Consider the following 72,089-nt stretch of genomic DNA (forward strand, 5'->3'; position numbering starts at 1 on the left):
GTACGAATGGCTAGTGATGCCATTTGGTCTTACCAATGCACCAAGCACTTTCATGAGAGTGATGACCCTGATTTGAAACCCTTCATTGGGCATTTCCTTGTTGTCTACTTTGATGACATCTTGATTTATAGTCAAACAAGGAAAGAACACTTAGATCACTTAAGAAGAGTGTTTGATGTTTTAAGAGAGTAGAATATATAAGCAAATCTGAAAAAGTGCACCTTCATGAATCCTCAGGTAATTTTATTAGGATATGTTGTATTTGAGAGTGGAGTTTCTGTTGAACCTGAGAAGTTCAAGACTATCCTAGATTGTCTAACTCTCAAAAACATTCATGAAACAAGAAGTTTCCATAGTTTAGCCACTTTCTATAGGAGATTCATTAGGAATTTCAATACTATCATGGCACCCATTACCAATTGTCCAAAGAAAGGAGAGTTTGTGTAGCTTAAGGCTGCAACCAAAGCCTTTTTAGACATAAAAGACCGGATGACAAAAGCCCCTATGCTACACCTCCCAGATTTTCAGAAATTGTTTGGAAGTAGCTTGTGATGCTTCCAAAGTTGGCATAGGAGGAGTGTTAAGTCAAGAGGGCCATCTTGTAGCCTTCTTTAGTGAGAAGTTAAATGATGCTAAGCAACGTTACTCAACCTATGATAGGGAGTTCTATGTTGCAGTCCAATCCTTAAGGCATTGGAGACACTATTTACTCCCTCAGGAGTTCTTTCTTTTTCAAATCACCTGGCCCTTAGGTACCTAAGCATGTAAAAGAAACTCAATCATAGGCATGTAAAGTGGATCAAATATATCCTGTAGCATACCTTTTGTGCTTAAACACCACGCTGGTGTTGAAAATAATGTTGTTGATGCTTTTAGCCTAGTAGTGGCCACTTTATAGATGTTGGAAGTGAGAGTAATAGGCATTGAGAGCATCAAGAATGAATATTCTCAATGTCCAGACTTTTGTGACATTTTATCTGGTTTGTTACAAGGACTACCTGGATCCCATCCAAATTATGTGATCCATGGAGGATTCCTGTTCAAAGGATCCAGATTGTGTATTCCCTCTACATCCTTTCATGGCCAATTGATATGGGAATTACACGTAGGTGAAGCTGCAAGTCACTTTGGTAGGGACAAGACCATCGCGATGGTAGAAGATAGGTTCTTTTGGCCTAGTCTTAAGAGGGATGTAGCTAGAGTTATCTCTCGCTGTAGAACTTGTCAATCTGCAAAGGGTATGAAGCAGAACACTGGTTTATACACTCCTTTACCAGTACCACATACCTCTTGGCATGATATTAGTATGGATTTTGTGTTAGGACTCCGTAGGACTGCTAGGAAGAATGATTCTGTGTTTGTTTTCGTCTCAATTTATTTCATGCAACAAAACACATAATGTTTCAAAAGTAGCATCCATCTTTTTCAGGGAAGCTGTAAAATTGCATGGTCTTCCCAAGACCATTGTTTCAGAACATAATGTGAATTCTGTCAGTTATTTTTGGAAAACTCTGTGGGCAATGTTAGGTACTAAGCTTCAATTTTCTAGTGCTTACCATCCCCAAATTGATGACCAAACTGAGGTAGTTAATAGGAGTCTAGGAGACTTATTAAAATGCCTTGTAGGTGATAACATAGGGTCATGGGATTTGTATCTTCCAATGGCTGAATTTGCATTCAATAGCTTAGTGAATAGAACCATAGGTCTTAGCCTATTTCATGTTGTCACTGGTTATCAACCTAGGAAGCCGATAGACCTGTCCCCTTACCTCCACATGTTAGAGTGAGGGAACGAGCCGAAGCATTTGCTAAACACATACATGACCTAAACTCTGAAATTAGAATGAGGATCAACTTGAATAATGAACACTATAAATCTATTGCTGATATTCATCACAGGTTACAAGAATTTTCAAAGGGTGATATGGTTATGATCCGTATTCGTCCCAAACAGATTTCGATAGGAAAGGTAAGAAAGTTATATGCTAAAAAGATGGGTCCTTTCAAGATTTTAAAGAAAATCATTTCTAATGCTTATATGATTGATATTCCCATTGAACCGTGCGTTAGTAATATGTTTAATATTGAGGACTTAACCCCATTTCTTGACGCATCTACTTTTGTGGAACCTCTTATTTCTAACCCTGCAGATGATCCCACTTCGTTCTCTACTCATCATGAATCTGAACCATAGAAATTTCCTTTGCCACCATCACTACTGATATCCAAGAACCGTGATAAAATTCAGGAAATTCTGAATGATAAAATTATGTTCACACTAGCTGGAATCTATCAAAGATTCTAGGTCAAGTGGAAAGGTAAACCAATTTCAGAGCACAGCTCAATTTTGAAGGAAGATTAACTTCGTCTCAACTCGGATCTATACTCCCAGTACTTTGCTTCTCATTCTTCGGAGAAGAATACTTTTGGGCCTAGAAGAGATTATGGGGATCAGTAGCCACTTCCCCTTTCGTTCGCCAACATAGTGACATGTGGATAACCCCTGTATTGAAAATTATACACTTAGAGGCAAACTTAGTAAACTGAAATAATTTTAAGAACCCAAGTGTCCAATTTGGGCATATGACGTCCAAACTTAGTGGGGTCAGTTTCGACACATCTGTCATATTGACCTAGACATGTAGGAGCTGACGGTGTCCAAAAACTCCTCCCTAGGTGCTTTCTCCCCACTTATAAGGAAAGTTAGAATACACACAAACTTATTATACTTAGTAGTTCATTTTTAGCACTCAGGTGTCCATTTCAAGCATATGATGTCCAAACCGAGTGTGGTTAGTCCTGACATGTCCATCACATTAACTTGAATATATCGAATCTAATGGTACCCAAAAAATCCTCCTCCATTGAAAATTATACGCTTAGAGGCAGTGATAGGGGTCATCAGCCACTTCCTCTTTCGTTCGCTGACATAGTGACACGTGGACGGCCCTCGGATGTCTACAATGCTTGCTAACCATTGTAGAAACTCATGGAAATATTTGATGAATTTTTCTCATAAAGAATCCGGAGTTGTGATTCTGAGCTCAAGAGCCCCACACAGACCCATTGGGCCCCACACTACTCCTCTAGGCCCTATATAGGATTGGGCCTACGTTTTGGCTTTATTTACATTTATTTAATTACTTTATACTATATTATGAGTTGTGTTAGGTATTTAATTTGTGAGAAAATTGTGTGAGTTAATGAGTTTATAATTTTTGAACATTAAGTAAGTTGTCTCCCATACCTGTATGGGAAGCGTACGTCAGTTATTGTTGTGTCTTTCTTTCCCCTATATATATTGCTGTTGTACAAGTTGAAAGGGTGATAGGTATTGTTATTGAATGAAAAAGGTTCTTCCTTTGTAAAGCTTTGAGCTTTGTTCTGATCCTTGAGATTGAGAGGTGAGAGGATGCGACATTCTCCTTAGAGATCAACTGGTGTGAGACCAACATCTATCCATCACGTCATCAACACCTCATATTCCCCATGCCATTCACATACAAACATCCACAGCAGCAGTACTTGTTGGCCTTACAAGGCTTAAAATCTTGTTTTGATCATAACAAACAAAAGAAACTTAACATATTTTGTTAAGTGATGATATTTCATGATTCAAGTATGTAAACACAAGGTCAAATGCTCACAAGGATCATTCAAAGTGTAAGTGTTTAGAAAGATGATCAAATAAAGTTTAAAAAGTCAAAGCATGGATTTAAAGATGATCTAATAAAACTTGAAGATTGTGATAACATGGATGTTAAAGAGGACCTGCTAAAAGCTTAAAGTATATTAAAGCTGAAAGACAAGATGGAGCCAAAGGAAAACAAAGCAAGAGAGCCAAGAAAAAGAAAATAAAGACAAGCATGAAGACTTAAGTGATTAGAATGCCAAACGTCATAAGAAGTCTTTATGTAAGTACTTTGTATTTAAATATCTTTGTAAAATATGTTGAAAGCTCTTCTAGTACCAGGAAAATGTTTTATAAGAAATCAAAGCAAGAGAGCACAAGTGATTTTGAAAACTAAAATGAAAATTCCGAAGTTGGTCTTCCCAAACGACTGAGGTGTACCCTCAGAAGTCTGAAGATGTACCTCAAATGACTAAAAGTTTTACTTCAGACATCTTAAAAATTTCTTTAGAAGACTAAAGAATTAGCTCAGTCTACTGAAAATTTATTTGTTTAAATATAGAACAAGCATAACACTATCAGAAGACTGAACCCTCAATTCAGTCATCTAAACTGGGACTTCAGAAGACTGAACCCTCAGTTTAGTTGTCTAACCCTATGTCTAGACTATAATTTTCAGTGTTTTAAGGAACACTAGAAGACTGAACCCGATAGTTCGGTCATCTGAACACTGTTAACGACAAGAAATTTTAAATGTTTTAAATTTCAAATAAAGGTTTTTTGTGCCCCAAAATTAATGAAAACTTGGGAGATACTCCAAGTAATCTTGGGAAACATGAAAATACTTTTCTAAGCCTATAAATACATGGTTTTTCAAATAAAATTACAAAACAAAAACAAAAGAATTGAAAAATCTATTTGTAACCTGACAGCTATCTTGCTGCTCTCTCTTACTCAACACTTTGCACAACTAAAGTGCTGAATTTTTGAAGTGCTGAACATCCTACTACTGAGTTATAAGTTGCTAACTCTCATCTAGAAGGAACTTGGTGATGAATTCTCTTGAACTTCAATGTATTTCATATTGATATTTAATATTGAAGTACATAGTGATTAAATTTGTACTAATATGTTATATGTGACAGTGTTCTTATACGGAGCTATTGTTTCTTATTTCTTGATGATTCCAGGCTGTTAGATCATTGGCCGAGTGTGGGGTATCACTTGGAGAGGCGTTGCTCTAGCTTATTGAAGGAGTGACCGAGTGTAGGGTATCACTTGGAGAGGCATTGCTCTAGCCTACTTAAGGAGTGTTTAAGCATGGGGTATTGCTTGTAAAAAGGTTTGTTCTGCCCAAAAAGGAACGATGTAATGGAATCCTTTGGTGGTATTGGCCAAAGGCAAGGACATAGGCTGGGAATAAGCTGAATCTCAAAAAAATATGTGGTGTCACTCTCTTTCCCTATTCTCTTTAATTTTCAGCATATCTTAACTGCGTGGTTGTGCTTAATTTCTAATCATATACACTACGTAGATTAGATATTAAATAAACTAAAGCTTAATTTGTTTTTGGGAATATGCAGAAATCGAAAGGAAGTACGTTAGTTGATCAATACAAACTGTGAAAATCGTAAGGGAGTACGTTGATTGGTTCAACACCCAAGACTTATTAATTGAAAGTTTATTAATGATCTAAGTTTTTGGAAAGAGTGTTGGATTTCATATTGAGCTTCATATATTGAGAAATAAAATCCATCGATATAGGGCTTGAATTAATTACATACACAGGACTACATACAAAAGCTGAGAATTGCAAAAAAGTTGAATATTATATTGATTGGTTGATTACTTTAAAAGTTGATTGATTGGTTGGGTGTTTGTTTAAGTTTTGGTTTACTTGTGTTGTGTTAAGTATTGGTTTGTTGTTTGAATAATTAACTAAGTCTTTTTGAGTATTAGCTAAATGAATATGAGCTAAAAAATTTCATAAAAATAATTAAAAGAAATTTTAATAATCCAATTCACCCCCCCCCCCTCTTGGGACAACTCCTTGACTTTCAATTGGTATCAGAGCGGGGTTGTAGCAAATCCTAACTAGTAGCTACATAAAGATCTAGATGGCATATATAGGAGTAGCTCCCTTTGGAGAGGATCAATCATCAACTGGGCCTCCCATCTTTTGTGGTTTATATTATACATTTTGGAAACAAAGGATGAGAATTTATCTTCAAACAATGGATTGGAAGGCTTGGAAGGTTGTCACACATGGTGACTTAATTCGTACGTAACTTGTAGATGGATAAAAAGTACCCAAAGAAGAAAAATACATGGTCAACAATGACCATAAGATGTTACAAGTAAACTCAAGTGATATGAATGCATTATATTATGCTCTTGATATAAATCAATTCAATAGGGTCATGGTATGTAAATCGGCTAAAGGAATTTGGGAGGAACTATAAGTAACTTATGAAGGCACCATAGAAGTTAAAGATAGTAGAATAGACATGCTCACAAATGAGTATGAAGCTTTCAAGATGAACCTAGATGAAACTATAACAAATATGTATACTAGGTTCACTCGCATAATAAACTCCCTCAATGCTTTAGGGAAAAATAATTCAACTTTTGAGATGATCCGAAAAATTCTTAGAGGACTTCCTTCAATATGGGAACCAAAAGCCATAGCTATAACGGAAGGAAGAAATCTCAAAAATACATCCCTAGATGAACTCATAGGATCCCTTCTCACATATGAGATGTTCATGAATGAAAGAAGTAGAAAAACTAAAGTCCAAGAGTCTATAGCCTTTAAAGCATCAAATGAAAACTCTAGTAGTGAAGATGAAGAAGATGAACTAGTCTTCATATCCAAGAAACTTGCAAGAATACTAAGACAGAAAAATAAATTCAAAAAAAATAATCCAAAACTCAAGTTCAGATGAGGAAGAAACTAAGAACAAAGAAACAAAGAAAGAACTACCTACAAGCTATAATTGCAAGAAAGTAGGACACCTAAAACCAAATTGTCCAAAACTTAAGAAAAGTTCCAAAAAGGAAAAGGCAATGAAGGTCACTACTAGGGACAATATGAGTACAAGTAGTTCCGATAACGAATCAAGTGACCAAGAGGTTACTTGTTATATGGCATGGGACGATAAGGAAAGCTCTTCATCCAAATCTTTTAATAATTCTTGTGATGACTCAGCAGAAGAATCCGATGATGAAAGTATGTCCTCTTATGAAGAACTTCAAAATGAATTATTCAAGGTTCATAAGATCTTAGTTAATGTGACTACATCATTGAAAAACAAGAATGAAGGTGTTATGAAAGAGTTAGAATCTCCAAAACTTGCTGAAAGAGAAATAGAGTTAAAAATCAATAAACTAAAAAGCAAGAATGAGAAGGTAATAAAAGAACTAGAAGATTTAGAAAATAAAATTACCAAGACCAAGTAAAGATGCAAGAAAAGGGTAAAAATATACGAGACATAGAAATTAGTGATCTTAAGAAGAAAAATGAGGATTAAGCCAGAATAATTTACAATTTCACAAAAGGAAAAGAAAACTTCGATAGAATGATAGGTGCACAAAGAATTTCTTTGAATAAAGAAGGCATAGGGTTCGATGGAATTGAAAATACAAAGAAAAAAAAAACCTCTATATGGGGTACTTTACAAAAGCATCCAAAAACTATGCTAGCACCTCTTCTAATGCCTATACTCACACTATATGCTACCTATGTAAAAAGAAGGGACATATAAAGTTTGAATGTCCATTAAAGAGGAAAGATGTGAAATTTAAACAAGTTTGAAAAGTAAAAGAAACATCTATTTGTTGACTCTATGAGTCCAATCATGTTTTAATAATGACAAATCACTCGGTATTTGACCTATGCAATTGAGTTTGTGAAGTGCATCATGATTTAGAATGCATAAACGGTAAGCTTGATGTGGAAGCCCGAGAAACCTTTGCACATGTAACTAGAATGGAAGCCATTTGAATGTTGTTAGCTTATGCTGCTTTTAAAGATTTCAGTTTGTATCAAATGGATGTCAAAAGAACATTTTTTAAATGGCCACATAACTAAAGAAGTATATGTAGAACAACCCCCAGGTTTTAAAAACCATAAGCATCCAAATCACGTTTATAGACTAACTAAACCTTTATATGGTTTAAAGAAAGCTCCTAGAGCTTGGTATGAAAGGTTAAGTGGTTTTCTATTGGATAATGGATTTATTAGAGGAAAAATATATACAACACTCTTCATCAAATCTAAGAAGGACAACATGCTCCTAGTACAAGTATACGTAGATGATATCATCTTTGGACCAACAAATGAAGAGTTGTGCAGTGAGTTTGCAAGTTGTATGCAACGCAAATTTGAGATGAGCATGATGCGAGAACTCAACTTCTTCCTAGGACTTCAAATCAAACAAGCAAAATATGGAATCTTTATAAATCAATCAAAGTATATTAGAGACTTGCTCAAAAATTTTAATATGGAAGATGGTAAAACTATAGGAACACCAAAAAGCTCTTCTTTAAAATTAGACAAAAACGAACAAGGCATACCAGTAGATGTTAAGCTCTTTCATGTGATGATTAGCAGTTTACTATATGTGACTGTTAGCAGGCCTGACATAATGTTTAGCGTACGTTTATGCACAAGATTTCAGGCTCCACCTAAAGAGTCCCATTTATTAGCTGTCAAAAGAATACTTAGACACCTGATTGGAACCATTGAACTTGGATTATGGTATCCTAAGTATACCTCCTTTGAGATTATTAGCTATTCAGATGCAAATTTTGCCAGTAGCAAAGTAGATACAAAAAGTACGAGCGGCATATGTCATTTCTTAGGACATTCTTTGGTATCTTGGTTTTAAAAGAAGCAAAATGTAGTTGCCCTTTCCACAGCCGAGGTAAAATATATAGCGTCTGGAAGTAATTTTGCTTAAATGCTATACATGAAGCAACAGCTTATGGATTTTGGACTACACTATGACACAATTTCTATAAGATGCGACAATACGAGTGCAATAAACATCTCAAAGAATCCTATATCACATTAACGAACTAAACATATAGAAATTCGACATCATTTTCTTCATGACCATGTGCAAAAAGGAGATGCGACACTTGAGTTTGTATGCACAGATGAATAATGGGCAGACATATTCACGAAACCACTTCTGGAGGATAGGTTTATCCAAATTAGATTTGAATTAGGTCTGATACATAGTCGAGAAGTTGCCTAGAATTACATTAGACTACATAATTAAGGGGGAGCAACTTTCATTAACATTAACATTTGGTTAAACATTTCACATTTGGCAAATTTTTCTCACATTTAGTATTAAACTCAAAGCATGGTGATTGCATGCTAAATTTTTTTTTTTTTTTTTTTTTTATGGATACATGACAAATGTTGATGCTCACATAAACCGTTGAACTTTAATGACTGATTTGCTTTTCCTTGTATATTTAAATTGACGCACTGTGTAGGTTCACAATGAAATTTAATTTAACAACAAAGATATACATTAGCAAGGGGGAGAAGTAAATTGAATATCACAGGAAGATATATTTCGCGGTACAATTTTGAAATATAAAGGTTGCATTCTTTTGCAAAGATGAGATATATTTCTGTCAGAACATTTTTATATATATACCTTTTTGTTGATGTCAAAAATGAGGAGAAATTAAAGCAAAAATGATAAAATTATTTTTGGGAGAAATTTGTAAGCAAAAATAAATTATGATTTTTCTTTTGTCAACAAGAGGGAGAAGTAAGCAATATTTTTTTTCTCTTTGAAATAAAGGAGGAGAAAAGTATAGTATTAACATATATACTAGCAAAGATATTGCATATTCTACAATGTGTATGAACTTCATTATGTGTAAATCATATTGCTATATTGCTAAACTCTAAATTATGCATTATCTTAGGGGGAGCCTTGTTAGGCGAAACCCATTTTCATTCGTGCATTTGTAATCATCAAAAATGGGGAAATTATTGACTCTATAATTCAAATCCTGTTTTGATAACGACAAATCACTTGGTATTTGACCTGTACAATTGAGTTTGTGAACAGGATCATGATTTAGAATGCACAAATGATAAGTTTGATATGGAAGTCATGAGGAAAGTAAAGCACATATCACTTGGCTCAATCCATGGAACTAGAAGAATACAAGGATGAAAAGAAAGCTTCAAGTTCAAGATCTTCAATGGCAATGGGTATTAGAATTGAATGTATTTACATATTTCATATGATTTGATTCGAAACTCAAATATACCCTAGACAGACCTTAGGACTCATGCATTTTATGAAAAATACATTTACATTAGTTCTAAGTTGAAAAAAAGTTTTCGAGGCAAATTTTAAATGCCTCTTTGACGAACCCCATGGATTCGTTGATGAACATATGAAGGCCACTCGATGATGAACAATGTCGTCTCATCAAACAAAAAAATACCCATAGCCCAAAAAGTTCAGACAGTGTTCTTATCGATGAACTCATTGCCTTGTCAACAAATAAGTGTTGTACACTCATCGACAAACATACCTATTAGTCGACGAAGTTGTGATACAGAACGGAGTTCCAGCACAGACACGGATGTAAATATGATATTTTGAATGATCTAACAGCTATAAATTGTTTAGATGGCGAGATTGCTTGTAAACCTAAACTTTAAACCGTAGAGCACCACATTTTACACATCTATAGTTTATAGCGCAAAGTTCAAAACCTTCAATATTTATAAAGGATCAAGACCATTAAAGTTATATTCATACTTAAAGAGATACAAACAAAGCTCAAAACAATACCAAAATGATCAAAGGATGAGGAATCTAAAGCTGACTCAAGCTAAAGTCCAAGAAAACTCAAAGTGACCATATCATGGAAGACTTCAAGCTTAGAGTGTAAGGCTTTAGGATATGCAATGTAAGTACTTCATATTAAAATATCATGAGAAAATATTTTGAAGCTCATTAGGGGTATTATGGACTTAGAGACCTAATTTTCAAAACCTCGAAAAATTTTTTAATAAGTAATTAAAGTAAAAGAACAAGGAGTGTTTGAAAATTAAATAAGAAAACATATTTTGTTTGTCTAGATGATTGAAGGTTCACTTCAGACATTTGAAGAATTTCCTCAGATGGATGAGGATTTTATTCATACAACTGAAGGATTTCCTAAACAGATTCTCAAGAGGCAGTATACCTTCAGACGTCTAAATAGGATCTTCAAACGGCTGACCCTGTATCAGTTCAAATTCTTCAGTGTTTTTGAACTGTTCAGACGACTGAACACGAAGGCCCAGACGACTAAACACTGTTAACGACTAGAAATTTTAAAAGTTATAAAATTCTAATTTAATTTCTTGTGCCCCAAATTTTATGGAAACTTGGGAAACACTCCAAGTAATCTCAGGCAACAGGAAAGTACCTTTATTAGCCTATAAATATATATGTTGGAAGACCAAATTAACCAAGAAATTGAAAACTCTCACAAAATCTGAAAGCTCTCAAAATTCTCTCTTGCTCTCGCTCTTGCTGATCTGATTTGCTAAGAATCGCTGAAGTACTAGTCATCCTTCTCTAGTGTTCTGAGTTCTTAATTCTCATTTGAAGGAGATATTGGTGAAATCACTTTTGAGCTTCAATCTAAATTCTTTTGATATTTTACATTGAAGTATATAGTGCTAAACTTGTACTAACTTGCTCTTTTTGAGAATATTTCTTGTACGCAGTGCTTGTTTCATATTTTCTTGTAGCTCTTGTATGATTTAAGGTGTTTGGATCATTGACCGAGCGTGGGGTATCACTTGGAGAGGTGATTACTCTAGCCTATTGAAGGAGTGACCGAGTGAGGGGTATCACTTGGAGAGGCCGACTCTAGCCTACTAAAAGACTGTGTAATGGTGTTGTTCCATCTAGAAAGGAATTGATTTAGTGAATCCTTTGGTGGTTTGCCAAAGGCGAGGACATAAGCTGGGGATAAGCCGAACTTTGTAAAAACCTGGTGTCACTCTCTTTCCCTTACTCTCTTTAATTTTCAGCATACATATAAACTGCGTGGATGTTTTAAATTCTTAATTTTAAATACTACGAAGTTTTGAAATTCAATAAACTGAAGTTTAAATTGTTTTTGGGCTTGTGGAAACCAAAAGGGAGTACATTGGTTGATCCATACTTTGCAAAAACCATAAGGAAGTACATTGATTGGTGAAACACCCAAAGACTCTTTAACTGAAAGTTCGTTTAAAATCTAAGTTTTTGGAAAGAGTGTTGGATTTTATATTGCACTTTGTTTTGGGAAAGAAAAATCATTAATACAGGGTTTTATATCAGCAAACTTGCATTATCAATCTTTACTTTAAGGGGTTGAATCAAAATCATATATAGAGGGAATCAAAATCATATATACAGGGCTGCAAACAAAAAAAAGCTGAATTCTTGTAATAAGCTGAATCTTATATCTTGGTTTGGATATTGTGGTTGATTGGATAATTGATTGGTTTGGTTGATTGATTGGTTACTTGATTTATTAAAAATTGTGTGGTTGTGAATTATATAAAGACTTAAGTATTTATTGGGTATTGAATAAATCAACAAGAAGTCAAGAATTCATTAAAATAAGTAAAAGAGGTTAAGGATTCTTAAAGGAATTAAAAGAAAATTTTTAAACCCAATTCACCCCCCTCTTGGTACTACACCTTAGTTTTAATTGGTATTAGAGCGGGGTTTTAACAAATCCTAACAAGTAGTTATATAAAAATCTAGATGGCACACTTAGGCATAGCTCCCTTTGGAGAGGGACAATCCTCAACTAGGTCTCCTATCTTTTGTGGTTTAAACTACACACTTTGGAAATAACACATGAGAATCTATCTACAAACCATGGATTGGAAAGCTTGGAAGGTTGTCACACATGGTGACTTAATTCCTACTAAAATCGTAAAGGGCAAAGAAATACCCAAAGAAGAAAAAGAATGGACCAATTGTGACCATAAGATGCTACAAATAAATTCTAGTGCTATGAATGCTTTGTATTGTGCTCTAAACATAAATGAATTTAATAGGTTCATGGGATGTAAATCAGCCAAAGAAATATGGGATAAATTAGAAGTAACCTATGAAGGTACTGTTGATGTAAGGGACAATCGAATCGATATGCTCATTAGCAAATATGAAGCTTTTAGGATGAACCCGGAAGAATCCATCACTAGTATGTACACTAGGTTCACCCGCATAATAAATTCCCTAAATGCATTAGGAAAAACTTACACCACTTATGAAATGATTAGCAAAATTCTTAGAGGACTGCCACTTATATGGGAACCAAAAGCCACTGCAATAACCGAAGGAAGAAATTTGAAAAATACCTCCTTAGATGAACTTATAGGTTCTCTCCTCACATATGAAATGGAATGAATGAAAGAACTCGAAAATCTAAAGCTCAAGAATCTGTTGCTTTTAAAACATCAAAATAAGATTCTAGTCATAGTGAAGAAGAGATGGATGAAAATGAATTAGCCTATATATCCAAGAAGCTAGCAAGAATTCTTAGAAGAAAGAATAAATTCAAAAGAAGAATCCAAAACTCGGAATCAGATGAAGAAGAAATCAATACAAAGAAGTCAAAGAATAAAATCTCCACATGTTATAATTGCAAGAAGGATGGACACATAAAACCAGAATGTCCACTACTTAAGAATGATTCTAAGAAGAAAAAGAAAAAGGCAATGAAAGCCACTACTTGGGACAATATGAGTTCAAGTAGTTTCGATAATGAATCAAGTGACCAAGAGGTTGCTTGCTATATGGCTTGGGACGACGAGGATAGCTCCTCATCCAAATCCTTAAATAGTTCTTGTGATGATTCATCCAATGAATCCAATGATGAAAGCATGTTATCTTAAGAAGAGTTACAAAGTGATTTATTCAAAGTATATAAGATGTTAGCTAATGTGACTAAATGATACACATCATTGAAAAATAAGAATGAAGGAGTTATGAAAAAGTTAGAATCGCTTAATCTTGCTAAAAAGGAAAAAGATTTGAAAATCAAGAAATTTGAAAGTAAGAATGAAGGTGTGATAAAAGAGTTAGAAGCTAAAAATCTTACTGAAAAAGAAAAAGATTTGAAAATCAAGAAATTAGATGGCAAGAATGAAAAGTTGATGAAGGACTTAGAAGACTTGAGATCCCAATCCTCTATGGAAATTGAGAAAGATCAATATATCTCTGAATTAGAGAATAAAATCAGCAAAATATCTCAAAATCAAGAAAAGGGTAAAAGTATACAAAATTCAAAAATTCATGATCTTAAGAAAGAAATTGAGGATCAAGCAAAAATCATTTACAGTTTCACTAAAGGAAAAGAAAATTTTGACAAAATGATTGGCTCACAAAGAATGTCTTTAAATAAAGAAGGCATGGGATTCAATGGAATTGAAAATACAAAGAAAAAGAATCTTTACATGGGATACTTTATAAAAGAATCTAAAAATTATGCTAGCACATCTTCAAATGCTTACACTCACACCACATGCTACCTATGTAAAAAGAAGGGACATATAAAGTTTGAATGTCCATTAAAAAGGAAAGGTAAGAAAGAAAAATAAGTTTGGAGAATAAAAGAGCCATCACTTTCTTAACAATCCGGACCCAATAAAGTATGGGTACCAAGGTGAAATACTTTGACTTAATCCTTAAACTTCAATTGATATCAAATCTATAAAAATAAAAAATAAAAAAATCATACAAGGATATTGAACAAATTAAAATAGAAAATAAGGATAAAATTATTCAAGCTTATTAATGCTTATTGAGGCTAATGAAAATTGTTAGCCTCAAATTATTGAATAAATCATATAAGGCTTAAATTAGAAAGCATTAAGAAATTAGAAAATTTGGATGTTTATATGAAAACAAAAGAAAAGAATATCTGAAGAAAATTGAGATTATTGAATAAAGAAGAGAGCTTGGTAGAAAAATGGTGAAACTTTAAAGGAAAACAAAGGTCAATTGACTGATCATAAGATCAATTGACTAACTGAACAACACCCTAAGGAGAAAAGGATAGGTCAGCCAACTAACCATAAGATCAGCAGACTGATTGAAAGCAAAATTTTTTAAACAAGTTTAATATGAAATATATTTGAGAATAAAAGATGCTTGAGCAACATAAGAACAATCTAAGCAAAAGTGTAGTACAATGCACATGATAATGATATATTGCATGCTTATATGATATGCAATATGCTATATGTGTATATATTGAAATTGGTATCTTGAAAGACAATGAAAATATTGATGATTCATATTTTGAAAATCTGAGCATAAAAGCATGATTTAGAGCATAAATTTTGATATGATATTGATATATGAATGTGAAATTAATTCTTGACCATGTATGCTTATGATGGATCACATAGATAAATAGAAGAATTTACATCTAAATAATTTAGTATTCATAAGCAGTGCATAATGTGACATTAGCATTGGTATCTATAAAGTATATTGGTATTCATGAATATATATAAATTGGTATTTGAGCATGACAAGCATAATTATGTCCATAAGCATATACATGATATAAATCAAATGTTTGAAACATGGATGATAAATTTAGAAAGCATAATTGATATTTAATCTGAATGTATTAAATTCAGGAGGAGTCATATGACTTATTGTTTGAACTATGTTTTGGTTCACCCTAATTTTCAAATTGGTATTATGAAAATTTTCAATTGGTATCATGAATTATTTTTTAATTGGTATTTCATGAATTAATGAAATGGTTAATTAGTATTATTATTTAATGTTTCAATTAGTATCACAAATTCAAAAGTTCAATACGTATCATGAATTAATGAAATTTTCAAAGAAAGGTAATGATGTTAGTAAAGATGTTACAACACATACAAGAATTACAAATATGAAATTTTAAATTGGTATCATGACTATTTGACTATTGAAGCACACTACACATGTCATATTGAAAAGTAATGAATTGAGTATGTACATATGCTTGATATGCTTGTTTGATATTCATATGCTCAAAATATGATCTTATTTGAACTTAATCATTTTTTATATCTTACTCTTTTTTATTAATGTCAAAAGGGGGAGAAGTTTTGAGTAAAAATTGAGAATAATATTAAAATTTTTGCATGATATATGTATCAAAATGAGAAGTATTTGATATTGAATGATCTTGAACATGAACAATGTGATGAGCATGATATTGTATGATATTGAAATTGGTATTGATATTGATCTTGAAATTATAAATATTGTTAAGATGATGCTTATTGTAAGGGGGAGTCTTTTTAAAACTTACTCAATTTTTTGCTCCTTATTTGTCATCATCAAAAAGGAGGAGATTGTTGACCTTACAAGGCTTAAAATCTTATTTTGATGATAACAAATAAGATGAACTTAACATATTTGTTAAAGTTACGATGAATATGTTAAAGTTACGATGTTTCAAAAATTTTTATAGTGCAAAGTTCAAAAGCTTTAATAGTTATAAAGGAACAAGACCATTAAGTTATATTCATACTTAAAGAGATCCAAAGGAAGCTTAAAACAACACCAAAATGATCAAAAATGGGGAATGTAAAGCTGACTCAAGCTAAAGTCTAAGGAAACTCAAAGTGACCATATCATGGAAGACTTCAAGATTAGAGTGTAGGGCTTTAGGATATGTAATGTAAGTACTTCATATTAAAAGACGATGAGAAAATATTTTGAAGCTCATTAGGGGTATTATGGACTTAGAGACCTAATTTTCAAAACCCCAGAAAATATTTTAAAAAGTAATGAAAGTAAGAGAGCAAAGAGTGTTTGAAAATTAAATTGAAAAAACATATTTTTTTCCATCTAGATGATTGAAGGTTCACTTTAGACGTCTAAAGAATTTCCTCAAACGACGGAAGATTTTATTCATACGTTGAAGAATTTCCTGAATAGATTCTGAAGAGGCAGTATACCTTCAGACGTCTGAACTTGATCCTCAAACGACTGAAGTATCACCTCAAACGTCTAAACAGGATCTCCAGATGGCTGACCCTCTATCAGTTCAAATTTTTCAATTTTTTTGAACTGTTCAAATGACTGAACCCGAAGGCCCAAACGACTGAACACTGTTAACGGCGAGAAATTTTAAAAGTTTTAAAATTCTAATTTAATTTCTTGTGCCACAAATTTTATGGAAACTTGGCAAATACTCCATGTAATCTCAGGCAACACGAAAATACCTTTATTAGCCTATAAATACATGTGTTTGGAAGATCAAATTAACCAAGAAATTGAAAACTCTCACAAAAACTGAAAGCTCTCTGAATTCTCTCTTGCTCTCACTCTTGTTGATCTGATTTGCTAAGAATCCCTGAAGTACTGATTATCCTTCTCTAGTGTTATGAGATCTTAATTCTCATCTGAAGGAGATATTGGTGAAATCACTCTTGAGCTTCAATCTAAATTCTTTTAATATTTTACATTGAAGTATATAGTGCTGAACTTGTACTAACTTGCTCTTTTTTAGAGTATTTCTTGTACACAATGTTTGTTCCATATTTTCTTGTAGCCCTTGGACGATTCAAGGTGTTTGGATCATTGACCAAGCATGGGGCATCGCTTGGAGAGGTGATTACTCTAGCCTACTGAAGGAGTGACCAAGTAAGGGGTATCACTTGGAGAGGTGGGCACTAGCCTACTGAAGGAGTGTGTGATGGTGTTGTTATACCCAGAAAGGAACTTATTTAGTTAATCCTTTGTTGGTATGCCAAAGGCGAGGACGCAGGCTGGAGATAAGTCGAACCTCATAAAAACCCAGTGTCACTCTTTTTCCCTTACTCTCTTTAATTTTCAGCATACATACAAACTGCGTGGATGTTTTAAATTCTTAATTATAAATACTACAAAGTTTGGAAATTGAATAAACTAAAGTTTAAATTTTTTTGAGCTCACGCAAAACTGAAAGATAGTACGTTGGTTGATCCATACTTTGCAAAAACCGTAAGGAAACACCCAAAGACTCTTTAACTGAAAGTTTATTTAAATTCTAAGCTTTTGGAAAGAGTGTTGGATTTTATATTGCACTTCATTTTGAGAAGAAAAAATCATTAATACAGGGCTTTATATTAGCAAACTTGCATTATCAATCTTTACTTTAAGAGGTTGAATCAAAATCATATTTACAGAGCTGCAAACAAACAAAAGCTGAATTCTTGTAATAAGCTGAATCTTATATCTTGGTTTGGATATTGTGGTTGATTGGATAATTGATTGGTTTGGTTGATTGATTGGTTACTTGATTTATTAAAAATTGTGTGTTTGTGAATTATATAAAGACTTAAGTATTTATTGGGTATCGAATAAATCATCAAGAAAGAATTCATTAAAACAAGTAAAAGAGGTTAAGAATTCTTAAAAGGAATTAAAAGAAAATTTTTAAACCCAATTCACCCCCCTATTGGAACTACAACTTAGTTTACAACATCAAATCTAAGCTTGAGTTGCATTGATTTTCAAAAGGCGTTCCAACAAATATTGTGCAAACAACTTGGGTATTGAGATTTGGTTATCAAATTAAGTGTTTGCATACTCTCAAAGATTTTTTTTTTTTTCTCAAAAATTTATTCTTGAATATTCTTTGAGAGATTGATCTTGAGTTATTAATTATATAAACATTTTTTGAAAGATCATTACTTGAGATAAGTTTTTGTTTAAAAATAAAATATTGGAGAAAGTTTTAAATATATTTTCATTCAAAGATTTGCTATTTGATTAGTGCAAAAATTATTTGATTGCAAACACTAAGAGCTTCTAAATACATGTTCTTGAAGAATTTTCTTTAAATAAAAAATATTGTTTATATCTTTGCAAATTTTCAAAGTCATTTATTTACACAAAGATTCAACTTTACAAATTATTTGATAGCAAGAGCATAGATCTGCGCATTATTCAAGATTATTTTTGAAAGGATCTTATTTTCTATTCTTGCATAAAGTATTCTGAAATCGAATCCTAAGATCTCCAAAGATATTACTTATAAAATCATTTTTGGGAGATGTTAATTAAAGGATAGATTTGTGAATCATCTCATTCTTTATATAAAGATCATATTGATACATACATATTGTATGATGACTCGAAAAATAATGGTATTTAAATAATAAAGAGGGAGGGAAATGGAAACAAAAATAGAAGGAGGCAACAGAGAAGCGTTTGTCAACGATGTTGCACTTTGGGCTCATCGACGAGGGTGTCCTTCGTTGACGAGTAGATACCGATAATATATCTGGGCAACTCTAAATTTCATCGACAAGGGGGTAAATTCATCAACGAGTTGCCTTCTTGACCTCGTCAACGAGGGCCAGTGTATAAATAGTGCTAAACGAGGATTTTTATGTAGAAATTCAATGGGACTCTCTTTCTCTTTTCTCTCTACGATTCCTCCTCCCTCTCTCCTCAATTTCGGCCCCATTGACCGTTAAATCGACGCTCAGAGGCCACCATGACGCTCCTAGGAAAGTTCTCCCCAAGTCTATCGGAGCAGATCGTCGGTGGGGCTAAGTTGAATTTCATCACAGATTCAGGGTAAGGTCTTTTATTCAAAATTAGGTTTCACAACAGTTGTAAGAAATGTAGTAGACATAGAAATAGTGATATTTTATTCTGGTAAATGTTGTTTTCAAGGTGTTGAGTGGGGAACCTTGCGGATGTAGGATCCGTCACAGTAAGGGATTTTCACAGGAATCAGATTAGGAAAATATGCTATGCTAGGTAACTTTAGTATGATTTCAGTATAAATTATATGCTTTTGCCATATTATTATTCAGAGATGGAATTTATACATTTTATCAATTATGTTTAAGATGTTTTAAATTTACCATGTGGCATAAGAATATGGATACAGTACAAAATTATGTTTTACAGTATTTTTACAGAAACATGTTTTATAGTATTTTCAGGATTATGTTTTATAGAATACACAGACAGTGAATATGCTTTATAGTATACCATGATTATACAATTTTACAGTACCATGACATATAGATTTACAGTTAATCTCAGAAATACAGTTAATATAGTTATAGTTTACTACAACGTCATGGTTAATACATTTATTATAGAATCATGGTAAAACATATAGTTGTATATAGAGATGTATTATATGGTATCTAACCCTGATGGACCATTACAGATACAGTTTACAGAGCACGGTAACGTAGCTATATACAGTTCAGAATGCAACCACATATTTAGATAATACGTGATAGATAAGTCGATCGTGCCTATGTTGTGGACAGGCTTCCAATCAGATATGGGTTGAGGAGGACCAATATGACTGACGAAGTATAGTGGTTTATCCTGGTAAGCCAACCAATGATAAATCCCGCCTACGGGCCGCACAACCCTGTCATGAGGGGTTAAATCAAGACATACAATTATCCATCCAGGGAAGCAGTTATTACTATGTATGTACAGTTTACAGAAACAGGGAGTATACCTATGTACAATAGAAGTAATATATATAGAAACTTAGTAATACGAGTATGTAAACAACATAGGTAAAGGGGGTGATTCATATTATCTTGTACCGTATTTATAGATTTCAGTTATACATGATTATATAGAATCAGATTTTCATACTTTTGTAACTCATTTTCCACATACTAGCAATAGCATATTTCATCTTACCTAGCATCATCTCATCTCATTAAATTAATATTTTTTCAGGTGTTCCAACTAGACGAGCAGATCAGGCTCGCATGTAGAGGGGCTTCGGTACCGCCCTGTCAAAAGAGTGAGAATTTGGGGTGGAGAGGATTTTTGTATAGCCTTATTCAGTTATATATGTGAGATCAGGGAATGATCTAGTACTCTAGTATTGTATTGTAAATATATGGTTGTGGTTTTATGTGGATACTTGACTTCAGCTTTTCGCTGTTTAGGTTGATGTTTTATTCTTTCAGGAGTTATCAGCGTAGTTTAACTTAATATATAAACATATAGAATTTTAGCAGGTCATTACATATTAAGCTTCAAGTTTTATTATATTGAGTATGTACTAGAATTTCTATTGTGCTCACTAGCTTTGTGTACAAGCATTTGATTTTTTGCAGAAATTGTAATTTTTATTTTGTATACACTGTTCGAACTGTGAACCGAGATTGAGGAGGAAGTTAAGCCTCTTGTAAGGAGCAAGTTGTAAGGGAAGCTCCATCCTAGTTAAAGGAGTAGACTTTTAGTGGAATCCTTGAGTGAGTGGGTTTCTCAAGGCGAGGATGTAGGCTAGGGTAGACCAACCCTCATAAAAATTGAGTTTGCATCTCTCTTACCCTTACCTCTCTTTAATTTTTGCATAATCTCATTGTGTATGTGTTAAACTTTTAGTACGCGTGTGAGTAATTGGGTAACATTGTATGCTTGATAAAGACACACATTAAATTAATTAATTGTGAGACATTAAGGTGGTTGTGAGTAGCTTACAAGTTTGAAATTGATAGTTTTCAAAATTAGAACCTAAAGGGCCTATTTTTAAAAATATCCAATACACCCCCCCTCTTGGAATAACACCGTAATTCACACTCTTGTTAAACCATCCGGACCCAAGAAAGTATGAATACCAAGATGAAAGACTAGTTCATAAACAAATGATTACATGGATTAAGTAATTCCACTTTAAAAATTAAGAAAGTCATTTAATTCATTTTTTTCAACAAATGAACTAGTTGAAATAGAAAATCTTAAAGATAAGTTTAAGAGCTTATCGACAATTATAACAAATACAAACAAAAATGGCATTGTTGGCCAAAATCATAGGATGATTTTTACAAGCCTTAATTAAAAAAAATATTAAGATTTGGGAATTCATATGAAATCAAAAGAAAGAAAATCTGAATCAAATTAAGCTTATTGCAAAAGTTATTTGAGAAAAATGAAAAATATTTGAGTAAAGCGAGAGGTTGTTAAGATGAATGAAAAATATTTAAGAAACATGAGAAACAATTTGAACAAAATTATAGCACAATGCAATAATCTGCTCCATGCTTATATGATATGTTGATATGCTATAATGCTAACATGTATGATATCTATATATTGCCAAAGAATTGACTTATATTGGTAATTTAAGGCTCACTATACATTGCAAATTTGAGCATAAATCTTGGTATGATAAGATATTAGTATTGGTATCTATGAAATATATTAGTATCTATGAGTATAATAATTGATACTTGATCATATCAGTTTACGTGTTAAATGATGAATCACTTTATATATCTCTTGCATGATTGACTAATGGATAAACATAAGCATGTTATGACATAGATGATATTGAAATATTATTAGTACTATTCTTGATATTGGTATCCATGAGCACTTAACATGAAAATAAATTTTTTTTGGAGTATGGCATGAAAAATTTAAAAACACAATTTGTATCTTTATGAATACATAGTTTTCAATTGGTATTACGAATGAAAATATGAATTTATTAAATATGAGATACATTTCATTCAGGGGGAGTTAGACTTGTTAAATAATGTTATTGTGATGGAAATCTTTAAAAATTATGATGTACAATCTGTTGTATTTTCTCATGCTACTTTAGATCTTATTGTCTATCTTTTGATGCATTATGAATGCAAACTTTTGATTATGGTTGCTCAATGCCTTAGCATTTATGCGTTTTTCTTGATATCTTACTGTTTTTTATTGATGGCAAAAGAGGGAGAAATTTTGGGCAAAAATTGAGCATTATAGATTAATATATTGGTATTTGATCTTGAATTATGTGAATGATGTGATTTTGATATTGAAATTGATCTTGATATTGCAAATATTGTTAAGATGATGCTTATTGTAAGGGGGTGTATTTTTAAGGCTTACTCAATTTTTTGCTCCTTGTTTGTCATCATCAAAAAGGGGGAGATTGTTGGCCTTGCAAGGTTTGAAATCTTGTTTTGATGATAACAAACAAGAGGAACTCAACATATTTTGTTAAGTGATGATATTTCAGGATTCAAGTATGTGAACACAAGGTCAAGTACTCTCAAGGATCATTCAAAGCTTATATGTTTAAATAAAGCTTAAAAAGTCAAAGCATGGATTTAAAGATGATCTAATAAAGCTTGAAGATTATGAGAATATGGACTTTAAAGAGGACTTGCTAAAAGCTTAAAGTATATTAAAGCTTGAAGACAAGATGGAGCCAAAGGAAGAAAAAGTGAGAGAGCTAAAAAAACAAAAAAGATAAACATGAAGACTTAAGTGTATAGAATGCCAAACATCATAAGAAGTCTTTATATAAGTACTTCGTATTTAAATATCTTTGTGAAATATGTTAAAAGCTCCTCTAAGGTTAATTATGGACTTAGAGATCTTATTTTAAAACCCAGAAAATGTTTTATAAGAAATCAAAGCAAGAGAGCACAAATGATTTTGAAAACTAAAATGAAAATTCTGAAGTTAGTCTACCCAAACGACTGAGGTGTATTCTCAAAAGTATGAAGATGTACCTCAATAGACTGAAATTTTTACTTCAAACGTCTGAAAAATTTCTTTAGAAGACTAAAAAATTAGTTCAGTCTACTGAAGATTTATTTGTCGAAATATAGAACAGGCAGACCACCCCCAGAAGACTGAACCCTCAGTTTAGTCGTCTAAACTAGGGCTTTAGAAGACTGAACCCTCAGTTCAGTCATCTGACCCTGTGTCCAGACTATAATTTTCAATGCTTTAAGGAACATCAGAAGACTGAACCCGATAGTTCAGTCATCCGTACACTGTTAACAGTAAGAAATTTTAAATGTTTTAAATTTCAAATAAAAGTTTCTTGTGCCCCAAAATTAATGAAAACTTGGGAGATAGTCCAAGTAATTTTGGACAACCCACAATTACTTTTCTAAATACATGGTTTTGCAAATGAAATTACAAAACAAGAACAAAAGAATTAAAAATTTTGTTTCTAAGCTAAAAGTTATCTTGCTGCTCTCTCTTACACAACACTTTGCACAACTGAAGTGCTGAATTTCTAAAGTGTTGAACATCCTACTACTGAGTTCCGAGTATCTAATTCTCATCTAGAAGGAATTCAGTGATAAATTCTCTTGAGTTTCATTATATTTCATATTGATATTTAATATTGAAGTACATAGTGAATGAATTGTTACTAATCTGCTCTATGTGAGAGTGTTCTTGTATGCAACCATTGTTTCTTGTTTCTTGACGCTTCCAGGTTGTTGGATCATTAACCGAGTGTGGGGTATCACTTGGAGAGGTGTTACTCTAGCTAGCCTATTGAAGAAGTGACCGAGTGTGGGGTATCACTTGGAAGGGCATTGCTATAGCCTACTTAAGGAGTGTTTAAACGTGGGGTATTGCTTGTAAAAGGTTTGTTCTGCCCAAAAAGGAATGGTATAGTGGAATCCTTTGGTGGTATTGGCCAAAGGTGAGGACGTAGGCTAGGGATAAGTTGAACCTCGTAAAAAACGTGGTTTCACTCTCTTTCCCTATTCTCCTTAATTTTCAACTTATACTAACTATGTGGTTGTGTTTTAATTTCTGATCATATACACTACGTAGATTAAATATTAAATAAACTAAAACTTAATTTATTTTTGGGAATTTGCAAAAACTAAGAGGAAGCACATTAGTTGATCAATACAAAATGTGGAAACCATAAGATGTTGATTGGTTCAACACTCAAGACTAATTAATTGAAAGTTTATTTAAGATCTAAGCTTTTGGAAAGAGTGTTGGATTTCATATTGAGCTTCATATTGAGAAATAAAATCCATCAATACAGGGCTTGAATCAATTATATACACAAGGCTACATATAAAAGCTGGGAATTGCCAAAAAGCTAAATATTATATGAGTGGTTGACTACTTTAAAGTTGATTGATTCGTTGGGTGTTTTTTTTAGTTTTGATTTACTTGTGTTGTGTTAAGTATTGGTTTGTGGTCTAAATAATTAAGTAAGCCTTGTTGGGTATTAACTAAATTAATAAGAGGTCCAATAATTCATAAAAAGAATCAAAAGAAATTTTAATAATCCAATTCACCCCCCCTCCCCTCTTGGGATAACTCCTTGACTTTTAGTACTTACACCTATTCACTGCAATCGTGAGGATTTCTTAGTTTGATTCAAGTTCTTTGATCATTGGTAAGATATTCAGCAATTCCACATAGTAATGTATATCCTAACCCCTCCCTAACTTGAATATAAACCCTTGCTTAAGATCCCATAAGTCTCAGTTTTACAAAACCCTAAAAAGGCCCCATTTTTTATTTCAGTCCCATTGCAGGTCAAGCGACTGACCCCAGGGAGTTCAATGGACTAACCCTTAGTTGCTCTCGGTATTTTTCCCAAAATCTCATACAGGTGACTAACCCCATTAGGTCAATTAACTGACCCTTGACAACTCTCTATATCTCACCCAAAATCTCAGTAAGGTGACTAACCTTCAACCCCCAGTTGACTGAAGACACCCAGAACTCCAAATGTTTAGCATTTTTGCATATATTTGTTTGTCAACTATGGAAATATGATTGTAATAACATAAACTTATTTTCTTCAATGATTGAATAGCATTTTCATAGCATATCACTGATTACGCGTCAAAACTGCGTAATTGGGGATCTTAACCCGGGCTTTACGGTTTATATTTTTACTTAAATGTCCAAAATTATCCAATATTTTAATAAAGTTCCAAAATCATCATTCTTGAACTTATTGCATTATTTATTAAGTTTTGGTAATTTTTTGTCGCAGGAAAATTCCTGGGAACCAAAACCGACACCTGTTCGTATTTTATGCATAACTTTTCCGTCTGAGCTCCGATCGAGACAATTCAAATTTCCAGAGAAAGAGGAAAGGATTATATACAACTTTCATGTTTTGAGTTTTGTAAGAAATTTGTTCCAAAAGAGTCATATTTGCGATGAACAGAGAATAAATAAAATGAGAAAATAAAAAATATATATATATTTGAATGGATATTTGATGCGACCCGGCCATGCATGGCCGGGTCGGGTTGGCTAAACCGGGTAGGGTTCAATTTTTCCCTCTTTATAATCTTCTTCCCCACACAGCTACAAAAGATCTTTTTTTTTGCTTTCATTCTCCTCTTCTCCTTGCTCTTCTTTTTCCCTTAGCTTCTCTCTGCCCTCTCTCTTGCCCATTCTCCCGTTCTATTCCCCTGTTTTTTTTTTCTCCCTTCAACTCTCTCATATTTCCAGCTTTTTAGTTCTTTGTTTTTTTTCCCTTTTCTCTTATCTCTTCCCTTCTCCTTGCTTCCCTGCTCCCTTGCTGCAACTCCCTCTGCCCATGAACACACAGCCGCTGCAACTGCTGAAGGAAGGCCACCACTGCTGCCCTTTTGCTTTTCTGTGCTGTTTCCCCGTGTTTCTGCTCCAGATTTCTAGCCACTTGCTGCCATGAGGACCTAAGACCTCTTCAACAGATCCTCCAGCAAGCTCTGCAACTTGCTGCAATTTTCCAGCACAGCAGACCATCCCGAGCACCCTTCCTCCACAGCAGACTCCCTCTCCAGAGCATCCCTCAGCCCTGCAGCATCCCGTGAGTATCCGTCAGACACAGAAGCTTCTCCGGCCACACTCCAGTACCCCGAGCCCTCCATCACAGCCAAGGCTCCACCCACACACTAGCAGTCCGAGCTCTTCCCCTCACGGCCAGCCGACCACTGGAGCAACCTCCTCTGTTGCACGCTGCCACCGAACAATAGCAATCCGTCGGATTCTTCCCCTACTGCAACTCCAGCAGTCCTTTGCCGATTCCTGCTCAGCCTCCATGGCTCTTTCTCTCTCTCTCTTCTTCTTCTTCCTTTCTTTCTTTCATTTATTTCTTTTGATGGATACTATTGTTTTTATTATTATTTATCTATGTTATTTGCAAGTTTGAATTTTAATGTTTTATTTTGTAATGGTTATTTAATTGTGTTTTTTTTTTTGTGTTTTGTTTTGTTTTGTCTTCCCATAAATTAGTAGTAGATTAATTTAGTTGTTCTCTTCTCTTAAAAAAATTTAATTTTTAATTGAAGTTTGATTTAGTTTAGGTTTCTTCTTGTTAAAGTTCGTGTTTTAATATATTGTCTGGGTATTTTCTAAGTTTTCAAAATACTAAATTTTGGTTCGAGTTCTCAATTTTTGTTAAAGTTTCGATTTTTAGTGCATGTTTGTGTCTGTTTAAGTTTCCATTCCCACGTGCTTTAGTTCCGTGTCCAAAGATACCATCTTTAATTAGTGTGTGCTCCAATGTTTCCTTGAGTAGGATAAGGTTTCCATTCTAGCTTTTTAATTTAATGTATGCTAGTTCTAGGGTTTAATTTGCGTGTTATTTAATTTGGTAAAAGTAAAATCAACAATCGTGAAGATACCCGAATTTGAACCGAGTTCAGTACCTTTTTGATTTCTATTGGAAAAACGTAAAATCTGAGATTAAAACGCATTCCCTGAGGAGACGATCTAGCCCTTGGGCTTAATATTACACGACGTAACTCCTATACTTGGGATAGCTTTCGAGCTGCTCATTTTTCGAGTAAGTCAATCACTTGATTCTTTTGTGAAAGAACCATTTGGGAATTCAATTTTGAATCACACTATAGACCTTTTCAAAATCCTTGAACCAGTGTGATAAAGCATGATTTCTTTTGTTTCATTTTTGGTTGGATAAGTTCTCAATTCAAAGTGTTTCTCATGTATGTTGCTTGAAGGTTGAAACCCCTAAGATTAGGTTACCCTACCCCATCCTACATCAAGCAAACTTAGTAAACTTAGTTCAGTTTAAGCACCAAAGAGTCCAATTTGGGCATACGATGTCCAAATTGACTATGGTTAGTCTTGACACGTCCGTCACATTGACCTGGATGTGCCGGAGCTAACGGTGCCCAAAAACTTCTCTCCGGGAGCTTTTTTCCTACTTTAAAGCAAAGTTAGAATACAAACAAACTTATTATACTTATTTTATTTTTAGCACTCACATGTGCATTTCAAGCATATAAGGTCCAAACTGAGTGTGGTTAGTCCTAACACATCCATCACATTGGCCTGAACGTGACGGATCTGATGGTGCCCAAAAACTCCTCCCCGATTGAAAATTATACGCTTAGAGGCAAACTTAGTAAACTTAATTCATTTTAAGCACCCAAGTGTCCAATGCGAGCATACGACATCCAAATTGACTGGGGTCAGTCCCAACACATTCGTCACATTGACTTAGATGTTCCGGAGCTGACGGTGCCCAAAAATTCCTCCCCGAGAGCTTTTTCCCCACTTAGAAGTAAAGTTAGAATACAAAAAAAAAAAAAAAAACTTAGTATACTTAATTCATTTTTAGCACTCAGGTTTCCATTTCAAGCATACGAGATCCAAACCGAGTGTGGTTAGTCCCGACACGTCTGTCACATTGACATGAACATGTCGAATCTGACAGTGCCCAAAAACTCCTTCCCCGATAGCTTTTTCCCTACTTGGAAGCAAAGTTAGAATACAAACAAATTTAGTAAACTTTGTACATTTTAAGCATGTAGCTTACAATTCAGGCATACGAGGCCCGAACCAAGTAAGGTGAATTCTGACTAATCAAACTTAGTTAGTTACAATTGTATCATGTTTTTACACTATATCCTAATGCTCGATCATTTTGTTATCAATTTTTTTTTAATTATAGTATGTACATATATGTTCAAATATTGTATACTAGCTAGCTAATTTCTTGTAAAATTATTATTTTGTAGGGTTTGTGGTTGTCAGAACAGTACGACGATGTCAGACACTTCAGTCAGGTCGAATGTGCACAATTTTTGAATTTTCTTATATTTCTTGTTATTCGAACATAATTGATTTATATATTTTAATTTGAATTTGTACTTGCATGTATTTAAATTTTGAACAATTTGTATTTTAAATTTAATAATTTATGAATTCTTTAATTAGTAATTCTAGTTTAATTTTATGTATGCTAAAATTTAATTATAGGTTTTTCTAGGAATTTTTTTTAAAAAAATTAATAATTTCAAAGCATTAGTGACGGTTTGAAAAACCATTACTAATAATGAGAAGATAAAGTATTAGCAACCGTCACTAAAAGATCGAAACCGTCTCTATAGAATCAATATTATGGGGACCAAAATCATCACTAAATGCCAAATATTAGTGACGGTTTTATAATTTTTACAAATAATTTATTATTAGTGACGGTTTTAATAACTGTCACTAAAATCGTACCATTGGTGACGGTTTATTGACCGTCACTAATACAACTATACTAGTGATGATTATAAAATTTGTCGCTAATACTTGCACTTTTGTGACGAATTTGGGCCGACGATATGCATAATTTATAGTGACGCTCGTAGCCCATTAGTGACGGTTTTTTTCCACGACTAATACTCTACTATTAGTAAAAGTTTGTATATTTCGTCGCTAATAAGTATTAGTATCCTCATATATGGTGACATAGTTAGAACCGTCACTAATACTGATAGAACCGTGACTAATAATATTATTGACGGTTTTTTGATTATTAGTGATGGTTTAAAGCCGTCACTAATAACCTTGTTTCTTATAGTGATATTTTAAAAACCTAATCATATCCCTATAGTTTAAATTATGAAAATTCGCAAGTGCACGAAATCGTAATAAGTAATATAGTGATAAAGAAGGATGTTGAACCCACGAGAACTATTTATTTATTAACTATTGAGATTGTTCTAATTCTAATATTTTGAATCTGAAAGATAAAAATAAATAAAATTAAAATCAACAAATGAAGAATTGACCAAATACTTAAAAAGAAGAAGATTTCACTCAAGAAGAAAACACTAAGGCATCTAACTCACCTAACCAATCCAATCCCAAATCCTTAATCATGCAATCAATCAATTATCATCCTAGTTGATAGAAAAATATTTAAACTTATCTAAGATCCTCTCTCGAGTAGAACTAGAATTACGCAACATATGATAACCCACAATATGTTTATGTGAATTAAAAAGCATTTGAGTACATTAAGATTAATAATATTTCAGATAAAAGCAACACAAATCATGTCGACACATTCCCGTCTTTCGTTCAATTCCTAGCATACATCATACAAAAGCTAAACTACATGTATCATCTCTTGAATTAGCATGCACAACAAATCACTCAACTATTGGCCAGATAATTGAAAGCATTAAACTCAATGATGTATACTCAAAAGAAATGATAAAATTATGATCACATAAAAATAAGATTCGAAATTGTCATGGCAAGGCTACATCATAGCCTTAGCAATAGAAATTAACTCATAATAGAATCAAAACAAACCATAATAATTCCAAAATTCATAATGAAAATTGTACAAAGAAAAGATGATAGAGTTAAGAAGGAAACTATATGTAGATCAAGAATCTTAATCATCAACAACTCCAATTCAACCTTCGTCTTCTTCTTCTCTTTCCAAGTTTCGAATTCCTCTTTAATGGTGAAGAAAATCCTCCTCCTTAAGGCTCTAGTCACCCTCCCTCTTATCTCCCCTAAAACAAGATTCTCCAAAATTGGATCTTTTAATTTATTTATTCTTAAATAAAAATAAACAAAATAAATCAAAAGTCTAATAAATAAGAAAATTAAACACAAACTAGTATAAAAATAAGAGTAAAAGTATGAAATAACTTGTATTGAAATTAAACGCATCAGTTTGAATAATTTTGAGTAATTTTAGGAGAGTTTAAATTAACAAAATACTTAATTAAAAATAATTCGAAATACAAAAAAAAAAAATTGGTTTTCTAATATATGACAAGCAATTAGTGGCCTTACCTAATAATTCTTCCATAACATGGCACCTAACTTGGCTAACCTAGCTAAGCATTTAGCAAGCTAACCTTGAAAATATTTCCCCAAGAAAGTTAGATTTAGGTTATATCAAGCAAGATTTACTCATCATCAATTGCTTCTTATGCCCTCACATAGCTTGTTCCACTCAAAACCAAACATAAGAGGAGTTTCCTTTATTGATGCCCTTTTCGAGATAGTGCTTCCTTCAAAAAAATGCAATTCTTGCTTTTAATTATGTAATTGAATGAATTAGAGACATTAATTATCATTTGTTCATGTTTTTTTGTTTATTTTTCAGGGCAAGGTTAGAGTTGTGTGCATTTCCAAACACCCTTAAAGATAAAGAGGTAACTTTCCTTATCTTTAAGGGCACTCTTAAAATAAAGGAAGTTTTAGAAGCCCTAACTCTCCTACTAAATAGGAGGCTAAGGAGGAGAGAGGGGGGCTTACATTGAATGTTGAGGGAGCCACCTTTAGAGCTTATGTTGAAACTAGAGAAGCCAACATTGGAAGCACAAAGATGATTACACATCCACATAAGAAGAAAGTAGAGACTTGGGGAGAAGCTTAACGCTCTTATTAGGACTAATTTACCCAAAAGGTTATTCCTTCAGAAGGTTTTGATGGAAATATAATTTAATAGGCTAAAGCAAAGGGAGAGCGAAAGTAAAGGAGGGAGAAAGAAGAGAACTTTTCTCGTATTTTGTAGGTTTTCCCGCGGCTGTTAGGCTGCTAGCGTTCTCGTAGAAGATGGCTATCATGGTTGGAGCAAAAATAGCAAGGAAGACCAGCAAGGGAACTGGTCGGTGCAGTGGCCACCGGAGATGGCTAGGTTGGCTTACAAACATGGCAACGAGGAGGGATGCCGATATTCTCTCTGTTCCCGATAAGAAAGAGGCTGCTAGAGAAGGTTTTTACTTGGTCAATGACGAGTAGTGATATAGCTCGACAATGGGGACACTCGAGCAGAGAAGAGGGGTGGCGACTCGTTTATGGCAACTGCAGCACGCATCATAAAGGAACCCTAGGTTATTGTTGCGCAATGAGGTAAGGGACGACAAACCATGCACATGACTAATACAACCAATTCACTTGAATCGGTCAATCATTTTTTTTATTTTATTTTTGTTATTATTCATTTTATTTACTTTTTTTGGCATTTTGATTGTTTTAATAAATGAAATAAAACTCACAAAAATCATTAAAAAAATATAATAATAAGAACTATTTCTTGTTTTTGGTAAATATTTTATGTTTAGTATTATTGTTATTATTATTATCGTTATTACTACTACTTTGGTTATTAATAATATTATTGTAATTAACATTTATTGTTCATTATTATTGTATATAATTACTTCTTTATTATTATTATTATTATTATTATTATTATTATTATTATTATTATTATTATTATTATTATTATTATTATTGTCATTATTATTATTATTATTATAAAGACTTTATTTTTCTATTTTTCTTTCTTTTAAGTACTTTATTCTTTCTTATTTTACTTTATGGAAAAATTGCCTCAAAAATTCCAAAAAAAAAAATGCAAATAAAACTTCAAAAAAATCAAATAAATAAATAAATAATATTTAAATAGCAACAAAAAAAAAAAAAAACCAACGAAAGCAAAAAAAAAAGGTTAGAATTTCCTTTAAATCAAAAGAAAGCTCCTATTTTGTTTTCATTTTGTCTAGATTGCATGCACGTGTGATTACTTCATTTACATTTTCGCCTCATGGTAGGCTATACTAGTCTTTTTTGCATTTTATGATTTCACCCTGGTTTATGATGGGAAGGGTAAGAGAGTCTCATCATATGACATTTTTCTCTTTCGTTCCCTAAACACAATGAAAGTGCTCTTCCTTAAAGTCACTAGAAGTAGTCGCTTACACCAACAGGATTGAAGCATAAGGAGTAAAAATTCTTTCCTTGTTTTCAAAACCCTAACTTTACACACACACAAAATTTTTCCAAAAATGATTTCAACCTCTTCCCTTTGTTAGGCAATAATGAAACCTTAGCTGTTATTTTCTATCAATCTTACCATCCTTCAAATATTTTCATTTAAAAAATTTTCCCTTCTTGATGGATTTCAAATCAAATCAAATATCATTTTCAAATGATATCCCCCTTTAATTTGATTGCAAATCAAATCTTTTCATTACTTCATTCTTTTCCAAAGCAAGTTGGTTTTCAAATTCGATGATCAACACTACAAAAAAAAAAAAAACTGATTTTTAGTAATGAAAGTATTAGTGACAGTTTGAATTTTGTCACTAGTAATACGGCATTTTTAGTAACGAAATTTAAATCATCACCAATACTTTCGTTACGAAAAACCAGTTTTCCCGCTCAAACTATCGCGGGAAATCACTTTTCGCGCTCAAACTATCCTAGAAAAATATTAGCGACCTTTTTGAGATATTACTAACGTTTTGAAATCATCACTAATAGGCCCTTATTAGTGACAATTCATGGACCATCACTAATAGTGCATTATTAGTAACGGTACTAAATGATTGTCCCTAATAGTTTTGTATTAGTAATGATTTATAGAATCGTCACTAATAATGCATTTGTTGATTAGGAAAAAAGTCAATGTACAATATTAGTGACGGTTCTAATAAATCATCACTAATAGTGGATTATTAGTGACGGTTTATTAAACCATCACTAATAGTCTTGTATCAGTAACAATTTGTAGAACCATCACTAATAAGGCATTTGTTGATTAGGAAAAAGGTCAATAATATTAGCGACAGTTCTGATAAACCATCATTAATAGTCTATTATTAGTCATAAACCATCACTAATAGTCTTGTATTAGTAATGGTTTATAGCACCACCATTAATATTGCATTTGTTGACTGGAAAAAGATCAACAATATTAGTGAAGGTTTAAAAGAACTATTACTAATATCATATTATTAGCGACGTTTTTTCTTAACCGTTACTAATAGCCTATTATTAGCAACAATTTTTTTGAACTATCACTAATAGTCTATTATTAGCAATGATTTTTCTAAATCGTCACTAATAGTCTTGTATCTTTGGTGAGGTTCTGTAATGATTGGACTGATTTTTTTAATGCAATAGAGTTTGAGTAATCTTTTAAAGTTGTTCATCACAATAAAAAGGAATGGAATATGCACGAAAAAGAAATAGTGAACTTGGTTCAAATATTTATGGGTGGGTTGCTCGTGAAGATGATTACAATTTGGACGGGTTTACCAATCGGAGACTGGCTTCATGGCAATGGACAGATAAAAATAGTTGCTAACATTGTCCAAGAAGCAAGACAGGATAAAAATAATGTTGTGGTCACTAACCTAGCCAGTCTAACTGACACCACAAAATCGTCACTAATAGCTAATGCATTTGTTGACGGGCCGAAAAATTGACCTAGCTGATGAATCGGACCAAACACGTCGCCCTATTGAACCAACACCCATATCTTAAACTCTAGATCGAAATGATATATATGTCTGGCCATGGATTAGGATTGTTCTTAACATAAGTGGACAAAAAAAAAAAAAATGGAAGAGCTATAATTAATAGTGAATGTTGGTTGAAAAGATTCTCTAAATTTAAATCTCTTCAAGTTTATATCTTTTGGGATGATCGCGTACAAACCAAGGAAGTTGTAGTGAAGTTCTGCAATGATTGGACTGATTTTTTTAAATACAATAGAGTTTGAAAGATCTTTTGAAGTTGTTCATCATAGTAAAAAGGAATAAGATGCACGAAAAAGAAACAGTTCGCTTTGTTCAAATATCTATGCATGGGTGGGTTGTTCGTGAAAATGATTACAATTTGGAAGGACTGGCTAGTCGGAGACTATCTTCGAAGCAATGGATAGAAAAAAACGATTGCCTATATTGTCTAGGAAGCAAAACAGAGGAGAAATAATGTTGTGGCACACCTACACCATTTGCCTGACACCACAAACAAGAATATGGATGAGTTGAAGATAAAATACAACAAGAAGAGCATGTGTTGAAGTAGAATGTTTGAAGAGAAAGAATGTCACTAATAGCCTCATATTAGCCGTTGACTCTATAAGTCTAATCCTATTTTGATAATTACAAATCATTTGGTATTTGATTTGTGCATTGAAAATGTGAGTAGGAACATTACTTAGCATGCACGGAAGGTGATGAAGTCATGGAAGCCACGAGGATTAAAGCATACATAACCTGGCACAATCCATGGAACTAAAAGAGCAGAAGAATGAAGATGCAAGTGTCAAGTTCAAGATCGTTATGGGAATGGGTATTTAGAATTGATGTATGTGCATATTTTATATGATATAGCTAGAAGCTCAAAATATACCCTACACATGCATCTCATGAAAACCTTCTAGGGTTAAACATGGACTAAGAGAACTTATTTTGAACCCCGGAAAATGTTTTATAAGAAATTAAAGCAAGAGAGTTCAAATGTTTTTAAAAACTAAACTGAAAATTTTGAAGTTGGTCTACCCAAACAACTGAGGAGTACCCTCAGAAGTCTGAAGATACAACCTCAGATGACTGAAGTTTTACTTCATACGCCTGAAGAATTTCCTCAAAAGACTAAAGAATTAGTTCAATCATCTAAAGATTTAATTCTGAATGATAGAAAAGGCAGAATACTGTTAGACGTCTGAACTTTTAGTTCAGTCATCTAAACTGGGACTTCAGAAGACTGAACCCATAGTTCAGTCGTCTGACCCTATGCTCAGACTATATTTTTCAATTCTTTAAGGAACATTAGACGTCTAAATCTGAATGCTCAATCGTATGAACCTGCGAGAACTTTAAAAATATGAACTTTAGGGAGAAAACACACAAGTTATTCACTTGATCAAATTGATCCAATGGCCAGGACTTATCCTAAGGCCGAGATTAATTATATAAACAACCTACATTGACATTTTGAGTTCGATCCCTATTTTGATGCTGACAAAGCACCAGTATCTTATATGTGCATTTAGTGTGTGAACAGGTTTTCATTTCAACACGAACATAAGATACCAAAAAATTGATGTCAGCAAGAACATAAAGCTCACACTTTCCTGATGTTTTCTATGAAGATTTAAGAGTAAAGAAGATAAAGAAGACATTTGTTTTTATTTGTATATGCATTTATTTTTATATTTGATCTATAATAATGCATACATCTTGCATGATATGTTTTAAATGCTCAGATGATCGTAGAATGACCATAGGGACCGAATGACCTTAGGGCACCCTTCGACCAACGCCAGATTTTTAGGGTTATTTCTCAAAGGCCTTAGACTGACCTTAGGACCCTAAATATTACATAAAATTATCCCTCATAGTCTTGAAAATAAACATCATATAATTAGGGACAATTTAATAAAGGGAAAAAGACCAAAATACCCAAGGATGGCATGTTCGGTCGACCGACTCAGTTGCACTGAGATCTTCGATCGACCGACCAAAAACATATAGCAACTCCCTGGTCGATTGAACCTCCACCAGGTCAACTTTTTGACCGATCGGTCGATCGAATAGAATTATATAGGCAATGCCCTGGTCGACCTAACCCTCATAAGAGAAATGCCAACCGCCCGTTCGACCGAATCTCGTAGTTCAAATTGACATGGTTGATCGAACCACGTGGATTTGGAAAATCTCTCTTGAACTCTTCATATCCAGTCGACCAACATTCTAGTTCAATTTCTCCCGATCGACCGAACCCAGCCACTTGGTCAACCGAACCTTAAGTTCAATCGACCGATCCTCTCAGGTTGGAAATATTTTAAAGCGCTAAAACGTCATCAAAATTTAATTAATCTTTTTCAAAATACCGAGCATGTTGTTTAATGGTTAGATTTCCTCAAAATCTATAAATACCCCCCATAACTCCATATTAGCAATTTTGATTAACTCAAATCTTCTCTCTAATCAATTGTTAATCAAAATTCCCCCAAAATATTTTTTTTTATTTAAATCATTCTTTTGGGGTAAAATATTTTAAATAAATCTCTCCAACTCTCTTTCACTTGTTTTATCTAAAAATCAATTTTAAAGAGAGTATTTTATTTTGGGCATTTTATTTGTATTTACATGCATATACTCTCACTTGTTATTTATCTTTGAAAATCAATTTTTGAGAGTATTGCTTGCATTTCTCCTCATTATTTATTTGATAAATAGTTTGGGAGAAATTATTTACAGCACAAATATTTTATTGAGTTTAAATTCCTAGATTCTCCAAATGTTCTTTATTTGCAAAAAAATTTATAAGAGAACATAATACTCATATTTTCATACATATATTTGTGCATTGATTATTTAAATATGCACCCTTTACTCTACTGACCTCAAATCATATCATAAGAGAGTGCATACATTTTAGAACTTTATTGTGTACATTTCTGCTTGTATTTTAGAAACATTATTATAAGTACAAAAATGTTTTATTGTATGGTTGGATTCATCCCATTAATTGAACTGGGGAGTCTCAGCCCTATAAGTGAGACTGGTTCGGTTCAACTCGAAATTGAACTGGGGAGTCCCCTAAGAAGAGGATGTAAATGACTTCTATTCTACCCATTTAAGTGAGCAGGTATAGTGTAATCCTTGGGAGGCATGCCCAAGGCGGGGACGTAAGCTGGTTTGGCCGAATCTCGATAACAAATATCATATGTCTCTCTCTCCCTATCTCATTTAAATTACGAAACTTTAATTTCCGCATGTGTATGCTTTCATTTGTCATTATAATTATTTGCATGCTCACCTCTACTTTAAATGAGATATGTTTCACATGTATATCTGCTTTTATTGTTTTATTAATTTACTTACACACATGAAAATGGGATATGATTTGTGGTGAATCGGTGAAACATTTAAATTAGCCAAAAAATTTTAAAACCCAATTTACCCCCCTCTTGGGATTGCACCAAAGCCAACAACCTCTAAACCCTAATGCCTCACTTTTGGCATATGATTGGGAACCTTGAACATAAACACAACTCTAGGAAGCGTTGAACACATTGTTTAGCTCTTGTTTACAATTCCAAAGCATTTACTACATATCTAAGCTTGGGCTACATTGATTTTCAGAAGGAGTTCTAGCAAATATTGTGCAAACAACTTGGGTATTAAGGTTTGGTGATCAAACTAATTGTTTGCTTATTCTCAAAGACTTTTTTTCATATCACAAACTTATTCTTGAATATTCATTTTGAGAAATTGATCTTAAGTTATTATTTATATATATACTTTTGTGAAAGATCACTACTTGAGAAAAGTTTTTGTTTAAAACTAAAATCTTAAAGAAAGTGTTAAATATATTTTCATTCAAAGATTTTCTATTTGATTAGTGTAAGAAGTATTTGATTGCAAATCCTAAGAGCCTCTAAATACATATTCTTGAGGGATATTATTTTTGAAACATAGTGTTTAAATCTTTGCAATATTCAAAGTCGTATATTTATTCAAAGATTCAACTTTACAGATTATTGATAGCAAGAATATAGATCTACGCATTATCAAAGATTATTTTTGAAAGGATCTTATTTTCTAATCTTGCATAAAGTATTCTGAAATCGAACCTTACATTTCTCCAAAGCATTTATTTATAAAATCATTTTTGGGAGATATCGATTTAAAGGATTGATTTTTGAAGCATATCATTCATATAACGATATCATCGTTATATAGAAACTAAGCTTCAAGTTTTATCATATGAATATGTGTTAGGATTTCTATTGTACCCACTAGCTTGGTTAAGAGCAATATTAAGTTTTTTGCAGAATTGAAATTTCATATTGTAATCACAATTCGGGTTGTGAACCAAGTGAGGAGGAAATTGTGCCTCTTGTAAGCAGCAGAGTAGGAGGAAGTTGTGCCTCTTGTAAGCAGTGGATTGTAAGGGAAGCTCCGTCCCGGTTAAAGGAGCGGGGATTTAGTGTTAAGTGGGTTGCTCAAGGCGAAGACGTAGGTCAGGTTGGCTGAACCTCATAAAATCATGTTTGCCTTCTCTTTTCCCTTAACTTTTTAATTTCCATTTGCATTTCATTATCAACTTTTGCATGTTTGTATATTGATTAATATTACATGTACTTGATAATTAATTGGGTATAATTGAATTTATTAAAATAATAATTTGAATTAATTTCAACCCCTTACAATTATTTTGTTATATATTGAAATAGGGACTAAGTGGTAAAATAAACTTAAATATTTTTGAATTACCCAATTCACTCCCCTCCCCCCCTCTTGTGATAACACCATAATTCACATTTGGTATCAAAGCCAGTTTACATAGAATTAACCATCATTTTTGTAAAAAGATCACATGGAACACATTGGTGTAACCCCATTCGGTGAGGGACACTCATCCACTAGACCACCAATTTTCTACAGTGTAAATTACACCTACTGGAAATGAAGGATGAGTATATGTCTTTTAAATGTAGATTGGAAAGTGTGAAAAATTGTTTCCAAGGGAAGCGATGCCCCTATGAAAGTAGTTGATAAGGTAAATGTACCCAAAACTGAAGATGAGTATACTGAAGAAGATTGGAAATCTGTGCAAATAAATGCTACTGCAATGAACTTGCTATTCTGTGCACTGGATGTAAATGAGTTTAATAGGGTGATGGTCTATAACATTGCTAAAGAGATTTGGAAAAAATTAGAAGTTATATATGAAGGTATTAAGAAAGTAAAAGACAACAGGATAGACATGCTTACTAGTGAATATGAGGCATTTAAAATGACTGCTGATGAATCTATTCAATCTATTCAATCCATGTATACTAGATTCACACACATCACGAATTTTTTAATGCTCTTGGTAAATCTTTCCCTACTTATGAGTTGATTAGGAAAATACTCAGGGGACTATCACCAGTTTGGGAAGCTAAGGCTACTACATTAGCTAAAGGAAGAAATCTGAAGGAGATGTCAGTTGATGAACTGATCGGATCGCTTATCACTTATGAGCTAGTGATAAATAAGAGGAAAAATGAGCAAAATAAAGTAGAGAAAGTTACAGCACTTAAGGCATCATCTAATAGCTCCAATGAAGGAAGTGATTCAAAATCGGATGATAACATGACTCTTTTCACTAAGAAATTTGGAAGGTTCATGAGAAAGAACAAGAAATACACCAGAAAATTCGAGGGCTCAAAAACAGAAAAGGGAGTGAGAAGTAGAAAGAAGCAAAAAGAGGATCTTCCTATGTGCTATAATTACAGAGAAGTTGGGCATATCGAGCCAAACTGACCCAAGCTGAAGAAAGCGTCCAAGAAGAAGAAGAAGGCACTAAAGGTCGGCTGGGATACTCATAGTACTAGTAGTTCTGAATCTGAATCCAGTGATGAAGAGATTGCGAATCTATGTCTGATGGCTCATGAATACCACAAGGTACAATCTTTTTGTTCTACTTCATCTTATTATTCCAACGATTCAGAAAATGAAAATGGCATGTTCTCTTATGATGAGCTGCAACAGGAATATTTGTATACACTTAAAATGCTTGAGAACATGAATGAGAAAAATTCTATTTTGAAGTTAAAATTAAAGGAATTTTCAAATCCAGTAGAAAGTCAAAATGAATCTCATACGTCCTTAATGAGAGACGATGACTTGAAAATTGAGGAGTTAGAAAAGAATTTGAAAGATAAATCTAAGATTATTTGTAAATTTACAGAAGGTCAAACTAATTTTGAAAAACTCCTTGGAGCTCAAAGAAATTCCCTAGATAAAGAAGAACTTGATTTTAATGGAAAAGAAAATTTTAGCGACATGAAAATGTATATACCATTAGCTTTGACAATCTTGCTTCTCTACACGTAACCTGTTTTTCTACTATGAATGAGATTAGTTGGATTTGGCATAGGAGACTAGGACACCCAAACATGGACTTAATATCTAAAGTAGTTAAGGAAGACTTAGTTAAGGGATTGCCTAAGACAAAATTTGTGAAAGACAAAATCTATGATGCATGTCAATTAGGAAAATAAGCAAGATCCAGTTTTAAGAAGAAGAAAGTAATCTCCACTACTAGGCCACTTCAAATGTTACATTTAGATTTATTTGGTCCAAACCCAATTCAAAGTTTAGGAGGAAAATCATACGCATTCGTTATAGTTGATGATTATTCTAGATATACATGGGTGCTGTTTTTAGGTCACAAAGATGAAGCGTGTGAACAATTCATTAAACTGTGCAATAAATTCAAAATGCAAAAAGATATACAATCAAAAATATATGGAGTGATAAGGGTAGAGAATTTAAAAATTAAGATATGGAAGAATATTGTAATTCATTAGGAATATCCCATAACTTTTCAGCTCCTACAACACCTCAACAGAACGGAGTAGTTGAATGAAAGAATAAGTCTATACAAGAAATGGCTAGAACTATGTGTAATGAACATAAATTACCTAGGTGCTTATGGGCTGAGGCAGTGAATACCGCTTGCTATGTTCTAAATAGAGTTTTGATTAGACCATCTCTAAATAAGACTCCATATGAATTATTGAATGGCCATAAACCAAACATCTCGTATTTTCATGTCTTTGAATGTAAATGGTTTGTGCTTAGAGATAATGAACACTTAGGAAAGTTTGATGTGAAATCAGATGAAGGTATTTTTCTAGGATATACCTTAGATAGTAAAGCCTACATAGTATATAATAAATGAACATTAACAGTTGTAGAATCCATTCACGTTGTATTCGATGAATCCAATCCATTTGCTCAAAAGATTGATGAGGATGAAATTCAGATTAATAAGGAATTTGAAAAACTATCTATTGAAAATGATTTAGATAAGAGAAATGAAATTAAGGAACCATCTACTAAAAATAATCAATTTGAAAATGAAGTTAATGAACTACCTAAAGAATGGAAGTACATAAAGAATCACCCTATTGATCAAATAATAGGTGAACGATTATGTGGAGTAGTCACATGATCCTCACTTAGAAATATGATTAGTCACTGTGCATTTCTATCTCAAGAAGAACTTAAGAATGTGAGTGAAGTAGGATGAATCTTAGGTGATGTCCATGCAAGAAGAGTTAAACCGGTTTGAGAGAAATAAAGTATGGTCATTAGTTCATAAACCTAAGGATAAGACAATTATTGGAATAAAATGGATATATAAAAATAAGAAAGATGAACATGGGATAGTTGTTAGAAATAAGGCAAGACTAGTAGCTCAGGGATATAACCAAAAAGAAGGAATAGACTTTGAGGAAACCTTTGCATCTGTAGGTAGAATGGAAGTCATTCGTATGTTGTTAGCTTATGCTGCTTTTAAGGATTTCAAACTATATCAAATGGATGTCAAAAGCACATTTTTAAATGGCTACATAAGTGAAGAGATATATGTAGAACAACCCCCAAGTTTTGAAAACCATAAGTATCCAAAACATGTTTATAGACTAACTAAAACTTTGCATGGTTTAAAGTAAGCTCGTTGAGCTTAGTATGAAAGGTTATACTACAAAAAAATCAGGGTATTAGTGAAGGTTCAAATCTGTCACTAATACTCATAAATTCGTCACTAATATTCATAAATTCGTCACTAATACTATTAGTGACGAATTTATAAGTATTAGTGACGGTTTTAAAATATTTGTTATATTCCTCGTGACTACTAACTTTTAGTGATGAATTCAAAATTTTGTCACTAATAATGGAGTATTAGTGATGGATTATAACCTTCACTAAAACCCTAATACCATCACTTAAAATTCTAGATTGACTTAGCTTAAATTAGTCACTAATAGTAGGGTATTAGTGAATGATTCAAATTCGTCACTAATAGTAGGGTATAAGTGACGAATTACAAATCCGTCACTAATAGTAGGGTATTAGTGAAAGATTCAAATTCGTCACTAATAGTAGGGTATTAGTGGTGAATTAATTTTCCTGACGACGAAAGATAATAATAAAAAAATAAATTGGTAATAATCCACCATCGACCATTGCTTTTACTAGAAGAGAAATAAAAATCTTAGTTTCTAGATTATTATTATTATTATAAAATGTCACTATTTTTTTTTTTTTTTGTGTGATAGTGTTTAAAGTCTTTTAGGCATGTTTAGTCATGAATGCTTCTTTAAATGAACTAAACCTACATTGCCTCATTTCTTATGATTCCTAACTTTCACTCATCCTTTCAAAAATATTTTAACATTCATTTTATCATAATTATCGTTGTACACGGTTTTTCTTCTTTTTTTTTTGGAAAAATTTTAACGAAATTCCGGTAGCATATCGTCTATAAATTAGACATTTTCCCATAAAACATGTACCTGATAGGTTCAAATAAGTCATTTATAATTCAGTTCAAGGCACACAAGAACCTATATCCACTACCAGCATGCAATACACATCAACTGCATCCACCATGTAGGAGGCATTCTAGACTAGCATGCAATCAGGTAGCAATCCACAAATCACAATATATAATCTATCCATTAAATTAAAAGTATAAATAGCGGAGAACAGTGGATAGTATTGAGTTCAGTATAGTATTGTTATTCATCTAAGCATATGGACATGAAGGTTATGAGATGATGAGAGCATTTAATTTAAAGAATTATGAAGATGATGCTCCCTCTGAGTTATGTATATATTCAACTCATGCCTTTTTTCTAATTTTCAAATCCTTAGCCAAGTGTTTTTAATATTTTCAATGATTTAAGCTCGGCAATGAATGTTTTAGGCTTACCAGACCAAAAATATATAAGTGAATGCTTTTTTAAATGAACTAAGCCTACATTGCCTCATTTCTTATGATTCCTAACTTTCACTCTTCCTTTAAAAAATATTTTAACATTCATTTTATCATAGTTATCGTTGTACATGGTTTTTTTTTTTTTTTGGAAAAATTTTAACGAAATTTCTGCAGCATATCGTCTGTAAATTGGACATTTTCCCATAAAACTTGTACCTAATAGGTTCAAATAAGTCATTTATAATTTAGTTCAAGGCACAAGAGAACCTATATCCACTACTAGCATGCAATACACATCAACTGCATCCGCCATGTAGGAGGCATTCTAGACTAGCATGCAATCAAGTAGCAATCCACAAATCACAATATATAATCTATCCATTAAATTAAAAGTATAAATAGCGGAGAACAGTGGATAGTATTGAGTTCAGTATAGTATTGTTATTCATCTAAGCATATGGACATGAAGGTTATGAGATGATGAGAGCATTTAATTTAAAGAATTATGAAGATGATGCTCCCTCTGAGTTATGTATATGTTCAACTCATGCCTTTTTTCTAATTTTCAAATCCTTAGCCAAGTGTTTTTAATATTTTCAATGATTTAAGCTCGGCAATGAATGCTTTAGGCTTACCAGACCAAAAATATATAAGTGAATGCTTCTTTAAATGAACTAATCCTACATTGCCTCATTTCTTATGATTCCTAACTTTCACTCTTCCTTTCAAAAATATTTGAACATTCATTTTATCATAATTATCGTTATACATAGTTTTTTTTTTTTTTAGGAAAATTTTAACGAAATTTCGGCAACATGCCCTCTGTAAATTGGACATTTTCCCATAAAACTTGTACCTTATAGGTTCAAATAATTCATTTATAATTTAGTTCAAGGCACACGAGAACCTGTATCCACTACTAGTATGCAATACACATCAACTACATCCACCATGCAGGAGGCATTCTATACTAGCATGCAATCAGGTAGCAATCCACAAATCACAATATATAATCTACCCATTAAATTAAGAATATAAATAGCAGAGAATAGTGGATAGCATTGAGTTCAGTGTAGTATTGTTATTCATCTAGGCATATGGTCTTGAATGTTATGAGATCCACAAGTTCAGTACACATCCTTATTCAAATAACGATTTCAATACTTAATACATGTTGTCTTACATGTATGCATGATCGTAAGGTGCGCGAACACACTCTTTATTCAAAACAATATGCATGAACACACTCTTAATTCTAGGCAATTTATTCATCTAAAGTGACCATCACATAACATTCAAATAACATACATTTACACTTTTTTTTTTCCAAATATAGCAATGTTATCCCAACTAAGCGTACATTTTATCTCAAACAAGTGCTAAATTCCAGCTTTCCTAACCACCGCTTAATGCAGAAATGCCAACAAGTAAAGCTATCATTCGTACAAGATGAATATTTGTCATATGAAAATTTTCCAACTAAACAAGATATACAAGTATGATAACAATAAAAAAAAAAAACATGTACGCATTATGTAACCATATCAAGTAATTAGAGATAACAATATCCAAAACCAGGATGGATCCATAAGGAGGATGCATTTAGAAGGAGGACACGTCCAAAATGAAGGCACATTCAAAAGGAAGCCGCATCCAAAATGAAGATGCATCCACAAGGAGGATGCATCCAAAAGGAGGTTGAATCCACAAAGAGGATGCATAGGCACATCAACAAGGATGATGCTTTCACAAGGATGATGCATCCACAAAGTGCAACACTGATGGAACTTTCTAAAACAACCAAGATCAAAAATTAATATTATTCGATTAAAAAAATAATTATAAACTTGAATTGAAAATATATGCGTCATGTCATTGAATTGGTGAAATTGTAATTCAATATGGGCAAGGTGTTCGATAAGTAAAGCAATTTCAAAGAACCCAAAACCTAAAGCAAGCATTTATTTATTTTCAAAAGTCTCAATGTTTTTTTGAAACAAAGAATCTTGTAAAATCAAGTTTATTTTCTTGAAACACTAAAAAATTTCATCAAATTGAAGCTATCATTTTCAATGAAATTCTTTGAATATGTTAAATTTACATATACATTATTGAAGCAATGCCCAGGAAAAGAACAGCTCAGTATCCAAATAAAACAGCTAAGAATCAAATTATGTTTTACATACCTTCTAATGAGAGGAGCCACCTACATCATCTGGTTGAGAATGGCGCATCATTTGCTTAAGCTGTGCTTGCCTATTCATCATGTCTTGCAGCTAGGCTTGAAAGGTGGACACAGTGTCTTTCAATTGCTAGTTCTCCATTTCCACCATCTACATCCATCGAGCCATCTCCTCCGCACAAGACTCGGCGTCTCAACGCACTCATTCCATGTATGCACGAGCTGCCGCACCCATGGATGATGATGCTATTGGGGTGATGTATCCGCTTCCAAGACCTTTCACCCAGCCCCCCACTCATTCCCCAAGCACCTAGGAAGTTCCCTCAACTCGACCATCTGTGCCTAATTTTAGTCATGGGAATGATAAAAAGGAATAAGTAAGAATACAACTTTGATGTTTTGAATTAAGTAATAAACTAAATATTTTTCTTCACTTGCGCACCCTCGCACCACTCCCCCGATTGCCGTTGGTGTGTTCTCTAATAAAGATCTATTAGCAGCTTCTCTGCTCCAGTATCGGGATCATGCTACATTATCATATAAGACATCATTAGTATTATATCATGTAATGTTCAGATATTTTTATATATAGTAATTACCTATCAATGATTTACAAATAACCTCGATCCACAACAATGTGTTGTAGGGAGTTTGTTGTGGTTCATAGCATTTGTTTCACATATAGCCTACAGGAAGATGTAATGATGGTTTATTAGCGACATCAATGTGAAAAATTAGTGATTATAATACAAACACATCACCTCATAGCGTGGGTCACAGAAATGGCAACACACCACCTCCCAATCCTCTTGGGATATCTCATCGTATGGCCGCGCTTCTGCTTGATCTCCCATCGCTCGAAAATGCATGAGCATTTTCAAGCGATAGCTCTTAAATTTATTGCTGAATTGAACATCAACTGCCCTATTCACATGGTAATCCTCGAGGATGTCCATATCGAACTCCTCCTACATAGGTAATATAATTAGAATGTTAGACAGTTGTTAATTAGCTAGTATATTAAAAGTAAAAAAAAAAAAAAAAATTAAAAAAATGGATTTGGGATTACGTACCAAAATGAGCATGTAAAGAACTATGCGCTGCTCCTGAGTCACCTGTGGCCAGTTGAAGATCGTGACAGGAGCATACTGTCAGCATATAATGTCGAGCTCCCAGGTCCACGAGGTGCACCAATCGTTAAGCGGGGCGGTGTAGCCTGGTGGAATGTTGATCCGAATCCGCTGCTTTGTCCTCTCCAGGTGCTTCTTCAGTGACATGTTCTTCACTGCACCACGGCCTGACCTAACCGTGGATATAGATGCTGAAAGCAGAGTTAAATTAAGAACAACATCATAATCATACACATGAATAACTAACATCAATAGTTGAAATGTAAATAAATTAATCGTATCCTTACCAACACTACTCATCATGGTCGGCAACTCACCCTGCATAAAAGAACCATCTGTGGTATCTATGTCTGGCCAAGGTGCCGATAACTTAGACTATGGTGCTGCTGCATCAGGACTGACAGGCTCCGCCGGTCTCGAGGATGTCGGATCATCCTCATGCGATGTAGTCAAGTGTGTGGAAGGAAGTTGGCCACGTCAACCTCCTGGTGTCATATCTGCAAATTATTAGACAAGTAAATATAAGAAGTACGAATATTAGATGGATGCATAATACATATATTTTTAGTTATTTACACATGTCAAATACATAGTGACAAACATAACATGCTTACCCCCACTATACGTCCTCAATATCGGTATCATCCTCACTTTCTACAGTGTCTTCCTCTTCACTACAGTACTCAACCCCTGTTTCATCTTCCCCATCGTTTGCGGAAATGTTAGTTAAAAGAAAGAAAACAAATTTCATTCTTAACAGGGGTTGAATCAAATTCACAGTGCTACAAACAAACTCTACCTTGAGTTCTTGCTAAAGCTGAAACTTAAGAAAGTGCTTCGCCTCATATCTAATTGAGAATATTGTGGTTGATTGGTTTAATGTTTGTTTGAATACTATTGCTATGAATAATTGGATTGTATTGATATCTAAGTTGTGATTGAGTTAACTAAGTATTAGAAGTTAGATAAATCCTGTGTGATCACTAAATTAATAAAAGGTTGTGGATTTGTAAAAAGAATTAAATAAAATTTTGATTACCCAATTCACCCCCCCCTCCCACCCTTTTGAGACTACACCTTAACTATTAGGTTGCAAATGGAAGGAGCTTGACATTTTAGTTGAACTTAACCACACCCAAGCAAATAAAATACTAGTGGCAATTTCATAGAACTTGTTAGCCTTAGTGGCTACATAATCGTAATTAATGTATTTGATGATATCAACCTAATTTGTAGTTCCAAGTTAACATATCTTTACAGAACTCAAAGCACATCCAACAAAGTCATAATGTAATAGGGAGTGTTTGAGGTATGAACTATTGTAACATTTGCAGCATTGTTTCACACAAGATCATTGAGAAAAAGTTGAGAAAATGCATTTCATATTAGGGTATAAAGTATTTAGGATATCACCAAAACATAAGTTCTACACTTATGAGTTTTCACAGAACAAAGAGTTTTACATAAATATCCTATACTTACTACCTCAAACATTCTAATGAGAGGAGGAGCCACCTGTGTCATCTCAACATGCTCCGCACACCAGTTGTTCCATCTTCGCTCTTCATGCTTGAATATCAACAATCTACACTTTGAACTCTAGGTTCTCAATTTCAACCATTTCTAGCTTGATAGTCAGCTCCTCCTCTTAAGACTCAGTGGCGATACGTGCTCGTTTTTCCTCAGCATGAGAAGCCGCACTTGTAACTACCTACTTATTTTACTCTTTTTTCCCATGATAATAAAGACCAATATAATAAACCTAGCATATCATAACCAACCTAGACCCGTGGGTACTAGGGAAACATCAGAAAAACAACACGAAAGCCTAAGCAGCAGGAAACATAAAATCATATACATCTCATATTACCATTCAACACAATACCAGAAGAATAGAGCTAGTGTCCATAGGAAGTCCATGACAACAAATACAGATCTACTCAATACACGTAAGACGCTAGTGTCCATAGGGAGTCCATGACAACCTATTCAATGGTATAGGATCTGCAAATACACATAAGACACTGGTTTAGTGAAGATTAAGTATCTTGAAGGGACTGAAGACCTTCATGTATATCATGGCTAAATGATGTGAACTTGGTGTAGAAAGGTACGAACCACACAAGGGTTTCAGTTGTAGGGCCTCGGTGTTGATCTTAAGGAGGAGAAGGAGGAACAGCTACCGACCTTCGTGGTCTCCCTTCCTTCAAGAGCCAACCCTCATCGTGTTTTTCATAACCCATTCGTTTGAGGGTTGTGGAGGTAAAAAGGTTGTATCGAGTCCTTTAGATGAATAGGTCTAATGGAGTGGTAATACTAAGAGTAGCAAAGATAACATTGAGAGCACCACCATACGGAAGGGTGACTCAATTTGCTTCCAACTTAGCCCACATCCATTTCAGAATTAGGCTAGCTAAATCAAGCTTCTTCCCTTTCAGCATGCACCTCAACATGAAACAATTGACGTAAGAAATATGATCATATGAACCAACGTGTGGTAGGATGTTATTGGTGATGATCTTGTGAAGTATTTGTACTTTCCAATTTAGTTGTTTGTACATAGGGGGATGCCCAAACTAAACAAGTTCATTCACCATAATTAGCAACAGAAAATTTTCGGATGTGAAGCCTTGTTCGAGTATCCATAATTGGGCAAAAGTTAGAAATTCAAATTCTCCCAGAGTAATATGGAGAATAGGAGCCAATGATTGAGGGGTTAGAACTATCTTCTTGCCCTTTGCTTCAGTGGTCAAAACACTTTCCCCATGAACCATATTTGCATAAAAATTTTTGACAAGGTTGAGGAATAGACCTTTAGCTTGATGGACAACAAAATTTTTCCAACCTATCTCCCAAAAAAAAGGTAGGATATATGGGAATTCAGAATCAAAGAAGTGTGTATCAATAACCTTACTGAAGATTGGTTTAATGGAGCAAAGATGGGTTTGATATATATGCTTTGAATGTGAAGAGACCAACCATTATTCGATGTTGGTATCATCTTTTCTTGAAGAAGAACCACAGTTTGCAATGGTTTTAGTACACGGCATCTTGAAAAACAGGGAGCAAATGATCACTCACTTTGAAACCCTAGAAAAGGTAGAAAAGAGGTAGGGTCGTTTTTATAAGGCTTTTATTTGGAGGATTTTGAGTGAGAAGTTGTAGGAATGAAGAATAGGGTCTTCAGGTGAATGGAGGAGTAGGGTTCAAGAGCTTGGAATCTAAAAAGATTAAGGTTTCATGCTAAAATATATAAAGTACCCGTGACTTCAGGCGCCTAAGGAATAAGCTCAGTCGCCTGAAAATTTTCTGAAGGTGAATATCAACAGGAAGTAGCACTTTAGTCACCTAAGGTCTAAAGCTCAGGCTCCTAAGCCTCTGTGTAGGCATCTGAACTATAAGTTCAGTCGCCTGAAGTCCTCAAACTTCTGATGTTCTCTTATTATTATAATCCTGAAATCATTCTAACTCACATCTCTACTATGTAATAACCCAAGTTCTCTTCTAATGGATATAAATCTTTCTTCAGAGAGAGTTTTTGTATAGATATCCACCCATTGATCATTTGTGTTTATAAATTCAAGTGACATGTCTTCCTTTTGAACATGATCTCTTAAAAAATGGTGTCTTATATCAATGTGTTTTGTTCTTGAATGTGATATTGGATTCTTGGAAATGTTTATTGCACTTGTGTTATCATATTTTATTGGAATGGCTAGATGTTCTAAATTATAGTCTTTTAGTTGTTGTTTCACGTATAAGGTTTGTGCACAATAATTCCCAACTGCAATGTACTCAGCCTCAGCAGTGGATAAGGCTATGGAGCTTTGTTTCTTAGAGAACCAAGATACTAGGGATCGTCATAGAAAGTGACAAGTCGCACTAGTACTTTTTCTATCTATCTTACACCTTGTGTAGTCGGCATCTGAATAGCTAATCATTTCGAATTTGGTGTCATTAGGATACCAATGACCTATGTCCATTGTTCCTATTAAGTAACTTAGTATTCTTTTAATAGCTAGTTGATGTGATTCTTTAGGTGCTGATTGAAAACATACACACATGCAAATGCTAAACATGATATTGGGCCTACTTGCCATTAGATATAGTAGACTTCCTATCATACCTCTATAGCATTTCATATCTACAGGTTTCCTTTTTTCATCTTTATCGAGATTTATTGAAGTACTCATGGGTGTCCTTATGGGCTTACTACTTTCCATATCGAATTTCTTAAGCATGTCTTTTATATATATGGATTGACTTATGAAGGTTCGCTTTTTAGCTTGTTTGATTTGTAATCCTAGGAAGTAGTTCAGTTCACCCATCATGCCCATTTCAAATTCTTCTTTCATACATTTGGCAAATTCTTTACATAGATTATCATTTGTTGCACCAAAAATAATATCATCTACATAGATTTGGATTATGAGCATGTCATCTTTCTTAAATTTGATAAACAAAGTACTATCAACCTTACCTCTAGAAAACCCTTTATCTAGTAGGAATCCACTAATTCTTTCATACCAAGCCCTAGGGGCTTGTTTCAAACCATATAGGGCCTTAGTTAGTCTGTACACATATTCAAGTTTTTGTATATCTTCAAAGCCCGATGGTTGTTCTACATAGACTTCTTCATTAATATAACCATTTAAAAATGCACTATTTACATTCATTTGATATAATTTAAATTCTTTATGAGATGCATAAGCTAAGAGCATCCTAATTTCTTCCATTCTAGCTACGAGAGCAAATGTTTTATCATAGTCTATCCCTTCTTCTTGGTTATATCCTTTAGCTACAAGTCTAGCTTTATTTCTAGCTACAATTCCATTTTCATCCTTTTTGTTTCTAAATACCCATTTAGTTCCAATAATTGAATGATTTTCTGGTTTAGGGACTAATGTCCATACTTTGCTTCTCTCAAATTGATTCAACTCTTTTTGCATGATAATTATCCATGAATCATCACTTAAAGCTTCTTCTACATTCTTTGGTTCATTTTGAGATAAGAAGGCATAGTGATTGCATAAATTTTTCAAAGAGGATCTTGTAGTTATTCCTCTTGATGGTTCTCCTATTATTTGTTATTTTTGGTGATTTCTTATATATTTTCATTTTTTTGTAATTCAGTGTTTTCAACAACATCATTATTTGATTTTTCTTCACTTTCTTCTTCTTTTGCCTCTACAATTTCTAAGTCTTCTAATTTTTGAACTTCTTCAACTTTTGTTGTTTTATTGAATGGACTCTTTTCATCAAAGGTTACATGTACTGATTCCAAGATTGTTAGAGTTCTTTTATTGTATATCCTATAGACTTTACTTTTTAATGAATAACCTGGGAATATCCCTTCATAAGCTTTTGTATCAAATTTGCCTAGGTTATCTTTATCGTTCAATACATAACATTTACATCCAAAAACATGAAAACAAGAGATGTTACGCTTTCTTCCTTTCCAAAGTTCATATGATGTTTTATTTAATTTTGATCTTATTGACACTCTATTGATTATATAGCATGCGGTATTCACCGCTTCAGCCCAAAAGTATTTTTGTAAATTGTGTTCATTTAACATTGTTATTGTCATTTCTTGAAGAGTTCTATTTTTTATTTCAACTCCATTTTGTTGTGGAGTTCTAGGTGGTAGAAATTATGACTAATTCCATGATCATTACCAAATTTATCAACATATTTGTTGTTGAATTCTCTTCCTTGATCACTTCTTATGTTTGGTATATTATATCCCTTTCATTTTGATCTTTATTACATAGATTTATCAACATATTACAAGCTTCATCCTTGGAGGCTAAAAACAATACCCAAGTAAACCTAGAATAGTCATCAACTATTACAAAGGCATATTACTTACCTCCTAAGCTTTGAGTTCTAGTAGGACCAAACAAATCCAAATGTATAAGTTATAAGGGTCTACTAGTTGATATGTGTTTCTTCTTTTTAAAGGTTGTCTTGATTTGTTTTCCTAGTTGGCAAGCATCACAAATTTTATCTTTAATGAACTTTTTATTAGGAAAAACTTTGACTAAATTCTTCTTAGATAGTTTTGATAGAAGATCCATGCTTGCATGTCCTAGTCTTCTATGCCAAAGCCAACTGGCTTCACTCATGGCAGCCAGACATGTTACATCTTGAAAAATTAGACTTTCAAGGTTTATACAATACAATTGTTAATTCTAGTGTTGGCCTTGGTGTATTCCCAAGAGGGGGGTGAATTGGGTATTTGAAAATTTATCTCCTAGGTTAAACTAATCCAACAACAGTATTTCACAACCTAGGTTCTTTCTATATACACATAAATCCAAATGCATAGATAATATGCAGAAATTAAATCATGCGCAACATTCATGAAATAATATACATGTGCAGAAAATAAATTATGGAAAAGTAAACACATGATATGTTATCGGGGTCCGTCCAATACTGCCTACGTCCCCACCTTGGCTCACCAGCATAAGGATTCCACTAATGCTCACTTAACGGGTGGAGAGGCACCGATTACACCCATGTCAATTAATGGGACTGACCTCAACCTACAACCTCACCTTACCAGGATGGTGCACCTACCTTTCCTAACTGGGTCTAAGCCAATCCGGGACTATTCAATAGGGCTAGTCTCCCTCTTCAGGCCCACGCCTGGAATACAACCAATATAGTACAAACCAAACCGAGTACAGTGATTGTGCTTCTCAATCAAGCAGATATGTACCAATTACAATCAATCAATGCACATCAATAATATAGGATTTATAAGCTCAGTGATGTAAATGTGTGCAATCAACACTCAGTGTAATGTTTATTCTCAAGCAAGCACTAGAGTGTATGAACTAGTTTTTCTTTGAAACACAATATAGAATATCTCAATATCAACCTAGGGTTTCAAAGATGCTAGCAAGGTTATTCAAACATCCTCAAAAATATTTTCTTAATTTACTAGATACAAGAGATGTTTGAATCATAGCTTGTAAAAATGATTTTGCACATGAAAAAATATTGGCTAAGGTAATTTGCAACATGAATGCAAAAACCTACAAGCCACTGAGTTTTCCACATAGTAGATTTATTAGATTAAATCTGTGGGTAAACTCTTAATTAACTTTCAATATCAAACACAATCAACAATCAACACAAGTAAAAGTATTGAGCAAATTAGAATGGATCACAAGCACTCTAGGAACTCTCACAATACTTGGATAATCAAGGAATAGGTGTATGAGAGTGTATTGGAGTAGTATGAGCAAAATAGGATTTAGAAATTTGAGAGAGTTTTGGCTTAATCCTATTTGCTAATCACCCCTTAATTGAACAAATGTGGAGATATATATAGGAAAGGGGAAAATTATTACTGGTAAGGACAAAAGGGTAATTATTAAATTTATTTTAAAAGTGATTAGAAAAATTAACCCTGCTTAACCCTATTTACCTCAGTTAAAAATTGGACCAACCTAAGAGTTTCAGGTGCCTGACCTAAAGTTCAGTCACCCAAACAAACACAGTGAAAAAAGTTATTTTTGAAGTTCGGGTGCTCGAATATGGGCTCGGTATTTTGATCCGAAGGCGATTTCCAAAAGACCACAGTTCGGTCACCTGGTCTAAAGTTTGGTATGCCGAACTTGAACTTTTGGTCGCCCGAGTCATACTTGAACGTGGGAGTTCAGGCTACCGAGTTGTTGGGAAAAGTTAAAAGCAAGGTTCAGTTGTCCGTGGGAGGTATGTTCAAAATGGTTCAGTCGCCTGAAACCCAAGTCAACAAGTTAACTCGTTAAGGGTTCGGTCGCCCAAGGTGTTTTGAACACCTGGGGTTTGGTCACCCGAAGCCTCATAATTTTTACTTATAAATTCATTTTCACTTCAATTAATTCCCCTAATATTATAAGTGATTTTGGGGACATCTTATGCACTTGTGCATGGACCTAAGGTCTTTCTAAGGTCTTTTTGAGCTCATTAGAACTTACATGCATGACATGCAAGGATTATTGTAGACCTTTTTCCTATGTTACTATTACAAACCCGAATTAATATAGATTACAATAAAAAAAGAATTCTTCTGGGTCTTTACACTTGGAGTCTACATATGTCATCAAGTGATTTGCTCATATGGACCTGCATACAAACTTGATCACACATAATATTCTTATGTTTCGTCAGCATCAAAACTAGAGGTCGGACTCAAAAAGTCAGCATCTAGTTTTAGTGTTTACTTTCCACTCATTCTTAACTTTGACATATTTCTTCTTAAGTGGACAATTAAACATTATGTGTCCCTTATTCCTGCACAAGTAAAAAGTAGTATGTTCATGTGTATTTGTAGAGGATGTACTTGTATAGTGTTTTGCTTCTTTTACAAAGTATCCCATGAATAAGTTCTTCTTTCTTTTATTTGTAATTCCATTGTAACCTATTCCTTCTTTATTATTATCCATCCTTTGTTGTCCAATCATCTTCTCAAAATTCTCTTTTCCTCTAGTAAAGTTGTCAATGATCTTTTCTTTATCTTCAATTTGACTTTTGAGATCATTTATCTCTAGATCTTTCCTGCTATCATTATTCACTTGTAATTTCACTAATTCTTGAGACATATTGTTAATTTTCTTCATTCGATCATTAATGTGAGAATCCTTTTCTTTTTCAACCAATTTAGAACTTTCCTATTGATTCTTAAGATCCTCATTTTGTTCTTTTAAGGCTATGTTTCTCTTAGATACCTTGATGAACCTATCGTGTAAGTTAAATAGTTCAGCTTGAATTTCTTTGTAAGAAGACATACTTTCACATTAATCATTGCTAGATTCTACACTAGACTCTTCCGAAGAACTATAATAAGAATTTACCTCAGCATTGTGTGCTATGAAGCACATGTTGGCCATCTTTTGTTCACTTGATTCGTTCTCTGACTCGCTTGAGCTTGTATCATCCCATGTAGCTTTCATTGCGGTCTTCTTCTTCTTCATCTTTTCTATCTTGAGTTGTGGACAGTCAGGCTTTATATGTCTAACTATTTTACAATGATAACAAGTACGAGGATCATTTTTATTCTTGTTTTCCTTTTTACTTGTTTCTCCTTTTTCAGTTTTTGCACCTTTGAATTTTCTAGTGAACTTCTTGTTCCTTTTAAAGAATTTTCCAAGTCTTTTAGTGATAAATGCAAGTTCTTCATCATCTAATTCACTTGAATCATCTTCTTCACTTAAGCTTTCTTTACATGCTTTAAGAGCTATAGATTTCTTATTTTTGTTTTTAGTGTTCCTTTCTTTCATAGCCATCTCATAAGTGATAAGTGATCCTATGAGTTCATCTAGTGAGGTGGTCTTAAGGTTTCTACCTTCCGTTATGGCTGTGGCTTTTGGTTCTCAAATAGGTGGAAGTCCTCTAAGATTTTATGGATCATCTCATGGGTGGAATAAGTTTTCCCTATAGCATTTAAGGAGTTTATGATATGTGTAAACCTAGTATACATGTTTGTGATGGATTCATCCAGATTCGTCCTAAAAGCTTCGTATTCACTAGTTGGCATATCAATTCTATTGTCTCTAACATCGACAGTACCTTCATAGGTTATCTAAAGTTTATTCCAAATTTTCTTTACTATTTTTCAAGCCATGACCCTATTAAACTCATTTATGTCAAGAGCACAATATAAGGCGTTTATAGCACTAGAGTTGACTTATAACAATTTGTGGTCAATTTCGGTTGTGTCTTTTTCTTCCTTAGGAACTTCTTTTCCATCTACTAGTTTTGTAGGAATTAAGTCACCATGTGTGACAACCTTCCAAGCTTTCCAATCCATGGTTTGAAGATAAATTCTCATTCATTGTTTCCAAAATGTATAATTGAGTCCACGAAAGATTGGTGGTATGGTTGAGGATTGACCCTCTCCAAAGGGAGCTACTCCTACGTGTGTCATTTAGATCTTTATATAACTTATCTTTAAGATTTTTTATAACACGGCTCTGATACCAATTGAAAGTTAAGTTATAGTACCAAGAGGGGGGGGTGAATTGGGTAATCAAAATTTTCTTTTAATTCTTTTTACAAATCCACAACCTTTTATTTATTTAGTGATCACACAAGATTTATCTAACTTCTAATACTTAGTTAACTCAATCACAACTTAGATATCAACACAATCCAATTATTCACAACAATAGTAATCAAGCAAACATTAAACCAATCAACCACAATATTCTCAATCAGATATGAGACGTAACACTTTTGCAATTTTCAGCTTTAGCAAGAACTCAAGGTAGAGTTTGTTTGTAGCCCTATGAATTTTATTCAAGCCCTGTTAAGAATGAAATTTGTTTGCTTTCTTTTAACTAAGATTTTTGCAAATGATCAACATACTCCCTTTAAGGTTTCCGCAAAGATCAACATACTTTTTTAAGTCAAAAGTCTTTTCAATCTCGGTTTTGGCTTCCTGCACTTTGCATACACTCCAAACAATTTAAATATGCAAAAAATAAAGAGAAAGGTTAAGAGTGAGATCGAGATTTTTACGAGGTTCGGCTTATCCCTAGCCTACATCCTCACCTTAGGCCATTACCACCTAAGCTTTCCACTATACCATTCCTTTCCAGGCGGAACAAACCATTACAAGTCTCCTTAAGGGTAGAGCCCCCTCTCTAAGCGATACCCCACACTTGGTCTAACATTCCAAACAACCTTGAACCATCAAAATCTACAAGAAGAAGAACAAATATGTGTGTACAAAGATTGCTCTCGGATAGAGCTGGTTAGTACAATTTCAAACACTAATATACTTCAATCAAAATATCAAAATAATGAAGTATGAAGCTCAAGAATTATATCACCAGTATTCTTCTCTTGATAAGATTCAAGAACTCAGAACTTTTGCTCAGAGAAGAAGTCAAAATCTCAGAATATCTCAGTAAATTTTCAGCAATTTAGTGTGCAAGTTAGCTTTGAGAGCAAGAGAGCTTTGAGAGATGATTTTAATTCTTTGTTTTATTTGATTTCATAACCCATGTATTTATAGGCTTAGTAAGAGTAAAATTCGTGCTACCCAAGATTACTTGGAGTGTCCCCAAAGTTTTAGAAAGATTGGGGCGCAAGTAATTTGAATTTGAAATCAAAACATTTAAAAAATATGGTTGTTGCCGAAGTTTAGTCTCCTGAACTACAAGTTCAGTCACCCGAGCCTCCATCCCACTGTTTTTTTTTTTTGAAAACAAGGTCAGGTGCTTGAGGTCAACTTCAGTCGCTTGAGGCTACACTGGCTCTTCAGAATTCTTTTAGAAAAACCTTCAAGTGCTTGTACTTAATTTTAGTCACCTGAGGAAATTCTTCAGGCGCCTGATCTTTCACTCCAATCGCCTGGACAAACAAAAAATAACTGTTTTTCTATTTTTCAAAACTCTTGACTTTCTTGGTTTCTTACATCTAACATATTTTTTCTGGGGTTTTTAAAATAAGGTCTCTAAGTCCATTTAATCCCCTAATGAGCTTCATTTCATTCAAAATGATATTTAGAGTTGAAGTATTTACATAAAGCTTCCTAAAACTTAAAAGCTCTTTTGATTTTTGAAGTCTTCATGAATCACCTTTCTTTTTTCTTAAATATGATCATTCTTTGAGTTGTTTTTGCTTTAACTATCTTGAGTCTCCTTGAGCTTCCATTCTATCACTTCATAGTATGTCTTGAAGCACTTGGTGATCTTTTAATTTTCCTTTTTGATCTCTTTGAACTTGTTTTTTTAGAGTTCCTGAAATATCATCACTTGAAACAAGATATAAAAGCCCTGTTAGGCCAACACAACCTTCACATCAAACTTTTCCCATCACTCCATAAGATAGGCTAGCCATTTAGCAAGTTTAGTGTCTATAAATTAGTAGTGCTACCTGTATCAATTATGGTAGTAATAGGTTGTTGTTTTAGGAAGCCACTAATTTTCATTGTTTAAGGATTAGCATAACCAACTAAATCATGAACTGAAGAAGTGATAGATTCTGACCCTGAAAAATAAATTGTAGCAATCATAGTTCCTAGCCGACGTACTTTGACCTCACACCGAAGGTTAGGTAGTAACCTTCAATAAAAGTACCAATGAGTTGGCCTCCATTTCAATTGTCAGTCTTGTTTGACAGTCACTCAAATCGTGTCTTATACTCTGAGACGGTGCTAGTTTGGCATATTTTAGCAAGCTCTCTATTGATATTCTCATATCCAATGGGCCCTAATCTGACAAGTAATCTAGAAACAAATTCTGTGTATGAAGGCAATCCATAGTGAGCTTCAAACCAGTGATACCATTGAATAACTCTAGACGTTTCTGGAGTGCAATGAAAGCAAAAGTAGTTTTTAGCCCCATAAACCCAGCAAGTAGGCTCATAACTGTCCCGCCGAGGAAATTCCACCTTCATTTTAAACACTCAGGTGTCCAATTCAGACATATGAGGTCCAAACTGAGTGGGATTAGTCCCAACACATCCATAACATTGATTTGGACGGGCTGGAGCTGATGGTGCCCAAAAACTCCTTCTCAATTGAAAATTATGCGCTTAAAAGCAAACTTAATAAACATAGTTCCTTTTAAGCACCCAGGTGTCCAATTCAGGCATACGAGGTCCAAAAAGATTGAGGTCAATCCCTGTGAGCCCATCATATTGAGCTAGTTATACCAGAGTTGACAATGCCCAAAAACTCCTCCCCGGGAGCTTTGTCCCCCACTTGAAAGCAAAGTTAGAATACAAATAAACAATAGTAAACTTAGTTCATTTTAAACACACAGGTGTCCAATTCGGGCATACGAGGTCCAAACTCAGTGGGGTCACTCTTAACACATCTGCCATATTCAGCTGGATGTGCCAAAGTTGACAGTTCCCAAAAACTCCTCCCTGATTCAAAATTATGCACTTAGAGGCGAACTTGGAAAACTAGGTTCATTTTAAGCACCCAGATGTCCAATTCAGTAATATGAGGTTCAAAATGAATGGGTTCAGTCACAACACATCCATCACATTAAGCTCAACATGCCAGAGTTGACAGTGCTAAAAAATTCATTCCCTATTGAAAATTATGCGCCTAGAAGCAAATTTAGTCAAATTAATTCATTTTAAGCACCCAGGTGTCTAATTTGGGCATACGAGGTCCCAAAAAAGTGGGGTCAATCCCAACACATCCGTTACATTGACCAGGACATGCTAGAGCTGACGATGTAAAAAAACTCATCCCCGATAAAACATTATGGGCTTATAGGTGAATTTAGTAAACTTAGTTCATTTTAAGTACCCAAGTGTCCGATTCAAGCATACGAGATCTAAACTGAATGAGGTCTGACCTGACACATCTTTGACATTGATCGTGGAATGCTAGAGTTGACGGTGCTCAAAAATTCATCCTCGATTGAAAATTATGCGCTTAGAGGCAAACTTAATAAACTTAGTTCATCTTCATCCAATTCTGGCATATGAGGCCCAAACTGAATGGGGTCCATGCCAACATGTCCTTGACATTGAGCTTGATGTGCCAGAGCTGGTGGTGCCCAAAAATTTTTATCCCTAATTGAAAATTATGTGCTTAGAGTTGAACTTAGTAAACTTAGTTCATTTTAAACACCCAAGTGTCCAATTTGAGCATACAAGGTCCAAACTAAATGGGGTCAGTCCTAACATGTCTTTCACATTGACCTAGACATATTGAAGCTGATAGTGCCTAAAAACTTCTCCCTAAGAGCTTCTTTCCCACTTAGAAGCAAAGTTAGAATACAAACAAGCTTAGTAAACGTAGTTCATTTTAAGCACTCAGGTGTCCAATTCAGGCATACGAGGTCCAAACTGAGTGGCACCACTCCTGACACCTCCATCACATTGAGTTGGACATACCAAAGTTGACGGTGCCCAAAAAATTTTCCCCGAATGAAAATTATTTGCTTAGAGGCGAACTTAGTAAACTTGGTTCAATTTAAGCACCCAGGTGTACAATTTGGGCATATGAGGTTCATAGTGAATGGGGTCAATCCCGACACATCCTTCACATTAAGCTCAATGTGTCAGAGCTGACAGTGCCCAAAAATTCATCTCTTATTGAAAATTATGCGCTTAGAGACGAACTTGGTAAACTTAGTTCATTTTAAGCATCCCGGTATCTAGTTTGGGCATATGAGGTCCAAATTGAGTGGAGTCAATCCAGACACGTCCATCACATTGAGTTGGATGTGTCAAAGCTGACGGTGCCCAAAAACTCATCCCTGATTGAAAATTACGTATGTAGAGGCGAACTTAGTAAACTTAGTTCATTTTAAACACACAAGTGTCCAATTCGGGCATACAAAGTCCAAACTGAGTGGGGTTAGTCCAGACACGTCCATCACATTGACCTGGATTTGTCGGAGCTGACGGTATTTCAAAACTTCTCCCCGAGAGTTTTTTGCCCACTTAGAAGCAAACTTAGAATACCAATAAACTTAGCAAACATAGTGAATTTTAACACTCACATGTCCAAGTCAGGCATACGAGGTCAAAATCGAATGGGGTGAATTCTGACAAATCAAACTTAGCTATTTATAATTGTATCATTTTTTTAACTATGTCTGAATGTCTGATCATTTTGCTATCAAATCAATTTTAATTATAGTATACATATATGTTCAAAAATTGTATACTAATTTTTTGTATAATTATTACTTTATAGGGTTTTGCGGCTATCACAACACTACGACGATGCTAGGCACATCGGATGTGCGTAACTTTTGAATTTTCCTGTATTTTTTTTAATCTGAATAGAATTAATTTTTGTATTTTAATTTTAATTTGTATTTGTATGTATTTGAATTTTGATCAATTTGTATTTTAGTTTTAAATAATTTATGAATGTTTTAGTAATTCTGGTTTAATTTTATGTATTCTAAAATGTAATTACAAGTTTTTACAGGAATTAATAAATAAATTTAAAAAATCAATTATTTAAAGTATTAGTGAAGGTTTGAAACTGTCACTAATAACACCATGACAAAGTATTAGTAACGGTTTTCAAACTGTCACTAATAGTTGGTCCCGTGAGCATTAGTGATAGTTTAATAACCGTCACTAATAATGGACTATTTGTGATAGTTTGAAAACCATTACTAAATGGGCTTTAGTGATGATTTTGAGTCTAGAAAATGTAGAATTTATAGTTACGATCTTAGACTTTTAGTGAAATCGTCACTAATACTCTTTATTAGTGACGGTTTCCATAATTCGTCATCAATAAGTACTACTCACCGCATATTTAGCGACTAATTCCGAACCATCACTAATACTGTGATGCCTCGATTTTTCATACCAATTTTTTTTTTCATATAAACCACACATATCGGCCATGTCAACCACTAATACCATAATACATAACCCAACGAATACACATACCAGAGTACAAAACCACCCATAAATACAAGTCTAATACAAAACCTCTAGGGAAACCAAGCCTCCCTAACTCAAAATACTCACCCTAACTACACAGGGTATCACTCCACCGGATATACATCATAGACACATACATAATATTAACAACGGAAGTCATTTCATATTCATATATACATCCCACAACGAATACACATACCAGAGTACAAAACCACCCATAAATACAAGTCTAATACAAAACCTCTAGGGAAACCAAACCTCCCTAACTCAAAATACTCACCCTAACTACACAGGGTATCACTCCCCTCTATCTCAGAGCTCTATCACCGGGTCTATCTCGGTTTCTTGAAATATTTAAATGATTGGGTAAGACACATCTCAATAATACGAAATAAATTATATATAGTGTGTGGCAATATGAGATTCATTATATCATAACATATAAGCATATCAGTGGTAGTATTTTCTGAGAGAATATTCAATTCCACATTTATTATCATATAGATATGTAAAATAAGTACTTACGAAGTTCCTAAGAGTAAGGAAGCTTACCCACCCATACAAGCAGCTTCTCTCTGCCCTGATATCGTTTGTAGCCTAGCCCGATTAACTCAAGTTCAGCTACAACTAATACTTATCAAGCACTCACCTTACTCAATAAACCCTCAGGCGGTGTGTTTTACTTCACTTTAATTATTTATTAACTCACACTATTCATTCTTCATTTCATTATTGTTCCCATTTTCATGTTAATTTCCATTCTCATTTTATTTCCATTTTCAGTTTTCGTTTTCATTTGCCATTCCCTTTTCTTTTCCATTCCTATATCTAGCTCATGAGTGTCGCCATATTGAGGTATCCGTGTCTGTACCCATGGCTACCCTAAGGATCTCGCTCCATGTCATGCTTTCCCCCATGAATAGGGTTGTTCGGCCCGAAGGCTGGACCTAACTGCTGCTAGCCGACCCGATTAGGTCAAATATCTTCACATATCTCATGTATGTAGTATGAATGGCTGGCCAAAGCCCTCATCTGAACTTAGGGGGCATAACAACTCTACTATACAGCTTAGCCTACTGTCACACCACACGCTCCACGAGCCTATGTGGTTGCGCAACTCCACTAGCAACGATACCGTGCTCTCAATATCATAACCCATCATTAGGGTTTCCATATTCATCCATCAGTGTTTTCACTACCACATACCAATAATCATTATGTGGTATTGGCATTCATCCATCACATGTCTGTATTCCCCGTGCGGAATTCCACATTTCATTTCTCACAATTTAATATTCATATTGTAGAATTAACGTGCAATATTCACATTTCACATATTTGCATTTCCCATAATCATATTTCACAATTTCATATTGCAGAATTAACATTGCAATATTTTCATTTCCCAAATTCACATTTCTTGTCATCATGTTTCACATGTTCACATTCCTCATATTCATATTACAGAATTTTGCATTGCAATATACACATTTCGAAATCAATATTCTTAACACATTTATCATATAAACATCTCTTTTCACAAATATTCAGTATTTCTCGAAACACATTCACATATTTCACATTTCCTTATTTTCTTTGAAAATACATTTCCTCCATGGTTCACTTTCATCATTTTCCCATAATTCAATTCTCATATCATAACACATTTCAATATCACATATTTCACAGGGTAATTCATTCATCCTAGTTTAAACGTTTCCCAACAAAATTCATATGCCACACAAAGTCCATCTGATATTTATATCATAAATAAATTTTAGGTAAAATATCATATACCATTTTCACATATTTTCCAAATCATAATTTTCATAAAAATAATGCTATAATTTATTCCCCTTACCTGGCTTACTGAGATACTCGCAATTTAATCCAAACCTACACCCATAGTGTTCCTAGCTCAACACCCTGAAATTTTCATTTTCCTAAACAAAACTTCAGTACTATTCCATATACTACACTTTCCTCAATCTAGAAATACCAAATACCTTATAAAAGTTAAAATAACCAACTTACCTAGATTTTGGGATGGTGCCCAAGTTTGCCTAACCAACGAACTACTCCAGCAAACTTGGAGAGAATCTTCCTAGGAGTAGCGTGGTGGCTTCCGATCGTCGAATTGGTGAAGAACGAAATCAAAAAATATAGAGAGAAGGTAAAGGAGATGATTTTAGAGAGAGAGAGAGAGAGAGAGAGAGAGAGAGAGAGAGAATGGTTGCATGAAAATTTCACTGAAATCCCGAAGTTAGTGTTTTTATAAAATGTGGATTCATTGACGAGACACATCACCTCATCAACGAGTCCATGAGGGAAGTTCGTCAACAAGACACATAACCTCGTCGATAAGTCCATAAAGGAAGTTCATCGATGAACTCGTAACCCTCGTCGACGCAATTCAAGATCCGCAAAACCCCTCTCGATAAGTTCTCGTCAACGATAAACGAGTCCATGTCGACGAGCCCAAGAAGGCTGCTCGTCGACGAGCGCTCTGTGTTCGCCGATGAGACCCTACTGAGTCCCTTTTGAAAAATCATTTTCTCTCCTTTATTTTATTATTTAATTACTATAATTCTTTGGGTCTCTACATTCTCCCCTCCTTATAAAAATTTCGTCCTCGAAATTTACTATGTCTACTATACACCATCCACTAAGGAAAATTGGCTACTTATATTATTACTTACCCTCACTTATGGCGAAGGAATGGTGTGGTTACAAAGGGGTTCTAGGAGATTATAACCACTAAAATAAAATTCTCCCAAGAACCATTAAAATCTAAACACTACCTAATCTACATTATACAAATTAAATTACATACCTTAACCCTGATTCCCCCGAACAAATGCGGATATCTCTGGCACATCTGCTCCTCTAACTCCTAAGAAGCCTCCTCTACTGCATGGTTGCGCCACAGAATTTTTACCAATGGTATACTTTTCATACCAAGCTCCTATTCTTTCCAATCCAAAATCTGCACTAGCGCTTCTTTATAAGACAAAGCATCATTGAGCTCCAGTGCCTCATATTTGATCACATGGGAGGGGTCCAGGACGTATTTCCTCAACATCAAGATGTGAAATACATCATGGATTCTAGACAAAGTAGGTGGCAGAGCCAACCTGTAAGCAACTGAACCCACTCTCTCCAGAATCTCAAATGGCCTAATATACCTAGGGCTCAGTTTACCCTTCCTCTCGAATCTCATAACATCTTTCAACGGTACCACTTTTAAGAACACATGATCCCCGATGTCAAACTTTAACTCTCGTCAACAAGTATTAGCATAATTCTTCTGTCGGCTTTGCGCTGCACTGATTCTCTCTGATGAGTCTAACTTTATCTTGAGTCTACTGTATCAGCTCTGAACCCAATATCTGTCTCTTGCCAATATCATCCCAATATAACAGGGTTCGGCACCTCCTGCCATATAATGCCTCAAATGGTGTCATCTCAATGTTAGCCTAATAGCTGTTATTATACACAAACTAGACTAATGGTATAAACCGTATCCAATTGCCTCCAAAATCCAATATGCATGCACATAGTATGTCCTCCAATATCTGTGTCATCCTCTCTGTCTGTCCATCTTTCTGAGGATGAAATGCAGTGCTAAACGACAACTGAGAACCCATGGCTTCTTGCAAACTCCTCTAAAAACTGGATGTGAATCGTGGGTTCCGATCTAAAACTATGGACACAGGCACGCCATGCATTCTCACTACCTCCTGAATATATAACTCTGCTATTTGGTTTAAGGATTAGTTAACTCTAATAGGAAAAAAATGGGCAGTCTTTGTAAGTCGATCCACCACTACCCAAATGGTGTCCTGTCCATGCAGTTCCAGTGGCAATCCTATGACAAAATCCATCGCTACATACTCTCAATTCCACTCGGGAATATACAACAGCTACAATGACCCCGCTGGTCTCTAATGCCCAACTTTTACCTGCTGGCATGTCAAACACTATGCTACAAACTCGACAATCTCTCTTTTCATTCCACTCCATCAAAACAAATCCCAAAGATCCTTATACATTTTAGTGCTACCAGGATGTACCATATACAAGGATCGGTGTGCTTCCTCCAAAATCACTTTCTTAATCTCAAGATCAGCAGCACATAACCTGGTACAGAACCTCAAGGCCCCATCATCTGAGATATTGAAATCTTCCTCAAAACCATCATATACTTTCTATATCAGCGCTACCAATTCTACATCACTCCTCTGTGCCGCTTTAATTTCTTTCCTGTAGAGTCGCTTGCAACACCATATTGGAAATAAATGTCTAACGATCACCCTCTATGAGTTCTATCCCCCAGTCTCTCCAAATCCATCTGAATTGAATGCTGGATCTCTACTGTAGATACTGTGGCACCCACTGATTTTCTACATAAGGCATTAGCCACCACATTAGCCTTCCCCGAGTGGTAATTGATGGTGTAATCGTAATTCTTTATCAGCTCTAACCATCTCCTCTACCTCATGTTCAACTCTTTCTGCATAAAAAAGTATTTCAAACTTTTGTGTTTAGTAAAAATTTCACACCTACCCCTATAAAGATAATGCTGCCAAATCTTTAGTGCGTACACTACCTCTGCCAGCTCCAAATCATGGGTAGGGTAATTCTTCTCATATTCTTTCAAATGACGTGAGGCATATGATATAACTCTCCCTTGTTGCATCAAAACACAGTCGAGCGCTTTATGCGATGCATCACTATAAATCACGAAACCATCCTCACCTGAATGAATCATCAACACTGGTGCAGTGATGAGTCACTGCTTCAGCTCTTGGAAGCTCTGCTCACATTCATTTGACCATTCAAACTTTACTCCTTTCCTAGTCAACCTCATCAATGGACTAGACAATTTAAAGAAAACCTCAACAAAACTACAATAGTATCCAGCCAAACCCAGGAAACTTCTAATTTCCTGCACATTCTTTGGTTATACCCAATCTACTACCACCTCAATCTTACTCGGGTCTACTAAGATACCACCCCTAGAGATCACATGTCCAAGGAAGGTGACATGCATTAGCCAAAATTTGAACTTCTTAAATTTCGCAAACAATTTCCTTCAGTATCTGAAGTACTATCCTCAGATTTTCCTTATGCTCCTTTGGGTTCTTTGAATACACCAGTATATCATCAATAAACACCACCACGAACTGATCCAGATACTAGTAAAATACCCTGTTCATCATATCCATAAACACTGCAGGAGCATTTGTCAACCCAAACGGCATAACAAAGAATTCATAATGGCCATACCGAGTCCTGAACGCTATTTTAGAAACATCCTCTGCTCTGACTTTTACTTGATGAAACCCAAACCATAAATCTATCTTCAAGAAAACATGTGTCTTCTGTAGCTGATCAAACAAATTGTCGATGCGAGGAAGCAGGTATTTATTCTTGATAGTCACTTTATTAATTTCATGGTAATTGATGCACATTCTCTTCAGTCCATCTTTCTTTTTCACAAACAATACTGGTGCTCCCTAGGGAGACAAGATGGGTTGAATAAATCCCCTGTCCAACAACTCCTACAACTAATCCTTCAATTTTTTTAGTTCTACCAATGCCATTCTGTACGGTGCCATTTTGTATGGCGCCCTAGAAATTGGCACTGTCCCCAGTACCAAGTCAATAAAAAACTCTACCTCACGATTAGGAGGTAGTCTCGGCAAATCCTCAAGAAAAACATCAATAAAATTCCTCACTATTGGGATATCCTCCATCCTCAACTCACCCTCTAGTACCGCCTTTACACAGGCCACAAAACCTTGACAATCATCTAACAGCAATTGCCTCATCTGAATGGCGGATAACAACTGTGGTGGAGTACACACACCAGACCCCACAAACCGATACTCCTATTCCCCTGGAGGTCTAAACACTACCTCCCTCTAATGACAATCTATACTGGCATAATGAGCAGCTACCCAGTCCATACCTAGTATCACCTCGAACCCATACATATCCAAGACAACTAGATCAGCCATTAAAATCCTCCCTTGAATACACGTTGGAAATTTGTTAAGTACTTTATCACATATGCCCACAACCCTTACTGGCGTAGCCACTAACAAACTGACACCCAACCACTATGTTTCTAACCCATAAAATATAGTATACGCCCTGGCAATAAAAGAATACGTCACCCTCGAATCAAATAAAGTAGTAGTTGTAAATGATAGAATTGAAACTGTACCTGTCACCACATCTCCTACAACCTCTACATCCCCCGGTGTTAATGCGTAGACTCGAGCTAGGGAAATATTCCTTTGTTTTCCACCACAAGGTACCTAATGACCTCCTCTATATGGTCTCAGGGCAAGCACTATCTCTAGTGGTGCACGACAATCCCTCACCATATGTCCCGGCTAATAATACCGATAGCATACTGTCTCCCTGAACCAGCATTCACTCGAGTGTCTCCTATAACATTTAGGACAAGGAGGGGGCACCTGATTGCCCTGTATAGCTCGATCTCTTACTATCTATTTTCATCCATCTTTTCTATTCTACCTCCTCCATGGCCCTTAACTGGACCCTACCCGAACATCTGAAGACATAGGCCTCTTTCCCTGACCCTGCACTGTGGTGCCTCTTTGAAGGTCACTCTCAATCACGGCAGCTCTATCTACCACCTCTACTAATGTCTAAGCCCTAAAGCCTATAACCTGCTCGATTAGATTCTACCTTAGACCTTCCTCAAATTTTCTCGCCTTCCTCTCCTCATCAGTTACCAGATATAGAGCAAACCAAGACAGCTCGACAAATCTCGTTGAATACTGTTGTACTGTCATCGATCCCTGCGTCATATGTAGAAACTCCACCATCTTTGCACTCCTAACAGTAACGAGAAAGTACCTCTCGAAAAACATCTCCCTGAAATGGCTTCACGTCACTGCTATAGGGTCCGATCTCTACTCCTTTAACAACCTCGCTAATCTCCACTAGTGCTTTGCCTCCCCTGTTAGCTTAAACGTCGTAAATAAGAACTTTTTGCTCATCTGTACATGGCAACACTGTTAACATATCCTCTATGTTCTAGAACCAGTTCTCAGCTACTAGTGGGTTATCTTCCCCAGAAAATGACGGGGGTCTCATCCGTGTGAACTGCTCAATTGTACAGCTCTGGTCCCTTAAACCTCTAGCCTTCTCATCCATCACCTGCTGGGTGACACTACGTAGTATAGCATCTGGGTCTCCTCTGCCCATACTCGCCAAAAACCACTCTAGCACGGGTGCAGCTGCGAATTGGGAAAAATGGATGTGTGATTTTGAAAATGTGATTTTCATGGAAAACATGGTGTATGGAGTCACCACTAACCTTTAGAAGTGTGGTTATAACACTTGATTGCTACCCCGTTAGGGGTAGAATCGGTCTGCATTACCAGAGTCGGGTTTGGGAGAACGGTTTTTGCGAGGGGAAGGTATTAGCACCCCTACGCACCCGTTCTTATGAATGGTACCAAATTAGTCAAAAATTATCCCCAAAATAAATTTAATAAGCCTTTAAAATTATTCCCTCATGAAAATCAAAGAAAATGCACAAAATGAATACTATATAGTATTTCCTCAGAACCGGGGCAATCCAATACTCTTAAGAGTTCATGCCCTTTGTTGCAATCATCGGGATGGAAAATCAAGAAAATAGTCTAAGAAAATACACTCCCGGAGTTTTAAAATCTTTAGAGAATTTTCTAAGTGAAAAGTAATATTTCGGGAGGTTTTTGGAATTTGTTTGGGATGGAAATGATTTTCTAGGCCTAAAAATATTTTTGTGATTTTTCTAAGTCTGAAAACATTTTTTGTGATTTTTTTGTGATTTTTCAATATTTTTCCCAAACTTCAAAATAGCATAAATAAAATTTAAGACAAAAAACAAGGAAGTCAAAGAACTCTTTTTTTTTTTTTTTTTTTTTGAAATTTTCTGAGTTTTTTGAATTTTTATGGATTTTTTTGTGAATTTTCTAGATATTTAAATAATAATAATAATAAACAAGTGAAATGGAGAGAACCGGCGTGAACCAGCTCGGGGGATGAGATGATTAAGCACTGACTGGTCTAGGTGAAAACCAATTTAAGGTCTTGGTCGAGACCAAGTCAATGTGCGGTGCCCACGAGGTGTATGTGTTAGCGTATGTTTCATGGTGTGTATGCATGAATGTGCACACGCCTTGAGGGTGTACATGCATGTGCATGCATGTGTGTGTTTGTATGAATGAATGTGGACATTCATGAATGAAAGTGTATGTGTGGGGGTGTACGTGCCTGTGCATGCATGTGTGTGTTTGTATGAATGAGTGTGGGTATTCATGAATGAAAGTGTACGTGTGTTGGGGGTGTACGTGCATGTGCATGCATGTGCGTGTTAAAATGCATGCATGGATGGAAATGTACTTGTGTGAGTGCGTACATACAGGTGTATGTATGAGGGTGTGAGAGCATGAGGGTGAGAGTGCTTGTGAATGAACATGTGTGAGGGAATTATTTTCAAAATGACTTAAAATATTTTTGGGATTTTTCTCCTTTTTTTTTTTATAGATTTTTTGCCATTTTTCCTGAATTTTATGAGTTATTTGATGTTTAAAAGAGTTTAAAAATTAAAATAAAAGAAAACCTGACCGAACCGGTTTAGGGGAGGGGGTGGATCGGTCAAGCTTTGACTAGTCTAGAGAAAGCCGATTTAAGGCCTAGTCAGGGTCGTCATATTTTAGGAACTAGTCAACAAATGGGGGAGACCAGTTTAAAAATCGAGTTAGGGGTGCCATGTGTCTCCTAGTAAATGGGAGATAGGGCATTGGCTCACATTGACGATGTAGACAAATCAAGATTGTCCATCTGGGAAGGCGATCTAACAGTAGGGGAAGATCGACATGGCCATGATAAAGAACATGGATGCATACAACAATCAACGATGCGGATTTAGTCGAGGGGATAGAATCACCACATGGCGACGAGGAAATGAGCTGTCATTTAATGCCTCTAACAGACCTCCTGAGGATGTGTCTTGCCTACACGTGAAGGAAACTGGATCACCACATTGCGTAGAGTGAGCGGAGAAGCAAGTTGTCTTTTAATGTTGTTTGACATGAGGGAGATCCTAGCCATTGATGCACTATAGGGATCTGATGATGGAGATTTAGCTGACGCATATCTCTTGTCATGGCATGATCTGGTTTGTCTAATGGGGAGGTGATCTAATGGCTTACGAAGAGAGCTTGTGGGCTTCTGAGCACATTAATGACGATGGTGATGCGCTCGCCAGGTGTAATTTGGGGACTGGAGAAACGCGTGGGCAATCATAATGGTTCCTTAAAACGAGGCAATCTGAACCATTAATGATCTGCGAGGATCAAATAGCCACCCTGAGTACTGACACGACTAGATCTGAGCCATTGACGGGAAATGGAAATGGACGGGTGCAGGGGGGACCATGTGCTTCCTTCAATTGGACGGACAAAGGAAAGCCACATGGACAAATCTTGTGAATCCGAAGCTTTAAACATTTAAACTCAAATTTTGTGTTCTACCCATTTTCACCTCTCCTTCTCTCGAATGCCCTTTCTCTTTCTCTCTCTTTTTCCTCTCTTACCTTCTCTATCTTCCTAGGGTTTCTCTCTTCCCTCACCCTCTCTGTAACTCTCTCTGTTCTTCCCCCTTCTCTACGAACCTGAAATCCTAGACCACTCTCCCCCTTCTCCTCTCCTTAGTTCCTTTTCTACTTCTCTGGTTCTCTCTCTCTCTCTCTCTCTCTCTCTCTCTCTCTCTCTCTCTCTCTCTCTCTCTCTCTGTGTGCTGCAGGCCAAGATAAGGCCCTAGAATTTGGTGGTCAGAAAAAGGGGGAAGCTTCAAGATTTCTCAAATCGATTTTATGTTCAGTGGAAGAAGAAAGGAGTCTTTGGTAAGATAAGCTCTTTTTATTTATTTTTTTTATGTCTTTCATTATGTTCTCTTTTCTCTTTTCCTCCTTTTTGTTTTTTTTTTTTTTTGTTGTGATGTGTTGATTTGTGTGTTGATGGTGGCTCTATTAGATCTAGGACTCTTGGTTAGTGACTCGGTTTCAGTAATTGCAGAGTAGGGTTTTTGTTTCAGAGGTGGAGACGATTCAACTCATCTTCATCTGGTGAGTGGGTAGG

This window comes from Malania oleifera, chromosome 5 (assembly GCF_029873635.1).
Source record: "Malania oleifera isolate guangnan ecotype guangnan chromosome 5, ASM2987363v1, whole genome shotgun sequence".
NCBI classification, from domain to species: domain Eukaryota; kingdom Viridiplantae; phylum Streptophyta; class Magnoliopsida; order Santalales; family Ximeniaceae; genus Malania; species Malania oleifera.